Source organism: Chlorocebus sabaeus, chromosome 9 (genome assembly GCF_047675955.1).
Source record: "Chlorocebus sabaeus isolate Y175 chromosome 9, mChlSab1.0.hap1, whole genome shotgun sequence".
NCBI lineage: Eukaryota > Metazoa > Chordata > Mammalia > Primates > Cercopithecidae > Chlorocebus > Chlorocebus sabaeus.
Genome location: NC_132912.1, coordinates 47,265,150 through 47,337,238, shown reverse-complemented (window position 1 = coordinate 47,337,238; position 72,089 = coordinate 47,265,150). Strand labels below are relative to the sequence as shown.

At 45.2% G+C, this 72,089-nt stretch overlaps 1 long non-coding RNA gene across 1 annotated transcript; it reads left to right on the top strand.

The window, feature by feature from the left end:
* The first annotated feature begins 17,304 nt into the window (after positions 1 to 17,304).
* On the top strand, positions 17,305 to 28,209 carry LOC140712498 (uncharacterized). Its single transcript, XR_012094101.1, has 3 exons — positions 17,305 to 17,381; positions 25,359 to 26,166; positions 27,763 to 28,209. It is a non-coding gene; the product is annotated as an uncharacterized lncRNA (long non-coding RNA).
* Positions 28,210 to 72,089: the final 43,880 nt, after the last annotated feature.

The window sequence follows — 72,089 nt, the reverse complement described above, 5'->3', positions numbered from 1 at the left end:
AAATACATGTTGAGTTTTGTCAAATACTTTTTTTGTGTATATTGAGATGATACGTGTGTTTTTGTTTTTGTTTTTTCATTTGTAATTTCTTAATGTGGTGAAATGCATTGACTGATTTTCAAATGTTAAATCAACATTGCACCCCTGCAATGCAACTACTCGGTGGTGATTCATTTTACATATTGTTGAATTCAGGTTGCTAAAAAAAATGTTTTTATGAGTGTTTCCCTGTTTCTCTCTACAATGGATTGAATTCTATCCCCCAAATTTACATGTTGAAGCCTTAACCTCAATGTGACTATATTTAGAGATAGGGCACTTCATGAGGTAATTAAAGTTAAATGAGGTCATAAGGATGGGATCTTAATCCAATGAGACTGGTGTCCTTATAAGAAGAGGGAGAAATACCAGGAGTGAATGTGCATGAGGAAAGGCCATGTGAGGACACGCAAGAAGATAGCTGTCTGCCACCAGCAACCTGCTGGCACCTTGACCTCATCTTCCAACCTCCAAAACTGTGAGAAAATAAAGTTCTGTTGTTTAAGACAGCCAGTCTGTGATATTTTGTTATGGTAACCTGAGGGAACTAATAACAGCATCTATGTTCGTAAATGATACTGGTCTGCAATGTTCTTTTCAGTTAAGGCTTTGGTATCAGGCTAGTATCAGAATTGGCCTTATAGATTGAGTTGCAGAGTATGCACTGCTTTCCAAATTTCTGGAATAATGTCTGTAGGACTCGTACTACTTCTTTCTTAAATGTTTAGAATTACCAGCAGAGCCATATGGGCCTGGAGGTTGTGGGAAGGTTACAACAACAAATTATTTATTCGATATAGAGCTATTTCTACTTGAGTAAGCATTGGTAGTTTGTATCTTTCAAGGGCTTCATCCATTTTATATAAATTGTTGATTTATTGGCATAAAGTTGTTTAAAATATTTCTTTATTTTATTTTTGATATCTGTAGAATCTGTAGTGAGTCACCTTTCTCATTCCTACACTTGATCCTAGCGAAAACGCTGAGAAGAGATCCTCTCTCATTTCTAATATTGGTAATTTCTTTCCTAATCAGCATGCAATAAGGTTTATCAATTTTGTTAATCATCTCAAAGAAGCAACTATTAATTTAATTTTATCTATTTTACTTTTGTTATAGACTTCATTGATTCCTACTCTGATCTTTATTATTTTCTTTCTTTTATTTAACTTGTGTTTAATTTGTTCTACCATCCCTAATTTAAGGTAGATGTTGATGTCATTGATTTGAGACATTCTTTTCTGTAATAGAATTATAGTGCTATAACTTTCCCTTAGGAACTGCTTTAGCTGCTTACCACAAATATTGATATGTACTATTTTCTTTTTCAGGTAGTTTAAAACACTTTAGAAGTTCATTTTAATATAGTTTTCATTTTCGCCCATGGTTTATGTTGAACTGTTTTATTCAGTTTTCAAATATTTGAGAATTTTCCAGAGTTTTTTTAAAATTGATTTCTAATTTAATATATTGGAGTCAGAGAACATATTTTGTAAAATGCTTTTAAGTTTATAGAGATTTTGCAAATGTTATGGATTGAATTTTATCCTCCCTCACAAAATGTGTATGTTGAAGCCTTAACCCCCAATGTGACTATATTTGGAGCCAGTGAGACGGGATAGTTCCCCTGAGCCCCTTTGTGGGCAGGAACTGGAGTGGCTTGTTTCACTCAGCCAGCTGTTGGCCACTCCTTAAGAGAGGGAGCGCATGAGCAAGCAAGTGTGGGAACCAGAGGGAATGAATGCCAGAACCAGCCGGTCACTCCTCTCTGGCAGGAGCAGGCTGTGAGGGCCCCGCAGCAGTGTCCAAGTCCCTGCCCTCTCAGCACCCGGTTTCTTGTCTGGCATCCAGGAAGAATCAGGTCACACAAGCAGATTGAAGGGTAGTATATGAAGAGGATTTTATTGGGTGATAAAGGTGGCTCTCTGTGGCATGGGGAATTGGAAAGAAGATGGTGCGGAAAGAAGGTGATCTTTCTCTGAAGCCACACCATCTGAAGTTAGCTGTGTCTATACTTAGTCTCAGAAGCTCACTTGCTGCTTCTCTGCTCTCCACTCAGCAGCTTGTATTGCTCTGCCAGCTGAAGTCTTTTTCTGGGCACAGGACAGGGGCATGGTAGACCAAAAAGGCAACATTTGGGCAGAAAAACAAGATCAACTGTTTTCACTTAGGGCCACAGTTCCAGGCTTAAGGGTGGGGTTTAGCGGAGAGCCCAACCATTCTTATCAATTCATGGCAAGAATATGGTATAGTTTGGTGAATGTCTTGAGTGCACTTGAAATGAATTTGTATTCTGCTGTTGTCAGAGGTGTCAATTCATTCAAGCTGGCTGACATTGTTGTTCAAACTTTCTATATTATTATTGATTTTCTGTTATATAGCATATGATTAATGAGAAAAGACTAGTTAAATCTCTGATTATACCTATGGATTTGTCTATTTCTCCTTCAAGTCCTCCCAGGTTTTGCTTCATTTATTGTGAAGTTCTTATAATATGCATAAAAATTTAGAATTGTTATGTCATCTTGATAAATTAATGCCTTTGTTATTTTGAAATTAACTTCTTCATTCCTGGTAGAATTTGTTGCTCTGAAATCTACTTTGCCTTGTATTTAAAATAGCCACTCCAGGTTTCTTTTGATGAGAATTAGAACAGTTTTTTTTTTTATTCTTATACTTTTCATTTATTTGTATCTTTGTATTTAAAATGAGTTTTACTTAGGCAGCATATACTCAGTCTTACTTAGTCTTACTTTGTTGGTTTGTTTATTTGTTTGAGACAGGGTCTCACTCTGTCACCCTGACTTAGAGCACAGTGGCACAAGCAATTCTCATGCCTCAGCCACTGAAGTAACTGGGGTTCCAGGCATCAACCACCACACCTGGCCTTACTTCTTGTAAATTTACATTATAAATGGGTTACATCTGATAACATCTTCTTTTATATTGAGGTATGTAACTCATTTACATTTAATGTAGTTATTGATTTGATTAGGAATAGGCAACAAAAGAAAAAAAGGGATAAATTGAACTTCATGAACATTTAAAATTTTTGTCCATCAGAAGACACTATTGGCAGAGTAAAAACAACTCACAGAATGGGAGAATATATTTGCAAATCACTTATTTCATAAGAGATTAATATCCAGAATGTACATAGAAATCCTAAAACTCAACAACAAAAAACTAATAACTCAATTCAAAAATGGGCAAAGGACTTGAGAAAATATTTCTCCAAAGAAAATACACAGATGGCTAATAAGCACATGAAAAGATGCTCAACATTACTAATCACCAGGGAAATGCAAATCAAAACAAGATACCACCTCACACCATTAAGAGGGCTACTATTTTATGTACATATATATTTTTTAATGAAAAGTAACCCTTAGCAAAGGTGTGGAGAAACTGGAACCCTTGGGCACTGTTAATGGGAATGTAAAATGATGCAGCTACTGTGGAAAATGATATGTCAGTTTCTAAAAAAAAATTAAAAATGGAATTATCTTATGATCTAGCAATTCCACTTCTGAGTGTATATTCAAAAGAATTGAAAGCAGGGTATCCAGGAGATATTTGCACACTATGTTCATAGAAGCATTATTCACAATTGCTAAAATGAGGAAGCCACCCGGATGTCCATCAATGGATGAATGGATAAGGAAATTGCTGTCTGTATACACAATGGAATATTACTCAGCCTTAAAAAGGAAGGAAATTCTGACAGATGATACAACATGGATGAAACTTCAGGACTTCATGCTCAGTAAAATAAGCTCATCATCACAAAAAGATAGATAGTACATGATTCCTCTTATATGAGGTACCAATAGTAGTCAAGATCAAAGAGATATAAGTAGGACGGTGTGGACCAGGAACTCAGGGGGAAAGGGAGAAGTGGAGAGTTGTTTGATGTGTACAGTTTCATTTTTGCATATGAAAAGCGTTCTGGAGATGGGTGGTGGTGATGGCTACAGAAAAATGCAAATATACTTGGTGCAACCAAACTGCAAATTTTATGTGTATTTTACCACAATAAAAAGGATTAGAAAAAAATATAAATGCCCTTGCTTCAGATACATCTGTCTGGGTCAGGTCAGTGCCCTGGCTTCACTCTCCATGCTGGAGCTGGGGTGCTTTACAGGCACCCTGTTGGCCACACAGGAGGGTGAGTGTTGCTTGTTCTCCTTCCTGTGCTGCCATTTAAGGCAGCCATGTCCATCCCTAGGGCCCTAGTGATTACCCAGGGGAAAACTGAGCCCCTCTGAGAAACACTTATGCCCCAACAGGAAACCCTGATGACCGGGGCCGCATCAGCTATCCTCATCCCCTGAGGAAGGAACTGATTGCCCAGATCATATTCAAGGATGTGTCCGTTTTGCCTGGAAATGTCTAAACTTGCTAAGCATATATTCACTCACTCAACAAATATTTATTGGATGACTACTATGTGTGAGGCATACTTCCAACCATGAGTGCAACGATCCTGACTACTTGTCTTTGCTCAAATTACTTCACATTTGGGAAAATTCATGTGCTAAGAAGACTGTGTCCAGGACCATTGAGTCCAGTGTCACCCTTTCCAGAAGGCACTGGGATCAGTTTAGACATTTGAGACAGGTAGGCCCTGGCAAGAGAAGACAAGAGCACAAAAAGACATCCACAAACTTTGCTAAAAAGAGAGAACTGGAAGCTTTTGTGGAAGCTTAGGCGGTGTTGGGAAACTCCCGGACTTTCCTTTGTGGCCCATCTGCAGAGTGGTGCTCCTTTGGGAGCTGGCCTGGCCTCCCTTTCCCACCTCTCTGCTCTCCCTGGGCAGATGCACCAGTAGCACAGATGCAATGCACACCTGCAGGCTGACTGCTTCCACACTGCAGACCCTCTCTCTCTGAGCTACCGCACTGCCTGTGGGACATTCGGGGGTGTCTCACAGGGACCGCAGACTCAGCCTCTTTAACGTAGGACTCATGCTTTTTCCCCTACCTGCAAGCCTGCTCTCCTGGAAGGATGCTGACCTTAGATGGCCAGGTCCTCCACACAGCCCCAAGCAGAGAGCTGGCCGCCACTCTTCCTCCCCTGCTCTCTTACCCTTCCCTAACCTCAGCCTCTAAAGCCTGGTTCCAAACATGTGGAAGTCTCTGTCAGCTGTCACTCTCCTGCCACTGCCCAGGATCAAACCACCTCATAGATAAATTGCAAACACTGACCTTCTGAAACTCTGGTGTTTACTTCCCCCAGCCTCCCCACAACCCCTCACTCCCTCCCAACATGGAGTCCACTCTCCACTCTGCAGCCATAGCATGCATCCAATCGTGCCACTTCTCTGCCTTTCAGTAGCTTCCCCTCAGACCCCATCTTAGTCTAGAGCCAGCCCCTCCCCAGGATGCAGTCTCTGGACCTCTCTCAGCCCCATCCCTGTAACTTTCCCGCAAACCCTATACATGGGACTTCCTCAGAAGCACCTCCTCCAGGCCTCAGTAAATCTCACTTTCTCAGCTATGGCCCATGCTCCCGAGTCTAAATTCTACTCACCTCTGATACTCACTTTAACCCTCCCCTGCCAAGCACCCAACCAGCTGAGGCACCACCCATCTTCCCCTAGGTTCCCCTGTGCTTACCCCTCCCAGATGCACCACCTGCCTTGACCTTATCAGACACACAGTCATGTCAGAGAACATGAGGATGCTCCACTCTGAAGCAAAACTGTGCCAATGATTCCTCGGCCCCTGTCCTCCTCTGAGCTCACTTCAGAGGTCTCTGTGCATTGATAACGCTAGACTCACGAGACTATGAGCATAGAGGAATGAGGTCTTGCATTTCTTCTGCATCTTCCCTCAGAGGCTAGAGCCCGGTGGACACTCACCATCCCCTCATGGCTCCACACTCTCCCCACCAGGCTCCACATTCTCTAAAGGAAGAGACCATGGGCTCTTCCCATGTCCAAACATCTCTATCAAAGGCGCCGTGCTTTACACGTGGTCAGAATCACTAGAAGGTTGCATTTTTCAAAATCATCAGGAAATTATAAAGAACTGCAGAATGTTTGGAAACAAAAGCCAACCAAGTCACAGAGTGGCCTGCTGACTCGAGGCTGTAACGTGGACTCTCAGAAGAGATGGGGGTGTCTTAGCGTCTGCTTTCTAAGTCAGTGGGAGATATCACTCAGAGGAATGCTGGTCTTGCTTCTCCTGAGTTCTCACAGAGGAGCAAGTGCCTGCAGGAAAGACTCCATGGGCAGGGGTCCCTCAGGAAGACTTGGTGGCTGAAGGAAGTCTCCACCCTGAGACTGTGCCGGGGGTTCCTTACCAAGACTGGTCAGCAGCTGGGTCATCTGCCTGGCTCCTTTCCATGGACGCACACCAGAGGCCTCCTCTGGAGACTCTGATAGGTCTGGGCTGAAAATGAGCAGGACTGGCTATATACTTTGTAGGACCCAGCACAAAATTAAAGTGTAGGGTCCATTGTTCAAAAATTATTACAAAACTGTGACAGCACAGTGCTATGCCAAGCCCAGGGTTTTTCTGAGCGCAGATTCATGAAGCCAGCCCTGGGTCTGTGATGTGCACTCCAGGATTGTGGCTCCAGTGACACTGATGCTGCCTCTATGCCTATGAACCTCAGCTGGATGCCATGACATGTCCCCGTGGGGCAGAACCAAGGACTATGGAGCCCAAGAGCCCCCGGGGCACTGCAGAACAATTCTGGAGGGTCTGTCCATCCCAGCTTTCCACTACACAGGCTGTAGTCTCATTTACTCTTCTTATATTTTAAACTGTATGTTTAGGGATATCTGGAGCCATCTGACACGGTTTTCTTTTACAATCATTTTTCTCTTTGCTGTCCCACTAATAGATTCCAAATCACCTGCTGGCAATGGGACTGGAAGGCAGGAAAGAGTAAGCTCCCTCACCCAATCCCTGGAGCTCACAATGGAGCCATGAGGGGGATGGTGAACGTCCACAGTGCTCTAGCCTCTGAGGAAAGATGCCAAAGAAATGCAAGACCTCATTCCTCTATTCTCACAGTCTCGTGAGTCCAGTGTTATCAGCGCACAAAGATCTCTGAAGGAACTGAGCCTTAACTCTACCAATGAGCTCAGAGGAGGGCAGGGGCCCAGAAATCATGGGCACAGTTTCGCTTCAGAGCCTGGCATCCTCATGTTGAAGGAAAGTGTGGCCAATGTAATGACAAGCCATGTCCAAAAATAGCATATGAGGGACCGTCTGGAGCATGGTTCAGCAAACTCTGGGCAAAGATGCCATTCATTCTGCTTCAGGTCCAAGCGCCTCCCAGACTGGGACTCCGGGACAGGCCTGTGGGAGCGTCGGCACCACACATTCCCACTCCTGGCATATCTGTGGAACTGTCATCCGGACCAGACACTGTGGAAGCCATTGCAATAACCATGTGAGGTGGGTAATGTTATTATTCCCACTCCATGGGCAAGAATGTCAAGATTTAGAGAGGCCACGTGATTTTGTGGATGATATAACCATGGACAGAGCTGAGATAAAAGCATGTGAAGGAGTTTGGAATGTACCACCCCAAAATATGCCACTTTGATATACTGATTATTTTGAGTTAAAAACATGTGAAAAACAGCAAATACAGGAAGAAGCTTTGTCTGAACTCTTCTTATCTGCCTAAAGAAAGATCTTGCAAAAGCAACTCAAGTCACGAGTCCCCTCCTCAAGAGTTTTATCAGCCAGGGAAGACTGACCCCTATCACAAGAGCGGAGACCAGAAGCCAGCATCACACCCAGACAAGCTTCGCCTCATATCGACCATCTGCTCTTCAAAGCATTCCTCATCTTTCCTAAAAATCATTATCTCCCCTAAGTGGCCTGCAGCTCTTCTTCCCTTTCTGCCGTGAAGATGGTTCGTAAGCTCCCAAATCTCACCACTCTTTTGGGTATCCACGTTTTTCCCCCTGTGATACCTCTGTGCACACAATAAGTGTAGCTGTCTTCTGTTAATCTCCATGCTGTTCATTTATTTCATAGACCCAGTTACCAAAACTCAGAGGACAGAGGGAAAGTCTTTCCCTCTCCCAAAATTGATGCTGGAAATGGATGCTATCAGCTACAGAAAGGGGAGAGGTTCTAGGTGGAGTTCATGCATCTTTGAGGAGAGCACGCAGCACAATGCATGTGTTCCCTTAAGCTGGCTCAGAGCGGACTCATTACTGCTGCTACCTCACTTAATTCTCACAAGAACTCTGTTAGATAACTACCATCTTCACCATGTTACAGATGAGGAAACTGAGGGTTGGGCACTTTAAGTAGGAAAGGTAAAGCGATTTTCCAGAGCAGCCATATCCTGGAAATCAGGGTCTGTGGCATCATGAGGCTCCACAACGGCTTGGCAGAAGACAAAGAAAGACAGAAGGAAAAGGATGGAGTTACCAAAGGGCAAGGGGTGCCCAGCAAAGGGATCAGACTGAGTGTTTCCACATTTGCAGTGATCCTCTCTATTTTACACACTGCAGTAGCTCCCCTGACAACTACACTTGAGTTGGAGAAGGAAATAAAGATCAAGTTAAAAAAGAAGCTCTAAGAAAACAATCCCGTTTTTGTCCCACCTCCCCACCTACATCTGGGAATGGAGACTGTCTGGCTCTGCTCCTGGGGGGACAACCTGGGAGGACACAGCCTCACCTGAGCTGCTCCCAGCCCAGTGGAAGAGAAACCCAGCTCAGGAGGAGGGTGGTCTGATGGAAGGGTGCGGTGGAGCCAAGGGAAGACTCAGGGGTAGGAGCTGGGCAGGTGAAAGACCCAGGAGATGTCCCTGGAGTGAGTCCCACGGGACATGCAATGGGCTGAGACATGGGGAGTGTCCTGCAGACGGAGCGGCATCTGTCTGATGGGCACGCACACACTCACTGGTGGTGGAGTGCTAGGAGGACATTCAGGAGCTTGCAGGGGGCCAGAACGCGGATCAGAAACATGGAGCAAGAGGTCTGGCCCTGTCTTCAACGCAGGAGAGCCGTTCCTCTGGAGAGTACCACAGCACACCTCCACAGGGCAGGGACAGGGAAGGTGTCATAAGGGTCCATGCCTCCTGCCTGCCTTCTTCAGTCCTGGCCATGGTCTACTCCAGCTTCTCATTTCTGACACTTGACCATGAGTGACTTCCTGTCCACAATGGGCTCTTTTGGTCTTTCTCCAGTTTAGGGCTTAAGGAATTGCATTGTAACACTGCAGACAGGCAGAACATAGTGGATACCTCGTTTCTTACAAAATTAGATTATTTTCAGGCTTCATCTGGTCCAAAATACCCCTGTGGTCTTTGTGCCCTGGTGGAGGGAAGAGTTCATGCCTCCTAGCAGGTCCCATGCCCGCTCTGCAGCAGCTGGCGCCACCCCCTCCCCACTACACACACACATTCCGGTGGGGGTAAGAAGAGGAGGGAGTGCAGGGCCACCCATGCTGTCTGTCTGTTCTGTGCATCAGAGGTCAGGTGCGCGCCTTTTGTTTTTTGGTTGCCTTTGACTACCCTAAGAGTGGCACAAACAACAGCAAATATGTGGAGACATATGTTCTTCATGAACTCATCACTGAAATTTCTGATGGTCAGGTCCATCAATATCTATTTGAGAAGGTCAGGTTTCTGCTCCTTTCAGAAAGGCAGCAAAAGAGTTGGCAGCAAGAGTTTGACTTGGAATGGGAAGTACTCCCTAGTGCTCTGGCCTAAGCCAAGACAGCATTCCCATGAGAGATTCATTCTGGTCATTGACTACTAAAGTTGGTTCAGTTTGGCCAGAATCCAATATCGTTATACAAATTACAAAGAAAGCATCTGGAACAATTAGAGTCAGTATCCAGTACCCAAGCCCCCTTCGAGTTTCTGGTTTAGGTGTCAGTACAGTTTCTCAGGGACTTGGTATGACCAGAAGCCCTCCCTGAGGTGAAAGGCCATCTAAGATGAGGAGGAAGATAAAGAGGAAAACCAGCAAGCCCACGGTGTGCCTCAGCTGCAGGGGTGGAAAGCATAGGTCCATATTCTGTTTTTCATCTGTGAAAACCATGCTTGCCAGTGCTGAATCCTCGGAGCAGCAGAAGGACCTGCTGTATCAATGCGAGGCCAGCCTGGGTGCTGAAAGCCTCATCATGCGCCGAACACTTATGCTCCCCCAAAACACACCAAAATCTTAGGTCAGAATCCTAACCCCCAGTGTGATGGTGCTGGGCAGTGGGGCCTTTGGGAGGTAAGGAGATCATGAGAGTGGATTCCTCTCTTTCTCTCTCTCTCTCTTTCTCTCTCCACCATGTGAGGTCATAGCTAGAAGACAGCCATCTGCAAACCAGAAAGAGAGCCCCCACCAGACACCAGATCTGCCAGTGCCTTGATCCTGGACCTCCAGCCTCCAGAGAAGTGTCTGTTGTTTAAGCCGCCCAGTCTGTGGTCACTGGTTACAGCAGCCCCAGCTGGCTGAGACTACCTTTGTCAAAGCTCATCTTCCCTGACAGCCTGCCTTAGTATGCAGAGACCACCATCTCAGTGACAGCAGACATGCATTCCCAAAAGCTGCCCATCAGCAGATCCAGCCTGAGGGACTATTACCAAGAGAGCTAAAGTGTGATGTCCCTACATCCTGTTATGAATTCACAGCCCTCTGCCCACCAGGGCTCGGGCCCCATTCTCTGTGCTGGGCTCCTCTGATCCCAATTCTTCTCCCCATGGAAACTTTTTTTTCAAGTATTCCCTGAGCACTCAACAGAGAGAAAGCCCAATGGGAGAGAGGAGGGACAGATTGACATTTGGAAGTGAAGAATCTGACATGGACCAGCCTCAGGTCACTCGCAGTTTAATTCTTAAGGCGAGCACACCTGAAAAGCAAACTGGAAATTCCAAGGACCATGAAAGCAACACAGATAGAGGCCGGAGGAGCTTCAGCAGGAGCAGTGGGAGGGATCCGTGTTGGCTACAGTATTTCTCCCTAAGGACAAAACCAAAAGAATACACACAAAAATCCTCCTCTGGGTGGAAAAAGACTTCGTTTATTTATACCAATGACAATAGCCTTTGGCTGTGTTTTGCCTGCTCTGCTCTCTGAGAGCAGAAGAATGCCTCACCATAGGCCATGACACACAGGACCTGGTCAAGAATCACTTTGCAAGATCTGCTTGCTGTTTAAAATTTTTCTTTTCTGGAGAGCTACAGTATACCCTCTCTGATCTGACACAGACAAATTAACATTCCATTTCACACATGGGAAGGCTGAGTCCATCGTGAACATCACATTGCTAACTTAGGGTGCACTCAAACTAAAATAAAAGTCCCCTGGACACAGTCCCGAGGTTTCCCCTGAGAAAAGGGTCCCTTCAAAGACCCATGGTCAATGCACTCCACACCTGATCACCTCAATGTGTGTGGGAACAGAGCAGCCCGTGGGCCAGGATCCTGGCTCATCCCCAGGCTTCCAGGCCCCTGTAAAGCCGTGGCCACACATTCATTCATTCATTCACCAACACCATTTATTGAACTTCTACTGAGGACAAGGAGACAAAAGACGCAATCTCTGCCCTCAAGAAGTTCAGTGTCTAATGGAGACAGGGGACAAGTAAAAAGACTAAAGATTATGCAATTTCATTTATGCAAGTCCAAAAGTGTATAAGCCAGATGGATGCCATCAGAAGTCAGTGGTTCCCCATGGGGGATTAGTACCTGGGAGGGGGATGCAAGGGACTCCTTGGGGACTGGGAATGTTGTAATATATCCACATTGAACCTCTTTTAGGTTCTTGTAAAGGTCCAGCCCACTCCCCTCTCTGGGGACATCCTGCCCCATTGGTTGGAATATTTTCCCCATCTCCACTGGTGAACCTGATTCTTCCTTTCTCCTTCAAGGGAACAGATCTCCCAAACCAGCCTTCCAGAAGGTCTTCTGACCCTCTAGTTTGGGTGAGGCCTCTCCTCCTTGCTCACATAGCACTTGGACCTGACTTACCTTCACGGTCACAGTCTTCATTCCACTAACTGGCCTCTGCTGTCTGCTGGCACCAGCAAATAACCTTCTGGCTAGTAATCTTTCACACATATTCCCCAGTGGATGACTGACCTGAATCTTGAGTATAAGGTGGCAGGTAAAGAATGAGACAGTGTCCTAGGCAAAAAGCACTGATGTTCAGAGAAACAAGACGCAGCCTTGAATCATGGAGAAATTGAGCTCAGTCCCTTAGGACGGGAGGTTAGGGTTGGAAGGGAGGGGCTGGAGGGGAACGGGGTGCATTGGTAAGGGACTTGGCTCTTCTCATGCCTAAAGGCAACAAAGAATCTCTGAAATTAAGTTTTTGTGTGTCTTCCACTTCTTGATTTTGTGGTGGTTATTTTATTGGCTAAGCAGTAACATGATTTGATTTGTGTTTTAGCAAGTATCTACTGAAGGATGTTGCTGAGTGCAAAGGCAGGGAGAGAAGTGAAAGGCCTGTCAGTCATTCAGGGGGTGAAGGATGAGGACCTGAAATAAGCCATGGAGGTAAGAAAGGGGGTGTACTTAAGGGCCACCTTTGCCCCTCCATTGCCAGGTCGGGTCTGCTGTCTGCTTGTTGTCTTAAATAATTCACAATTACTTTCACTTCTAAAGTGTCCCTGTTTGGTAGTAAATTATGAGGTCATTCTATTCCCAGTGAAATTTAAGATACAGGATCAGCAGGAATTTGTAGGAGTTGGTGAAATGAGATGGGGAAGGAGGGTTCAACAAAGAGGTACAGGTACTGTCAACTGAGTCTCCATCCTGGAAGCCGTGGGGACAGGGGAGAAGGAAGCAGCAATTCAGTGGGGCTGGGGAAGGGTGTGAAGGAAGCGATTTTCCGGCCCTCCTGAATTCATGTGCTCAGGCTGCCATGAGGAGTGTCACAGACTGGGATGCTTAAACTGCAGAAACAGCGGTTTCCTCAGGCTGGAGGCCAGAAGTCTGAGATGGAGGTGTGGCAGGGCTGGTTTTTCCTGAGCCTCTTTCCTGGGCTTACAGATGTCTGCGTTCTCCCTGCATTTTCACATGGTCTCACCCCAGTGTGCATCTGTGTCCTCATCTCTTCTTCTTATGTGGCCACCGTATATTGGATTAGGACCCACCCTAATGGCCTCATTTTAACTTAATTATCTAATCTAAGGCCCTATCTCCAAATAAAGTCACATTCTGAGATGCTGAGGGCTAGGACTTCAACGGAGGGGACCCAGTTCAGCCCATAGCCCCCTCCCATGCTGTCATAGCCCCCACCCTGCCCCAGCCTCTGTCTGCACCCTGAGCCCCTGCCTCGGGTCTTTGCGGCCTCCTCACCATGGCCAGCTGGGTGGGGAGGGGCCACTCAGATCAGTGACCTCACAAAGGGCCAGGGCCCCCTCCCAGTCATTCTCCCCACCTGCCACTTCCTGATGGCCCCTGGAAGAAGTCTCGGTGCCTGTTAGTCCCTCTCAGGTCATGAGGAAGTTCTCTGACCCCTTCTCCCACAAACACAGCCCCCTCCCTACATGAAATACCCTTCAGTTCCCACAGCCACCACTGTGGAAGTCCCTGGCTGAGGCCTGTCCTGCAAGTGCCCCACAGGCTCTTCTGCTCCCTCCCCTCTCCTGCTTGCTAGGTCTTCACTCCTCCGTGTTTGGGAAGGAAGGGAGGAACGGTGAGGATCCCGACTACAGGGACCCTCGCCCTGGCCCCTGGACCACCTCAGGGCTTTGGCAGCCACTGACACAGACACCCTTGCCAGGGCACCCCTGCCCTTGCCCTTTGCCTCCTAGGCAAAGTCCCTTTTAGCCTGGTGTCTCTAAGCTGGGCTCCTATGGCAGAGGGGACACACTCAAGCCCTTTGTCCTGACAACATCCAGAACTCCAGGCCATTGCTGAGGCAGCCAGGTGTGGACCTGGCTTCAGAACCACAGACTGTAAAAGATTCAGAGTCAAGACCACCAATTAATCTACTGGAAGGTCCATCCCTTGTTTGAGGAAGATGTGAACATGACGAGGGAGGGGAGATGAGACCGCTCGCCAGTGTTTTCCGAATCTACATGATCTCTGTTCACCTTTTAACTCACTGCTTCTGTGAGGGGAGTCTGCCATCTCTCTGGGATACGAGAGGCAGACAGCTCCCTGGGTAATATCCTGTTCCACATTCTAGGCCCTTCCCTGGTGTACACACCTGTGGGACTCAGGCTCAGTTCTCCAACCCCCTCCCCAGATCAACTCCAGCTGCAGAAATGGCTACAGTTTGAATGTGTCCCCTCCAGAATGCAAGAGCTGCCAATGTGGAAGTGAGCTCCTTCCAAGGTGACTAGGGGGCTATAATGCCCATTTTACAGATGCGGAAACTGAGGCTCCCATTGACACCCAACCACAGAACTGGTTAATGATGGAGACAGGGCTTGAACTGAGATGTTTGACTCTGTGCAACAGGGGTTGGCAAACTCTGGCTTGAAGTCCTCATGTACTTACTGCCTGTTTTGTAAATTAAGTTTTGCTGGGATATGTTTATTTGTTTTGCATTGCCTGTGCCAGTTTGCACACTGCACCAGCAGCATTGAGTAGTTGCACACCTACCACCTTACCAAATGTACCTAGGGCTATGTGTTCCCCTGAAGAGGGATTAAAAGTTTTGTGTAAAATAGAAAGATCATGCCTGTAATCCCAGCACTTTGGGAGGCCAAGGTGGGTGGATTACGAAGTCAGGAGTTCGAGCCTGACCAACATGGTGAAATCCCGTCTCTACTAAAAATTAACCAGGCGCAGTAGCATGCGCCTGTAATCCCAGCTACTCACCAGGTTGAGACAAGAGAATGGCTTGAACCCAGAAGGCAGAGGCTGTAGTGAGCCGAGATCGCGCCACTGCACTCCAGCCTGGAGACTCTGTCTGAAAAAAAAAAAAGAAAGAATAACATCTGAAGTGGGAGCTCTAAGTGCAAAATTGTTTGTTACCAAAACATCAAGAAAATGTTTTGAAAATAGATGAAGTTTTAATCTTTTTTTCAGTTCTGGTTTATAGAACTTAACAAAAATGACATATATGAAAAGGATATTAAGAAATATACTCAGTAAGATCATGGTGGTTTAGTAGATGCAGCAAACACACAGGCAGTTCTGTTGAACTCTGTGGCTTCTGAGCAAGCAGAAATAAACGAACCAATTGATATTAATGAGGAAAACACAAACCCACAATGTGTAACTTAAAAAACAATTCTATATTTAATCATTCAGGTTAATACAGCCATACAAACTGGTATTTAAGAAATCTTCCCAGTTAGCCTATTTTTCATTTTTCCATGTATTGCCAGAAGAGATCACCACAGATAAGTCAGAGTACATGCATTAAAGTCAAAACGATTGGTGCCTTCAAGAGTAAGACCCCTGAATCATGCAAGGAGCTTCACTCAGAAAGAAGACCTTCATCTCTACTTTCAGAATGTTCTTCATGGCCCTCAAACGAGGATGGTGATGGCCATTCCCTCCTGTGTGCCATAAATCAGTGCCCGAAGGGACAGGAAGCAGAGGAGCTCATGAGGGTGGTCGTCTCCAGAACAGATGCTCCCCATTCAGCCACACTTGGCCTGGATGTGCATACCAGGTGTGAGGCTATTGATTCGAGTCTGGATTAAGGAACCCCACTTCTCCAGGGCTCCACATGAGGACTAGCAGGGTGCTGCCATCGGGTCAGGAAGTGGCTTGGAATGGGGGCCGTTCTCACTGCACATCTGGCACTGTGGATCCACTCCAATGCCCAGGAAGCTGGGGTGAAGAGGACAGTCTTTGGTGTGTGACACCCTGAAGCTCAAGTCCAGGATGTGGGCTCTGAGGCGAGTGAGTTTAGCTCTGAGCATCAGCGTTTCTCTCTGAAAGTGGAGTTGGCAGTGTCTTCGTCTGAGACTTCCTGTGAGAATTCAGTACTGCATGAAAAGTGGCCCAAAGTACATAATTAATTATTGCTCATTATTTTTATTACTTCTAAGCTACTTCATTACATTGATGGCCTTTCTGTAATGAATAGCATATTATATTAAAATATAAGCTTATTTATTCATGTAGCAGATATTCATTATGTGATTATTACGTGCCAAACTCTAGACTAGCTCTGGGTTATAGAAAAATGGATAAGTCTAGGTCCCATCTTCAAAGAGCTGGAAAGATAGGAGAGAAAGTAGATTCATGCAATTACCTAAAATAATAACGAGAATAACAACAGTAATAACTTGAGACTCCCAGTATATGCCAGTTCCATTGGTGTGTGGGCTATGGATTGCGAGGGTCACCCCACAGAGGACAGCTGATGGAATCATATTTAAACCTCATGACAATTGCCAAGTATCTTAGCAGCTCAGGCTGCCATAACAAAATACCACAGACTGGGTGGCTTCAACAAGGGTGATTTGTTTTCTCATGATTCTCGAGACTGAAAATCTAAAATCAAGGTTCCAGCAGGATTGGTTCCTGGTAAGACTTCTCTCCTCAGCTTGTAGACAGCTGCCTATGTGCTATGTCTTCACATGGCAGAGTGAGCAAGCTCTCTGGTGTCTCTTCATATGAGGACACTGACTCCATCATGAGGACCTACCCTCAAGTCCTTCACCTAAATCTAATCACCTCCCCAAAGGCCCCATCTCCAAATACTATCACAACAGGGGTGAGAACTTCACATATGAATTGGGAGAACACAATTCTGTCCACCGCACAGAGGTAACCATGCCATTCTGACTTTCTACACAAAGACACTGGGATTCTGACAGGGCAAGTTGCCCAGGGCCTATCAGGACTTGCCCAGAGTCACCAGTAAATATGGGACAGAATTGGAACTCAAATCCAGGATTTGTTTCTATAGAGAAATGGCCAAGAAACCTTTAGAATCCCAAGAAAAAGCAATTAATTTTCAAGGAGGCAAAATTACTGCAACATTTTGAGGCAGAACCTCTCATCCTGACCTTGAAAGATGCGAGAGGTTCACCAGGCAGAGAGGAAGAAAAAGGAAGAACTGGAGCATCGAGAAAGCAGCTTACAGGAACCAGTACTGGAGAAGCAATGAGGGCTGGGAGGGTGAGCCCAGAGAGAGAGAGATGGGGTCAGGGCAGGAAACGTGGGCAAAGGCCAGGGTCAGAACCTGGGGGAGCAACCTTGGGCAGCTGGGAGTCAGCCAAAGATGCTAAGTGGGGCTGGCGTGATTAAATTCATACCAACCAAAGTCATTATTCCAGCAGAGGGAGAAGCAGGAGGAGTGGGAGAGAGGAGAGACCAGCCAGGAAGATGTAACAATAGCCCCATGGTAATAATGGGCCTTTGAGTTCTGAAACAGCCAACAGAGGAGAATGACAGGGAGGGGCAGTGATGACCCAAGGAGGTGGCAGATCCTCAGGAAACACAGGGCAGGCTCATGGTGATGTGGACCCTGGGGGAGAAACACCCAGGGCAGAGAGTGCTGACTTAGGGGCTACAGGACACTGCCATGGATTGTTTGTCCCCCCAGAATCCATATGTTGAAGCCTAACCCCCAATGTGATGGTATTTGCAGATGGGATCTTTGGGAAGTAATTAGGTTTAGATGAGATCATGACAGTGGCACCCCATGATGAGATGAGTGCCTTGAGAGATCCCAGAGAACTCTCTCATGCTTTTCCTGCCATATGAGACGACAGTGAGAAGGTGCCTCTATGAATGCGGAAGCAGGCCCTTACCAGACACCAAACTGCTAGTGCCTTGGTCTGGGACTTCTCAGCCCCCAGAACTGTGAGAAATAAATTCTGTTCATTAAAGATGCTTCATGATGTCATTTAGGGGAAAAAGTCAATCTTGTTTCTTAAAGAGGACTAAACAGTGTCCACCTGTTACTTCAGAAAGCCATGGCACTTGCAGTGCTGTAGCAATGGCCTGGAGCATCTCTCCCCTCAGAGGCAATCCAGATCTGCTGGGCTTTTAAAGGGAGCAAGTCCTGGCTCTGTGGGGCTTGCTGTGGGCTTAGTTCCTTAAAATTGCAAAGTCACCGCCAAGTCAGATTAGAATGGAGCCCATGTCACATATTGAGGGAAATATTTTCATGCTTTTTCTCCATTATCTACTTATTAAAAACAATCTACTAACCTTGCAGGTGACTTGTCTTTAAGCACACCACTCCTGTCAAGGAGAGATGTGGTCTCCTCATTTTATACCCTGTTGGCAGCCCTGGTAAGAGCATCAATGATTTTTCCTCAACCAGAGTCACAGAGGGTTTTCTGATGTGTCCTATCCACCCAGCTAGGTTCTCCTACATTGTGCTTATGAAACGAATATCTGGAATCTAATTTTAGAATCTTCCATTTATTCCTGCAAGTTTCAATTTGTTGATCTCAGCTCAATTTACCATTTTTTCACATTTACTTTCACTCATGATTTTATTTTCTATTTCATATGTGCTTTCATATTTGTTACTGGAATGTTAGGTAAGTATGTCTTCCATGATGTCATTCAACCCATTGATTAAAATGTTGAAGAGAATAGGTTCAATGACAGAGTTCTGTGGCCATCCACTAGAGATCACCCCAATGTTTAACATTCTTAGACATAATTCTGTTCTAATTAACTAGAGCTGAACTGAAAATCTAGTAGACCAGGAATACTTTGAAAGAGTCTCAGAAGGCTGGGCCTGCAAGCTCTCACCGCCATCCCAGTGTTTCCATTCCCGGCACTGAAGCCCCTGGGATCTCATCCTTAGGTTTCAGATCCACCACTCTAGGCCAGCACTCGCCCTGCTGATCCAGAGCCGGCTCTAAATCAGCCCAGCCCATGGGCCCAGAGTGCCAAAGTCCTGACCAGCCCCCGCCAGGCACAGCTTTCCAAAGCAGGCAGTTTTGTCACTGTTGTTGCTTTTAATCTTTCTGTAAAGAGGCACATAATTTCTTGCCAGTTCCTCCTGACAGCCTCTTGGGAAAAGTATTTCGCGTGTGTGTGTGTCTGTGTGTGTGTATAAAGTGTGTGAAGACAGAAGGCCTAAATTCCCCCACTACCCAGGGCTCCTCCCATCCTTCTTTTCATAGCTAATTTCGTTAAGTGTTTAAACAATGCAAATCCGGCAGCCCTCCTTCATTAAAGCTGTAAGATTGAGGGCAGCTGCCGCCTAGCTATGGGCCCTCCCGGCCAGCCTCGGAGCCGAAGCGTCCATCAGCTTTCCCGAAATAGCGAGGCTCTGCTTCCTTCCCTGCCTCCCCTGGAATGACCCCGGGGGAAGGATACTCCATTTCCTACGCCCAGATTGCTTTATTTATGATCATCCAATGAGTCCATATTTGGAGAAAAAAAATATCACCACCATGTAGAATGAAATCATACAGCTGTAAATAACTAATGTAAGTGTTTAAATTAAAAGGAGCTCACGATAAGATTGTGTATGTATGGAACTAGGTATAAAAGTCTCAGACAGGGAGTATGTGAACTGGACTCCGTTCTCTGACAGGCAGGGTGACCCAGGACAGGACAAGTGGGGCTCTGACAACTTCAGGGGCCTCATGGCTGAGGAGCTGTTCAACACCATTCTTTGTCAGATTCTGCAAACCTGGATAAGGACAGCCAAGGAGTTCAGCTCCTTAAAAATACAAAGTCACCACCGAATCAGATTAGAAGGGAGCCCATGCCACATATTGAAGGAAACATTTTCATGCTTTTTCTCCATTATCTACTTATTAAAAACAATTTACTAACCTTGCAGGTGACTTTGTCTTTAAGCACACCACTCCTGTCAAGAAGAGCTGCGTGCTCTCATTGTAGACCCCGTTGGGAGCCCTGGTAAGAGAGTCAATAATTTTTCCTCATAGGTACACATAAATGCATTCTAGAGAAGTCATGTGAAAACCTAATCAAATTTGCAGCACACCAACATGTTTAATATTTGAGATCCCTTGAGTTAATTTGTACAGTGAAGAATCACCTTATAAACCAATAATTACCCTGTCGTCCTGCAATGTTGCTTAAAATGAAAGCTGCCTACCTAGGTTTCAAAGCTTATATTTCCAGAACAGTTTAGACTTCACAATGAAGATCACTCCTTCTAAAACATGACCCTTCCAGGGCGAGCCGTTCTCATTCCACCATGAAGCACTTATGCCTGAAATCCAAATGGATAGTAAGAGTCAGTGAAAGTCACTCTCCTTCTATTGGAAATGGATATTACTCCAGAGACACTAGATTTTGGTTTCACCATTGGCTGAGGCTCAACAATTGCCAGCTGGATGATGAACCAATACTTGGGAGTCAGGAGATAGTATATTCACAACTGACCAAAGCCTGGCTTCTTTTCTTTTCTCTTAAATGCATGTCAGTGGCCTCCCCTGGGCTCCCTGTCTATGCCACCATGCAGGGGGCACATGTGGGTTGCAGGCTCTCAGTCAATATCTTATGATAACAATAGCCATCATTGTGAGGATTCCCCAACAGCACTGGGTGTTTTACGACACAACCAAAAACTAGGCACTAGTGCATATTTTAATTGGTAGTTGGGAAATGTGTTAAGATGTTTTTATAATCAATTTGTAGATCAATGTTCTAAGTATATTTGGAAAAGTACATTATCCATTTGTGCAATACAAATATGTGACATGGTTTGCATCCTCTACTAACTTATTGGTTGTTGTCCACGTGATTTGTTGCAACACATGTTTGTTGACATTACTACAACAACGGTGCTTCCCTCATTTTCTTTTTCATTGCTAAAACTTTTGTTAATTACATTTGATGCTCTTTTTAATCACCATAGAAGTGTGCAAAATTGTCATACTTTGATTGTGAATTTTTTCTTTTAGCTGTTTTGACCTTGAGTTCCACCTTGTCTCCTGTTCATATTCACACTCCTGTCTCTTTTTGTTTGGATTCATTCACTATATCATTGCCCGTTGCCTTATTTTTAATATTTTTGGATTAACTGGGTACTCTAAAGCAGTATTTAAATTTTACTCTTAACCAAATGTGAGTCTGTGATTCAAAATAAGAGTTCATCCCGATCATTTTATTAACATAATTTATATGCTTAATTTTATTTCTGCTATTTTGTTTTATGGTCCTTTTTAATACACCTTTATACTAAAGTTACTTTTTTAATCTGACTTTTCCCTTGTGATTTGGAACTCATATCTACTATTTTCATTCTATTAGTAATGACATTTAATAAGTATGCACTGGAATCTACTTTCTCTAATTTTCATGATCAAAAACAGGCCCGGCATAGGTGGCTCACACCCACAATCCCAGTGCTTCGGGAGGCTGAGGCAGGAGGATCACTTGAGCCCAGGAGTTCAAGGTTACAGTAAGCTGTGATTGCACCACTGCATTTCAGTTTGGGCAACAGAGCAAGACCCCCACTTCAGGAAAAAAAAAAAAAAAAAAGACAATATAAGTTGATCCTTTTCTGTGTGATATGAGGAATATACTCAACTTGTACATCTTGTCTTCTGGCCATTCAATTCCCAATTTTTAGTGATGCAGTATGGAATTTGAACTAGATAGCTATTACTTAACATTTTTAACCATGTATCCTCTTTTGGAAGTTATTTTTGGCATTTTCGTTGTGTTTCCATGTCCTATTGAGAATTACATTAATTTTGTTCTATAGTTTGTTTGTTTTGGGGGAAGAGGTTATTTGTTTATTTTTACTAGTATTTTATATCATGAATTCTCCATTTTTGGATTTGATATTTTGATTTCTCACTCAATTGGCTTAAAAATAACTCACTAAGATGTTTCTTGTTTGCATTTTTTGTGGCTTGTTGTCTGTCCATACCCTCATGTGGGGTCTGAACTTCTAAAGTTCACAAGAGGATGCAGTTTTTCTGCGCTGGGATCTCAATGTCCACATGGCAGCTAGGGGAACCAAAATGGGAGAATCCAGGACAGACACTTCAATTTAAATTTCAGATAAACATGAAATAACGCTTCTGGTATAAGAATGCCCCTAATATTGCCTGGGCATCCCGCATTTGATCTGGAACCCCCATGTGGGTCACCTTCCTTTTCTGGGTCACATTTCTGCAACTGTTGGTCATTGTCTTCTAGTTACAAAGAAACAGGAACCAAGTTTTATTGCTTTGATCGTCACTGAATTTTTTTTGATTATTCTTGAAATTAAAATAAATTATCAGGGTAAGTCTGGGCAAAAAAGCCCTTCATTATTTTGTCTAGATTTCCAAAAAGTCTTTCTTTAGTTTGAGAAATTTCCACCAAATAGTTCTTTAATGATAGCTCCACTTTTGGAGGTTCTTTCTCTGAAATGCCTAATATTTATAAATTAAATATATCTCAGCCTATGCCTTTGCTATATTTTCTCTCATTAACATTCTGTTATCCTCTTCTTCTGACGTCTGTGATGTCAAATTTGACTTCTCTCTTATAAAACCTTTTCTACTGAAAGGTGCATTTTGCTCTCCCCTTCCCCGTTTCCATTTCCGAAACGAACATTTTTTAAATCTTCTCACAGCCTTCCCTACCCTGTTTGTTTTTTTCTTCTTTATGGTTCTCTACTCGAATTTCATAGAAGAAATGCTCATTTGAAGTTTATTGGAAACACAAATCAGAAGTGTTCTCAAAATTTTCCCATCTCTTGCAGAAACTGTATTTTATAGGAAAATATTATCCCTGATTCCTCAGAGTGCTGCTTCTTTTTGAACTGTGCTATCTTCTCATTCTCCTGGTGATTTTCCTCTGTGTGTTCGACATTACAGAGGGAGTCCAATGTTTGTCCAGAACCAGTAGTTGAGATCCCAGTCTGAGTTATTCCAAGTCAAGGTAAGGGACAGGGAACAAGACGGATTCTCAGTTCCCTGTGATGATTCAGCAGCCCCGGGAGCCAGGAAGCGAGCCGTTTTGAGACGGCCTGTGCCGAGCGTCTCTGCCCTTGGTTCTTTTCTCAGTTTGGAAGGCATCGGGAGTTTCCCGGAAGTGCCCTTGTTCTCTGCTGAGCACCAGCGAGGGTCACTCCTGTTCTTGGCCTGTTCTTGGCTTACAGCCCATGACAAGTGTCAGCTGGGGTTAGTGACTCCCTGGCTTTGTGAAAGGCAGAATTTCTACCTACAAATCCTGCAGCCTCCCTCTTCCCCTCTGGGCCTCTCTTCCGGACAGCGCACATGCCAGGAAAAGCTAGGGGGCATTGGAGAGAGCCTTCTAGACCTTCTGAACTACAGTGTTCCTCCTTTACATGTAAGGAACTAAGCTAAGGGAACTCTTGACATTTCCATAATGCGGCTATCACCCTACCCTTCCCTCAGCCGATTCACATTTCCCTGTTCATACAGTAACAGACCATGTCGGTGTGGAGTTTGCTTAGGATAATTTCTCAGATTTCACAGTTTGAATATTTTGCTGAATTTTCTCACTTGTAAAGAGTCCATTTTTCCTTTTTCTGGAACAAATGATATGTAAAAAGCTGTATGAACTCCATTTTCATTTGGAAGCTGTTCCATGAAATACATTGTCCAATTTAACAACGGGTCCCATTGTCAAATTTATTCTCAATACCAAGGCCAGTCATAGATTATCAAAACTTGTAGGCTGGTCAGCGTCCATGGGCTTCTGGTGAGATGTTTTACAGATAACATTCTGTATAGGAAGCAATCGTGGCTTCATTCTATAATAGGCAAGTTGCCAGGAAATGCTAAATCAAGTGGCAATCAAGTCCCTAAAGAAAGTCATTTCTGATTTATGGTGATAGCTCCAACAATTCTGCTGAACTTCTTACACATTGAAATGACTACTTAGTTATGTTTTCCATTAGAGCAGAGAACAGCTGGCCTGCCAGAGACCCAGCGTAGCAGCTGGAATGCAGAAACCCTCATACCATTAACCCCGAAGCCTGAGAAAAAGATTTCTTATTTCCAAAATGTAAGTGCTTGTTTTCCCCCAGCACATCTGACACCCTGAGTCCGTGGTGGTGTTCAGAAAGTGGGAAGCAGCCTGAACTGGGCTGGAGGCGAAGGCAGGAACACAGGAGTCAGGCGCTAGTGCAATGGGGACTGAGCACTAGCAGGAGCTCCCCAAGGACCGGGGAGGTCTGCGTTATTTTTAAATTTATCACAGTTTCAAGAGACTTATCTAGAGCAGTCTCATCTTCCAGCTGCTGGAGCTGCCTGAAACCCTCTAGAGTGTGTGTGTGTGTGTGTGTGTGTGTGTGTGTGTGTCCACGTGCACGTGTATGTTTTCTTCTATGTTCGTCTATTTTGCTCCTGGAGCTTTAAGAAGAGCCTAGATTAGTATTGTCCAATAGAGTGTGATACAAAGCACATATGTACTTTCAAATATTCTAGGGGCCACACTAAAAAAAAAAAAAAAAAAAAAAAGAGTAAAAAGACACCAGTAAAATCATTTAATATCATTTATTTAACTTAATATATCCAAAATATTATCAGTTCAGCATGTAACCTTCACATAACTTATTAATGGGATTGGGTGCTTTCTTCTCTTCAGGCCAGGTATTTGAGCTCATGTGTGTCTGTCGTGCATTTCACACTTACAGCCCACCTCCTGTGGATTGTGCCGGCAGCTGGGACGGGGGCCGTCTGGGCAGTGAAGAAGAACAAACTCCCCGTGTTTTAACCATTCAGCTCTGCTCTGGTCTGCGTATTTCCCTGGCCCTGAAGCTCCCCCTCTTGGAGGCACCCCTCTACCAGGCCCTTGAAGAATCGTGTGTGAACCATCACTCCTAGCCCTGTGCTACCAACCCACCTCACTCACAGGTCATGCAGAACTTTGTAACTAAAATCCCAGGACCTGAAAAATACATGTATGGGAGCTCCCAGACAAAACAGAATCACATTTGGACTCCCAGGAGAAGGCCGTATCTTTCCCTTGGTCTTCCCTGCCTACTTCCAATCGTTGTCTCACCCTGTTTCTCCACAAACTCTCTTCTCTTTTCCTCTCTGCTCTCCCCTTCCAGATTGAGCAGGATGGTGGTGGGGCTGCTGGGGGGCATTTCTGGGTCCTGTCCTGGGGAAACAGTTTGCAGAGGGGAGGCAGGGAAGGGCAAGGCCCACTCTCACTGCACTGTCACTCCTACAGCTAAGAGTCTGAAGCTGGACCACTGCCTCTGCATGGGACAACAAAACCAGGCTGGCGGCACTCCCGTGACAGTTCCCGGACACCCACGCCCAGGCAGCTGGCACACCTGAGTAAAGCTGTCTAGGTATCAGATGAGACTGGTGGGCCTGAAAAACACAGGCCCCACCCAGGACATTTAAATTCAGCTTTTAACCCTGTGCAAGCCAAGCAAAACCAGTGGGAGTCCAAGAGTCATCAGCTCATGGTTCCCACTAGAGGGATGTGTCCTGGGGACTCTGATCACAGCTGGTAGGTATCGAGGGACAGCTGCCTTGCCTCCTGCCCCACCCTTTTAGGGATCTGCTGTCTATAAACTGCCAGATTTCAAGTACCTGGTTCATCATCTTCATCTTCATGCACATCAACAGCCATATCACTGACCTTCCAACCAACCTTCCAGCCTTACCGACCCTCAGTCCTTGCCTCTAATGGCCCTAAATTCCATCCGGTATCAGACCCTCAAGTGGAGTGAATGCAGCCTGTAACTCAGAGAGTGGCAGGTTGTCTTCTCTGAACCGGTGTCAGGTGCTACTTTCTCCACAACCCTAGGCTGTAGGCACTCGGCAGCCCCAGAATCTGCAGGCTTAGCCCTGCCATCTGGAGAGCAGTCCCTGCTGCTGCTCAGGAGGACCATGCAGCCCAAGGCGAGCCTGGACTCCCTCACAGTCTCTGCACTGTCAGAGTCCCCTAAGCTCTGCCAGGTCTCCCTAGTCAGATTGCAGCATGTCTGTCTCCATGTTCCGAATTGCATCCAGTCCACCCGCGGGGCCTGGAGCCCTGCCCAGAGGTCCAGGTGGAAGGACTGATGCTCTGTGCAGTCCTGCCCAGACCCCTTCTCAGGAGGTGAGATTCTGTCCTACACATCCAGCAAGGGGCTAAACAGATCAGGCGGAATGGGAATGTCATTGCCTCAGGCGGAACGAGAACTGTCATTGCCTGCAGGTACTGGAAACTGCTACCATTGCCCAGGCTACCGGAATAGATTTCACCTTCGAAAGTGACCCTGGCCTGGATCCTGCTGCTTCTGCCACACCTATTTCCAGTTTCCTCTTCCTCCTGGCCTCCTTCTGAAGTCCCAAAACGATGTCCTGCCAAGTCACACAGGTAATGGCCATGCCGGCTTCTGAAGCCATCCATTTTGTTTCATGTCTTTTCCTTCTTGGGAGGCAATGAGCTAAAGTGAAGAGAATAAGTGCTTTTCAGTCTGAGGAATTTCATCTTGAATCTTGGCTCCAAGATTTAATCATTCTGTAATTCTTGGGCAAATTGCTTACCATTTTTGAACCTCAATGTTTCTTCATCATTAACACGTAATCAGTCCTACTTCATAAGGTTATCAGGATGATCAAAACAGATCATGTAGGTAAGACACTTAGCACATAGCAGACACGGCTACCTGCTGGCTACTGTTTTGAGTGGACCTGCACTTTGCTCACGTTGTAATTGCCAGCCTCTTAGCTCTTCCCTGTTCCCAATCGCCATTAGGAACCTTTGACCCCCTTTGATCCTGTTCACAGCCTAAATCCCACAAGTTGCTATTTTCCAATGGGCTTGTGTAGACGATCCGGCAAGTCCTGCCCATCCCCAGCTGCCTTGTCACAGCCTCTGCCTGTGGTTGGAACTCATCTGATTCTTTCGCACTCCCTCACTATCCCCTGCCAAGAAGCCACATCCAATGTTCTGGATGCCTGGATTTGGGGGGCGTGAGGCTCAAACATCAGGAGGGCCAGAAGGCGATGAGGGAAATATCCAGTTTCAGAGGGTCTCCAACATGGCATAAGCCACTGTGGGAAGGAAAAGACGGTTTCTCCAAATACAGGCTGGGCAGATGCAGGAAGAGCTCATTGTAAGGATGGTCTTTCCAGTGGTGCCTCTTAATGGGTGCATCATTTATTGAAACCCTATCTGAGCTGTCTGCTTTTGCAGCTGTTGGATCTTGTTCTCTCACTCAGTGGTCATTCAAGAGCTGAGACCTTTTAGGTAATAGATGACCATCGCAGAATGAATGACACTCAACTAGCTCTTAAAACCAACCCCCGTATCACAGCTGCAATACACAAAAGTTTATTTCTCACACAATAGTCTATTTGGGTCAGGCAGCCTCCTTCACCTTGCTCTATGTGACCCAGGTCCATGGCCTCCCAGGTCCAACCAGCAAAGACAAAGGAAGTTTACGGGCTCCAACCTGCTCAACCTGGAGGTGACCTCTTCTCACAGCCGCCCACAGGCCACTGGGCGGAACATCTGACCTGACTGTGAAGGAGGCTGGAAAATGAGGGGAGCACAGGGAATGTGGATGAACCAAGTGCTCTGCTTTGGCATTCATGTGGGAGGGGGTGTGGAGGTTTATGGGCTGAGGGTGCATGCATTGTATGTGTATGCTGTGCTTTTCACACTCCTAAAGTGCCATCAGCTGCTCCTCTACCATTTCTCTGTTTTTGGGGGGTTTTTTGGTTTTTTTTTGAAGTCCTTGTAATGGTCCATGTCTTGCACAAAGCAGGTGCTTTATAATGTCGTTCGAGTCAGCTCACTCAGCCTCTGATGAAAGTCTCTTACAAGAGGAAAAATAGAAATAGGTGTCATTTATAAACTCTCCTCAGTTTTAGGCCCAATGCAAATAAGCACATCATGTGTATTATTTTATTTCTTTCTTACAGTTGCTCTTTGAAATATGTGCTATTTTTTATCCTTATTTTACAGGTGAAGATATAGGTTTAGAAAGGGGATATAACTTTCCATGGTCAAAAGCAAATAAACTGGACATCTCAGCCAGCCCATCTGCTTGGAGCCCTCTGCCTTAAAGCCACATCACTCTCTGAGATGAAACACCAGCCAGACACGGTGAAGACAGGAGCAAGCTCCAGGTTTACAAGTGATAGGATTCCTGTGGATTTCTAATTCAGGTTGAAAATCCATGAAATTTAGAATAACATGGGGATAGTTTACAGACATGTGAAGTTCTCCTTTTACTGTGTATGCTTTACTTACAATGCAATACATAGTATTTCCATTGAGACATCAGCAAACATCCTTAGCCCTGTTTGCTTTTTATGCAAACTAACATTACAGTATGATACAAAGAAAACTGTTTCTTCTTAAGATATTTACAACGTGATCGGGTTTATTTAAATAAAGTCCATTATATACCAGTTTTAGAATTGTCATTGATTTTAAAAGGCAGTACTATGCCATCAAATTTGTTCCTAAATTTGTACAAGTGTATTTTTCCTTGCTATTTCCACTTTATCATTATTCTCTCCAAAAGTCTGCAAATTGATTTTGGGGAAAATAGGTGGATATACCACACTAAAGTTGCAGACATCTAAATGCCCATGAAGACTTACTTTTTTGACTCAGGCCAGGCCTAATGTCAGCTGCACAAAACCATGAGGCTCATCCCTGGAAAGAAGAATGTTTCCGCCTTTACTCCCAGTCCTTCTTCACTGTTCAGCTTCTGCATGAATGTCTCTGTGTGCTTTCATAATCTCACATTACCCTAGTATTGTGCTTCAATATTTTTCTAATTTCTAATTTCTAAATTTTCTTTTTAATAAAACTTAAGGACTGCTGAGTTTTTATCCAGGACCAGGAAAAAATAAAAATCAGCACACTGACAATAAAAGTTGCTTTGAGATTGCATCCCATAAGTCACACTTGTTTGGGTGTCCAGGGATACTGCTGTATTTCTAGTGATTTCCTTCAATCACCGCCAAGAGGAAGGCTTGGATTTCCAGCATACTTTCGCTCCCAGAAAGCCAGTGCACAGGGGAGCAGCTTGGCCCCCTGACCATCTTCAACTCTGGTGCAGCCCTGCAACAGAGCAGAGGAGGCCAGACAGAACTCACTCCTGAAGCCAACCCCCCCAGGTTTTGCTCCTGGAGCCTCTTCCTGTGTCATTGTCATTAACCTATTGTGATGCTCCAGTTGTCATTCCCAGAAATCCAAGCACTTGGTCATCTGTGCCCAAGTCAAATTGCTTGCTCTGGGGCATGCCTTCTACTCAAGGAAAAATGAGACCTCAGGAAAATCCGATCCATCCCAGACCAAGCTTCCAGCCCAAAATAGTGCGCTGCTGCTGAGTGTCTGGACGACACTTTGCCTTCTCCTCAGAGGTCTGCTCCAAGGGCCTTGACCTGGCCGCCGGCTTCATGGAGTGAGCAGGCCACGCATGCCGTACATGGAACTTAGGAAGTGCTTGGCCATCTTTCCATTCAAGGTGAGTTTGGTTACAGCTTGAGTAGGTGTAGCTCCACCTAAGAGAACTATCAACCAAATAATTAGGGCTTAGAAATGCTCCATTTCACCCTTCAATTGTCCATCCCAGGGCACCAGCTGAAACGTAGAGGAAGCTTGAGGACAGGCTCACCTGGATGGGAGCATGCCCCTGTTTGCCCTGTTCTCTTCATTTTTAGGATTTTTCTGGCCCTGAGCTTTGTTTATGGCAACTATAACTCATGCCTTTCCCCTCCTTCAAGCCTCTAATCACACACACACACACACACACACCCCCACACACAAAAGCAATGAAACATCTAGAACAGGATAACAATATCAATCATTTAATATTTGAGCAATGCTTCACAGTGGACAAAGTGCTTCCTGTGTATTTCCTCTTTTGACCCACATAATAACACTAGGAGGATTGTAGGGAAGACGTTAATAGTCCCATTCTTCAGATAGAAATAAATGCATTGTCCCTTGAGAAACCTAATGCTGGAAATCACAACTTGATTGACCTTTCAGAGGCACCCAGTGCAATCCAAGTCCTCTGACCTGGAAGCATGACATGCTCTACTGGTATTCACAGCACATGTCATCCAGAAGGTGGAAGCAGATCCCAAAGCAGTTTTGCCCACTGCAAAATTCATACATCCGGTGGTCTGGGTGATGCTGGGACATTTCTTCTGGGGTGAAAGACATGCTCTTGCACCTTGTACTCCCGACCACTAAGACGGCATCTGGCTTTTGCCAGGCCTCGTGGATTTCTGATACCATATAAATCACACCTGGAAGTACTGATCTGATCTGTTTATCATGTGACCTAGTCAACTGCCAACTCTGAGTGGGGCTCAGAGCCAGAAAAGGCTCTACTGCAGGCCCTGGCTGTGTGCAGTTTGCCCCTAGGCCACACAGCATCCGATGGAGCATGCCTCTGCTCCAGTCTCTGGAAAGCCCCAGTAGCAGAGCTGCAGCATGGGCCCCTGGAGATCTGGGTAGGGCTGCCCCTTCTGTGGCAGGAACTACTCACATTTGAAGAGCAGCTCCAGGCACAACACTGGGCCCTGGTCCACAGGAGCTCCTAGGCAGGGCTGCATGCGGTCGGATGCCCCCTGTGCCGTAAGTTTGGGTAGGTAGGGCAACAATCCTTTGCACGCAGGAACTGGGATGCTCAAGATTCAGCCCATGTAGACCCAGGGGAAGAGAATATGATGTGCACAGATGGCCCAGGCTCCCGTGCCCCTGCCTGTTGCACTGATACCTTGCTCTCAGCTGGCATCGGCAGACTCCAGGGCTTCCCTGCAATCAGCTGCCAGGGGGACGGAACTGGGCCTGGGCCACACAGGGCAGCCCTGTGCATCAGCCCCAACCATCAAAAGCAGACTGTCCACGCCTGCCACTCAGAAGTCCCTGGAGGACGAAAGTGAAGGAAATTCCTCCTTGTTGGCAGAGCTGAGCTGCACTGGAGGTTGACCAATCTGTATGGAGAAGGCACCTGAGGTGTGTGCCCGCACAGACTCCTGGAGGAGCCAAGGGGCAGGGCTGGCTGGGCAGGAGCCTGGGAGAAGCCGACTGGAAGGTTGGGCAAGGTAAGTAAGGTGTGGAAGTAAGCCCAACCCTCTGGTCACCCCCATGATCCCTGCGGAATGTGTGCTTCCTGCCACAGCAACCTTAGGTTTGGGCGGATCAGAGGCCCTGGGTTAGGGGTGGCAAAGAGGGTGGAGGTGGTGGTCAAGGGAAAAGCTTCCACTAAGTGAGCACAACAGGGCATCTGCTCAGCTTAAATTCGTGATTCTCATCCAGTCACCTTCGGGCCACAGATGCCAGTGAACCAGCAGGCAAGAGAGAACTGGTGAAGGTCCTGGATCCCGATGGCTGTGAAGAGCTAGAGTTTCCACTTCCTAATGGATTCAAGGAGGAGTCTTATATAGAGTGCGGTGATTTCCTGGGGTTTCCCTTGGGGCCTCCACATCCAGTGAGGATGGTGAACAGGCAACTGCAGCCCCTGCCCCCTGACAAGGGCAAGACAACCAAGGCCTTAGATATTCTGGGTAAGAAGATCAAAGGTCCCAAACCTGGAAGCTACCCAGATCAGCCCAAGCACTGGCTGGGGTGGGGGACATCCAGATACGGAGGTGGAGGAGAAGTCTGTGAACACCGGTTATTGCCACACAGCCATCTGCACTAGTGGAGACAGGAGCTTGTTTCACTGATACTTTTAAGTTAAATGTTTGCAGAGGTTATAGCCAGCCACTGCCTTGAAACTGATGCTGTGGCAGATTGGATTTAACAGATAACGTGAGTGAGCGTGACTGTCCCTGGGTGGACTGCATGGAGCGTCTCTGGGGCACCCCGTCAAATGCCCTCAGCTGCACCTGCCACTCATTCCAGCTATGCTCTGTGGAACAGCCACCCTCAACTCCATGCCATGTGCCTCTGGTCTTCTGCCCCAGGGTTTCCCTGTGAACCTGCTTAGTGCCCACAGGTACACAACCCAGAATTTAGGAGGATCACACCCTATGTGGGGCTCTTTGACCAATGGGGAATGGGAGCTGGTGGGTAAACATTTCCCTCTTTCTCTTCTGTAGAAAAGTCCCCGAGACCCCTGTCACATGGCTCCTTCGCTGTCCCTGGGATCAAGCACACAGTTGCCTGCTGCAGTGACTGACACAATGACAGACTTTGCACAACTCTTCTTTCCCTGCTTCACACACCCGCCTTGCTCCTGTGCCCTGGACAGCACTTTCACTCCTGCCTACCTTTCTGGTCATGCTTTCTGGGGAAGCCAGGTATAGTCATTTAATTTTAGATGTCAACTTGACTGGACTAAGGGATGCCCAGGTAGTTGGTAACACATTATTTCTGAGGGTACCTGGGAGGCTGTGTTTGGAGAAGATTAGTGTTTGAATTGGTGGGCTGAGTAAGCAGAGCCTCTTCACCAGCATGAGCAGGCACCAGCCAGCCACTCTGTTGAGTGCCCAAATGGGACAGAAATGAGGAGGAAGGGCATTGTCTACTGTTTAAGCCAGGACTCCCACCCTCTCCCGCCCTCAGACATCAGTGCTCCTGGCTCCTGGCCCTCTGGGCCCAGACTGAATTGCACCTGGCTCTTCAGCATGCAGATGGCACATCAAGGGACTTCTCAGCCTCCACAGTCACGTGAGCTAGTTCTCATAATAACTTTACCTATATGTGTACATATATCTCCTAGATGCTTGTGTTTCTCTGGAAAACCTGACTATTATACCAGGACAAGTCATGTTACCCATTCCTAACTACCACTGAATTTGACATTCAAGTCCTACACCTTGAGTTCTCAGTCCCTCTATCAGCTCATTTCCAGTGCCTTCGCCTCCATTCCACTTTATCAGCTTGCCTCTGGTGCTTCCTAGAACACTGTCATCGCCCATGACTGCTGTATTCATGAGTCCAAATGTAGACATCCCTCTCTCTTCCTCAACCTTCCCTCAGTCCTTTCAATCAGTCCTTCTGCACCAAAGGCTTAGCATCATCAACACTTTCTGGCTTGGGAACCATCTCCTTTCTTGTTATCTAGCAGCCTCCTCTTGTCTTTTATTTGTTGGTTTTTTTAACCCAGTTAAGATTCCAGAGAACAATATTTCTTTCACACTTGCCAATTTCCATAATCCCCTTATTCTCCTATCTCATTTCTTGAAAAAAATCCCCTCAGAATTAATAAAACTGCTATATTAGTCCATTTTCACGCTGCTGATAAAGACAAACTTGAGACTGGGAAGAAAAACAGGTTTAATTGGACCTACAGTTCCACATGGCTGGGGAGGCCTCAGAATGGAGGCAAAAGGCACTTCTTACACGGCAGTGGCAAGAAAAAGTGGGGAAGAAGCAAAAGTGGAAACCCCTGGTAAACCCATCAGATCTCATGAGACTTGTTCACTATCACGAGAATAGCACAGGAAAGACCAGCCCCCATGATTCAATTACCTGCCCCTGGGTCCCTCTCACAACACGTGGGAATTCTGGGAGATATCATTCAAGTTGAGATTTGGGTGGGGACACAGCCAAACCATATCATCTGCCAACTGTTTTGTGCTTACATCCCAGGTGCTAATCACTGTTAGAGAAAAACCACAAAACTGAACAATTTGGAGCCATTATAATAGCTCGCCGCGTCTATTGAGAGCGTAATCCTCGCCAGATATTCTTCAAAGTGCATTACATACAATTATCTTGTTCTGTGCCCTGCATCCTGCTGGAAAGCTGCCCAGAAGCCCTGCCCTCCAATCTCTGAAATGCATTCTCAGAAAACTTTCTCTCCTGCTGCTCAGAGAAAACAGAAGTCATCAGCTGAGAACTTGGTAGACGTCTTCCTTCACATTTCCGTGTCATTCAATGGTGATTCCTTTCTTCTAATCCAAAGACTCTCTTTGGCTCCCTTAATCCCATCCTCTGCTAATTTTTATTCTGCCCCTTTGACACCCTTTCAGTTATCTCTCTTATCCCTCTGCTCATGCTTTCTTTTATATTTTGAATGTAATAACATTGAGGGAAAAAACAAACTTAGTTTCTCCTGTACTCTCACAAAGCAGAGTACTTCTGACACCAGGTTCTGTAGGGGATTTTTTCAGCACACCAGGCGAGTAACCAATCCTGCAGCAGTGGACACCAGCTGTGTGTCTTCCAATTCAATTCTGACACTCTATCGCCAGTGGTAGCGTCAGATCTCACACGGTGAAGGCTCAGTCCCACAAGATTGCGCCCAACTTCCGATGGTGATTATAAGCCCCAGGTTATTTTACTTGTGTTTCTGACAAACTGGCTATAAATTGGATTTCCCATGATCCCTTCCTCAGTTTAGTTAATTTGCTAGGATGGCTGGCAGAACTCAGGGACACACTTATTCTTAGCAGTTTATTACAAAAGATATTTTAAAGGATACAGATGAAGAGATGCATAGGGCAAGGCATGTGGGAAGGGATGAGATGCTTCCATGCCCGCCCCACGGACCACCTTCCAGGAACCTCCATGTGCTCAGATATCCAGAAGCTCTCCAAACCCAGTCTTTTGGGATTTTTATGGAAGCTTCATGACATAGGCATGACTGATTATATCACTGGCTATTGGTGATGGACTCAACCTTCTGCCAGTCTCTCCTCCCCAAAGGTCAGGGGTGTGGGATGTGGCTGAAAAGTCCCAATACTCTAATTATGCTTTGATCTTTCTGGTAATTGGCTCCATCCTGAAGACATCAGTCAATCATTTGCACATGAAAAGCATGCTTTTGGATATTCCAAGGGTTTTACGAGTTGTATGCCAGGACACAGGATGAAGACCTATATATATTTCACAGTATCACGGTGGTCCTTAGGCTAGTCCCCTCTCTTCTGAATCATTTTTTTTCTGTTGATTTCCTTCAATTACATGGATTCCATTACCATCTCTTAAGAAAATGTTTCTGATACTTCAATAAAGCTGGAGAACAAAAACAAAAAGGAAGAAAATGATTCTCCAGTTGGATGCTCAACCTAGATGTCTCTCCAAAACTCAGATTCGCTCAACATTTTCATTCACGTCTAACAAACCCATATCAGAAAACAGAACGATCTTCCCACATAAACTACTTCTCTATCTCTATCAGCATCTAACAAGCCCTACAAGTCAGCAACATGACCTCACCTTTGACTCTCCCTCACCTCCTCCTCTATCCCCATACCTTCCAGTCACTTACTTCTTAAATATCTTTGGAAACCAATCTTCTGTTCATGCTCACTACCATTTCCGTAGTCTAGATCATTATCATCTACCTGCCTGACTGCAAGAAACTTCTAGTTAGTCTTCTTGCCTTCACACATAGCTGTGATGGTTAATATTGGGTGTCAATTTGATTGGATTGAAGAATGAAAAGCATTGTTCCCTGCGGCAGCCGGGTGGGGAGATGGTGTCTATGAGGGTGGTGCCAAAGGAGATTAACATTTCAGTCAGTGGACTGGGAGAGACAGACCTACCCTCAGTCTGGGTGGACACCATCTAATCAGCCGCCAATGTGGCTAGAATAAAGCAAGGAGAAGAAGTTGGAAGAAACTGACTTGCTGAGTCTTCCAGCCTTCATCTTTCTCCCATGCTGGATGCTTTCTGCCCTGGAACACCAGACTCCAAGTTCTTCAGCCTTTGGATTCTTTGACTTATATCAGCGATTTGCCAGGAGCTCTCAGGCCTTCGGCCACAGACTGAAGGCTGCACTGTCAGCTTCCCGACTTTTGAGGACTGGCTTCCTTGCTCCGCAGCTTGCAGATGGCCATTGTGGGACTTCACCTTGTGATCCTGTGAGTCAATTCTCCTAATAAGCTACCCTTCATATATACATCTATCCTAATAGTTCTGTCCCTGTAGAGAACCCTAACTAATGCAATGCCTGTATTAAATTTAAGTACTTCTTCAGGCTCATGACAAGCCTTTTCTCATGTTTATCAACATATGTTGACATGTGTCATTAAGATTGACTCCTCATCCCTGAACTCCCCCAAAACATGCCCTGCCATGAGCTTATTTTCAATAAACTTTTGTTGAATGAATAGATGGCCATTAAATAAATTAAAGAATTACTCCATCAATGAATAAGTCAATCAGTGTTGTCTACTTTAAATTCCTTGAGAGTGAATCAATTTCTATATTTTGTTTACGTCCCATCATAAAACCAAGCATTAACTTGAAATTATAATCATTATTAAATTCATCAGCTGAGTGCATGCATCTTGGGTCTGGATAATAATCCTAAAATCTTTAGACATATTTTTGAGCCCACCAGATCAGAGGTTTCTATGGTCAAATTTATTGGACTTCAAAAATGCAGATATCCCACATATCTTCATCTTCATTTTGTTTCCGTAACCAGTTTTGTGGCCTACAGAAAGGGTGAAAGTAGAGTCTGAGTATCCTGAGACAATGAGTGTAGAGGCCTGGATTCTGGGCATGTTGGCTGAGCTGTGTCATAGACAAGATATGAGGACATGTCCAACAACGGTGGCCAGCAGCAAGGGCATGGTTACAACAGTCTTTAGGCTCTTGAGTCTAGAGGCCTAGATGTTAAGGGGCAAGAGTGAAGGGCTATAGCAGAAATGAGAGGACCTTGAAGGAGAGGCTGAGAACGTCAACTGTAGAGAGGCCAGGGGGCCTTAGGTCTGGGGCTCCTCTCTAAGATGACTGCGCTTCAATCTCAGGTTTTCATAGTCCTGAGAGTGAGAATGTGATTGGCTGAGCTTGGCTCAGGCTCCTTTCCCTAGAATCAATCAGCCATGGCCTGGAGTGGAGTGACTGAGCACCACTCACATCCTGCAGGAGTTGTGAGCTAGGTAATGACCCACTTTCTGTATTCTGCACATCCCAGAAGTCTTAAGTTTTTATTGAAGCTTGCTTAGCCAATTCAAGCCCAACTTCAGTGATGCAAATTTCACATCTATTACATGCAAATAGTGTGTGGGTCCCTTTTCTGTTGATGTATTTAGTCTTCAGAAACACAGGATCATGGGCCAGATCAAGTAGCAAATGAGTGTTAACACTAGAGGTTCAACCAAGCTCCGAGAACAGTTATAAGAAAACAGAATGAAGGCAAAGACTTTGCTCCAAAAGGAGCAGCTGAAAGGGAGGGGTTGCTGTCTGCAGTCCAGCACAGAAAAGGGCCAAGCTGGGAGCCTGGGAGTCTGAGCTGTCTCTCACATGTGCAAGTCTGCAGCAGTAAAGAATCCAGAGCATTCTCAGTGACACCAGATCAGCCTGTCGCCATTTAGCTCTGACATGCCTGAGTGTGAATTCTCCATAAAATGTCACAGTGCAGAGGGAACAAGAGTGATAGCAGACCCGGTGACCTCCCCAAATCACACACTGCCCATCTCTGGAAGCTGCTGGGAGGCATGGGCCTCTCAGCAGAGCACAGTTTAATGTATCTCATGGGATCTACTCCCACACAGCAGCGTAGAAAATGTTTGGGAAAGGAGAGCTTTTTACTGAGTGCCCAGCACAGATGTATTGCATCAGTGGCAGCACTGCCTGGGGACTTCCCTCCCCAATCTGCACTCTGAAGGGCAGACATTGTCTGTCTGGGCCATGGAGTCACCCATCCCAGGAATTTGGTCACGACCACAGACTTCTAATTTGTAATAACTGTCATTGTTCTGCAGCCATGCAACAGAGCCCAAGTGCACATGGCACAATTTCTTTTGGATAAAAAGTGTGGTGTCTCAGAGAAAGTGGGATGTTTTACCAGAAAGCACTGCCCTGCAGTGACCACCTTCACTGACTCTAAGAACCTCAGCTCAGTGTGTGTATAATAGTTGGTAATGCTCAAAGTGGCTTTTTTATTGTTGTTCATTTGGATTTTTAATTTTATGTTAGATTTGGAAGTACTTGTGCAGTTTCGTTCCGTGAGTATATTGCATGATGCTGAGATTTGGGCTTCTAATGAACCTGCCGCCCAAGTGAACATAGTACCCGATAGGTAGTTTTTCAACCCTCCCTGCTTTTGGAATTCCCAGTGTTTATTGTTCCCATCTTTATGTCCATGTGTAGCCAATGTTTAGCTCCCACTTATGAGTGAGAAATGCATTTGGTTCTTGGTTGATATTTGGTTTTCTGCCTCTGCATTAATTCACTTAGGATAATAGCGTCTGGCTGTACCCAGGTTGCTGCAGAAAACATGATCTCTTTCTATTTTATGGCTGTAGTATTCCATGGTGTATGTGTACCACATTTTCTTCATCCAATCCACCCTTGATGGGCACCAGGGTTGATTCCATGTCTTGAAGTGGCTTTAGTCTTCTCACCTAACCTTGCACTTCTCTGTGAGACAGGTCAGGAAGGCATTCAGTGGTTCACCCACTCATTCAGCAAACACTTAGCTAGCATCTTTGTGGTTGCCTCCCTGGTTCTCACCTGAAGTAGAATCAAAGCTTTAGGTTCCCTCCCTTGCTCAGCATGCTGTATGCCCAAACACAAGGTCTAACACATTCATTTAACTTATATCCTAAGGAGACGCTCAAAGTGATGGTTAGGTAAAAAAGGTGGGGAATCAAGAAAATTCTACTCACATTATTTTGGTTATCGAATTCAAACAGAACCGACCCTATTCAAAGGTGAATACAGTCATTCCTCGGTGTACACAGTGGGGGAGAATTGGTTCCAGGACCCGCCATGTATACAAAAATCAACACATACTCAGGTCTCCACCGTCAGCCCTGCAGAACCCGCTTCTAGGAAAAGTCGGCCTTCCATGAAATGAAGTTTCACATTCTGCGAATATTATATTTTAAGATCTGCCTTTGGTTGAAAAATAAATCCACATATAAGTGGACCCCTGTAGTTCAAATCTATTTTGTTCAAGGGTCAAAACTGTATTTAAAATCACATCATTCAATATGAAGTGAAATTTGAACTAAAGAAGGAAGAAAAGTAGAGAGAAGAGAAGGAAATAGAGGATGAGTAGGAGAGGAGGAGAAGCAGAAATAGAAAGGAAGGCAGAAAAGCATACAGGATGCAAAAGGTACCTGAAGTGAACACTGTAGGAGAATTACTCCAGGAAAACAAAGAAGAAACTAATGACAAGAAAGACAAAGGAACATAAATAAAGAAATAAAAGTGACAAAGGTGAAAATAACAGAGACAAACAGAAAACTGGAAATTTAACATAAAAATAATTATATACCTAAAGAAGAGACTAGAAAAAATTGTAATACATAAAATTGAACTAGGATTTTTTTCTACAGTGAAAGAAAAAATAAGCATAATTCAAAGATTTATTATACCCTGATAAAAAGAATATAGGATGAAATACACTAATACTTGTCCAACAAAGAACCACAGATACTTTGAGAAAGTAAAAGCCAGTATCCTAAAAGGAAAACTATTAGCTGACTATCATACTCTCCTCAGCATTTTCTTCTTACTGAAATGCAATGAAACAATCGAGATTTGAGGAAAGTAGGACTCAAGAGCTCTATTATTCACAGCTGTCATGTGTCTATGGCAAGAGAAATACATTCTAAGATAGGTAAGTCATCCAAATGTGGATGAACCACCAACTAATAACATAGCTTCAAGATACATGAAGCAAAAACTGCTAATAGAATTGTAAAGAGAAATAGAAAATGTCACAGTTAGAATCTAAGATTTGCAAATCCCTATCTCAATAACTAATAGAACAAGTAGAAAGAAAATCAGTAAGAATACAGATTTGAATGAAATTATCTATCAGCTTTAACCTGGTTGACACTGATAGAACACTCTACCTGACAAGCATGCACATCCTTTTCAGGTGTACCCAGAACATTTGCCAAGGCATACTCTTAACCATAAAGTCTCAGTGAATGTAAAACCATACAAGTCATACAAAGCATGTTCTCTGACCACATGGAGCTACTTTAGAAATCAGTAAAATAAAGGTATCTTTAAAAATCCCCAATTATGTAGAAAAAAATAAGTAACACACTTTTAAATAACTCAGGGATCAAAGAAGGAATTAAAACAGAAATTAGAAAGTATTTTGAAGTAGTTATAAATGAAAATGCAACCTATTAAAATTTGTGATATGCAGCTAAAGTATGATTTTATAGCACTAAATGCCTGTATTAGAAAAGAAAGGTCTCAAATCAATAACCTCAGCTTCAACTTTAAGAAACTAATCAAAATATTTCAAAATACATGTTGTATACAGTAACTATATGCAATTTTTGTCAATGTTTAAAAATAAATAAATTAGAAAAAATATTAAAGACAATATTTTTGGTGTTATTTTTAAAGAAACTCCGAATAAGCAGAAGACAAGGAATAATAATAAAGATCAGAGTGGATGTCAATAAAACAGAAAAAAGAAAAACAATATAGGAAATTAATAAAGTCAAAAGTGGGATCTTATGGAAGACCAATTAAATTTATAAACCCCTATTCAGACTGATCAGGAAAAAAAAGAGAATACACAAATTAATGATATCTGGAATCAGATCACACATCACAACATATTTCAAGAATCCAAGAAAGTGAAAATGGGTCCAAATGCATAAACCCCCCAAAGTGAGGCTAAGTAATGGTGCATCTATACCCAGAATGTGGGAGTGGAAAACAATGCATGTTCCCCAGAAAACGATGGTGCACGTCTCCATTTGTTGGCCCACAAAGGGGCTCCCAATAGCGTTAAGCTTAAAGAGTAGATCGGGCTGGGCGCGGTGGCTCAAACCTGTAATCCCAGCACTTTGGGAGGCCGAGATGGGTGGATCACGAGGTGAGGAGATCGAGACCATCCTGGCTAACACGGTGAAACCCCGTTTCTACTAAAAAATACAAAAAACTAGCCGGGCGAGGTGGCGGGCGCCTGTAGTCCCAGTTACTCGGGAGGCTGAGGCAGGAGAATGGTGTGAACCGGAGAGGCAGAGCTTGCAGTGAGCTGAGATCCGGCCACTGCACTCCAGCCTGGGCGACAGAGTGAGACTCCGTCTCAAAAAAAAAAAAAGAGTAGATCGAAGAACAGTTGTTTTAGTCCAATGCCAGTCAGGAAAAAGTATTGACATCTATTTCAAGAGGCATAAAGAAATAGCTGAAAAAATGCTAATCTGAGAGTTAACAATGGCCATCTTAGCCTATTAGGACTCTGGGGATTTTTAGCAATGAGCTTATTTCATTACACAATAAACAATAAAGCTATTTTTGAAAGTTTTTATCTTCAGATAGAAATTCATGTTATTGAGGGTGTGGGCAGTGTATTGCATACACTGTAGTATTACAACTTTTTTGGAATATGATTTGGCAGAAGCCACTAAAAGTTAAAGTATGTATCTACATTGACCGGGAATCTGATCTTACATAAATAATGGTTTTAGTATGCGAGGACTGCTGCATAAAATTTTGCAACCGTGAACTCTAAGGTGCATCATTTTCCCGTTAGTCATCACGGATCTGTATATATTTTATAAGAGTTTTCTGGCGGTAAAATGTCGTGGGGGATGCCTTTTTCTAACTGTCACCATTTGGACTAGCAGTGGTGCTCAAATGATGCAGGGATTTTTTTTACACGGTTATTTGTATAGACCAGAAGAAAGAGGAGGAGAAGAGAAAGGAAGGAAAAGGAGAGAAAAGGGGAAAAAAAAGAAGAAGTAGAGGAAGAGGAAGAAGGAAAAGAGAAAGAAGGAAGGGAAGAGGCTCAGGAAGACTAAGTTACAGAATACTCATATCATGGAGTATTATGAAATAATTTTAAAAGAATATACTAGATCTATTTGAATTGACCTACAGAGATGTCCAGGATTTATTTGGGGGTACAGAGGCAAATCTGCAAAACAAATGAAATAGTAAGTCCTTAATTTTGTTTTGGTGGGTTTTTTTTAAGGAAAGAAAACATCCTTTGCATTTTTTCATGTAAGTTTTATGACCGCTAAGAAAAATGTGGAGGGATACATACCAACAGTTAGCTCTGTTCTGTGAGTTTGGGGATGTGGGCATTATGTTTTTTCCTTATTTTTTAAATTGTATGTATTTAAGGAATACAGCATGATGCTTTGATATTACATATTTATAGTGAAATGGTTACTACAGCCACGTAGTTTAACATATCCACCAATCATCTCACATAGTTACATTTTCTTTTGTGTGTATGTATGTGACAAGAGCATCTAAAATCTACTCCAGCAAATTTTCAATATACGACACAACAGATTTAACTCTAGTCCACTTGCTGTACATTAGGTCTCTAGACTTATCATTCCACATAACAGCAAGTTTATACCCTTTGACCTATATCTCCCCACTTCCCCCACGCCTGCTTCCACCTCTGGTAACCACCCTTCTACTCTGTTTCTACATATTCATGGTTTTTCTTTTTTAGACTCCATATTTAAGTGAGATCATGCCATATTTTTCTTTCTCTGTCTGGCTTATTTCATGTAGCATAATGTCCCCTAGTTTCACCCATGTTATCATACATGGCAAGATTTTCCTCTTTTTAAAGGCTGAATAACGTTCCATTGTGTATATCTACCACATTTTCTTTATCCAGTTATCCATTGATGGACACGGCTTGTTTCCATATCTTGACTATTGTGAGTAATGGTGCAATGAACATGGTAGTACAGATATCTTTACAACGTGGTGATTTTATTTGAGTATATACCCAAAAGAGGGATTGCTGGCTCATATGGAAGTTCCTTTTTTTTTTTTTTAGGAACCTCCATACTGTTTTCTATAATGGCTGCACAAATCTACATTCCCACTAACAGGGTACAAGGATTCCCTTTTCTCTGTGCCTTCATCAACACTGGCTATTCTTACTGGTTATTCACATCAACACTGGTTATTCTCTTGTCATTTTTACAATAGCCATCCTAACAGGTGTAGAATGATACTTCACTATGGTTTTAATTTGCATTTCCCCAGTGATTGGTGATGTTAAGGACCTTTTCATATACCCTATGGCTTTTTTTTGTTTTGTTTTGTTTTTTGTTTGTTTGTTTTTGTCTTCTTTGGAGGAGTATCTTTTCAGGCCATTTGCCCATTTTTTAATTAGGTTATTTGTTTTTTGGTTTTTGTTTTTCTTTGTTTTGTTTTTTGTTTTTGTTTTTTTGCTATTTAGTTGTATGAGCTCCATGGCGATTTTAGTCCTTATCTGATATGTGGCTCACAAATATTTTCTCCCACTCCATTGGTTGCCTTTTCAGTTTGTTAATTGTTTCCTTTGCTATGCAGAAGACTTTTAGTTTGATGTAGTCTTTACTTGTTTGTTTTTGCTTTTGTTGCCTGTGCTTTTTGGAGTCACATTAAAAAAAAAAAAAAAAAAAAAAGATCATTGCCAAAGACAATATCAAGGAGCTTTTCTCTGTATTTTCTTCCAGGAATTTTATGGTTTCACACCTTATATTTAGGTCTTTAATCAATTTTGAGTTGATTTTTGTGAAGGGTGTAAGATAAAGATCCAGTTTCATTCTTTTGCATGTGGACATCCAATTTTCCCAACACCATTTATTGAAGATATTATCTTTTCCCCATCTTGTCTTCTGGGTGGCCTTGTCAAAGATTAGTTGACCCTGTATACTTGGGCTTATTTCTGGACTCTTTGTTCTGTTCCATTGGTATATACAGTATGAGTGTTTTTATACCATACTATTTGATTATTACCGCTTTGTAACATAATCTGCAACCCAGAAGTGTAATGCTTCCAACTTTGTTTTTCTTTCTCAAGATAGTTTTGGTTATTCAAGGTCTTTTGTCATTGCATAAACATTTAAGAATTTTTTTGATTTCTATGAAAAATGTCACTACAATTTTTATAGGATAGCATTGAATCTGTATATTGCTTTGAGTAGTATGGACAGGTGGACATGATTTTTTATGTATACATCTCTATCACATAAATTGATACTTCGAATATGTATCACTCTTTGTCATCTAAAAAAATTTAAAATTTGTAAGCAAATCACAACTACGTAGGCCAACGATCTTTAAGGTTTTCTTCAGAATACTTCAGAATTCTATTGTCCTTTTGTTTTTCCAATATTCAGTTAAACTTACAGGTATTCCTTTATCTATGCATCCACCTGCCCTCAGCCCACACTCCCAGCCATCAACCAAGCATTTAGTGTCTCCGCCCATCCTCTCTGCAAGGAACTGGGGACTCAGAACCTCCTGAGGTGTTGCTAGTGATGCCACAGGTAGCAAGGTAGACAGCAGCAAACAGGTACCTCATCACCTGGTGACAGCCTAGGGTATTGGAGCTAATTAGTGCAGAGCAAGGCCCTGCTTTCTCCTGTTTGGTAGTCAATACACCACTGGAAAAGTGAGTGTGGATTTCAGGTGACACAGTAAATCTCAGGTGGACTTGTCATTTTGGAAGGATTATTTCTCAATGACAACTCAAGGGACCAGCTATGTTAGAATTCACTGTGAGTCCAGTCAATTTCTTTCAGGCAGCCAACAGTCTCAGTCCCTCAGGCAGTGTGTTTTTGAAGGAGCCCAGGTAGAGGATCTTTTAACACAATCGACGTTTGAGAATCACTTTTCTACAGACTCTGCGAACCTCGGGTGGAATCATATATTACAAAGTGCTGAATGAAAGCTTCCAAAGTGTCCTCCTGCATCTACGTTCTCTGGGGCAGAAAGAATCAGCCCAGTTAAGGGCAGCTGCTGCCCCAAGGGCGAGGCATCAAACCTGCAGTTTGCAGGCTGGCCTGCAAGTGTGGAAGCTCAGGAGCCACGGTCCCCACGAGGTTCAGGATGGCTGAGCTTGGAGACCCAGCAGAGGGAGATGAAGGAAACTATGTACGCTGGAGACTGCCCATTTTTCCCTCTCCTGGTGAGAGCTTCTGGTGAGAGAAGAGAACCGAAGTCACTGTCTTTATGTTTAGAGAGGGGAGTGTACGGAGGCAGGTCAGGGAGAACACAGCATAGCCATTTATGCAGTCAGTGCTGCTGCCCTCGGCTCACCAGGGAAAGCTTCAACGTGCTGCTCAGAGAAGCAAGTACTGTTTTCCTGAGACCCTGAACACCCAATTCCCAAATCTCAAGAGTTGGACCATGGCCCTGAACACGCAAGCTTTTGCTCTGGAAAGCTAAGCCATTCAGAGAAGTCTCTGTGTTTGTGAACAAGCAGAAGAGGGAGAATGGTGTTTTCAAGACTGGGAAGATGCCCTGGGCAGGCAGGAAAGAGCAGGTGAGCCCTGGGAACCTGTCCCCATCCAAACCAAGGTCTGGGGGTAGTTAGGGCTTTGGAGAGTGGGGAGCCCATCCTTCACAGCTGCATGGAAGCTGGAAATTACCCTCTGCTGCTTCTGAGCCAAGGGGGAAACCTTCCTTCTGGCCAAGAACAATGTGGTAAGAGTGGCATTTCTGTGGCCCCTGAGCCGCAGAGCCCTAAAGATGACAAAATCATGAAGCCAAGAGGACACAGCAGTAGCTGTGATGCTGATCACAGGCTGAGGAGCAGCTCCTGCCCGTTTCCAGGGCTCTTGGGCTCCAAGATCCCTGCATGATCTAATTGAAGAGGAAGGACTTCAATTAGATGAGAACAGCCAGCATCGTGTTTCTTCTTAACCCTAGGGAGCAGATGCTCGGAGCCAGGTGTAATTTGATTTGGAAAAATAAAGAAATGTGATGCTTCTTGCATCTGATTGTGGAGGAGCAACTCATAACTTACACCCTCCGCTTATTAATTCCTCCATCTGCATGTGAGCGATTTTAGATCACCTTAACTCAGCTGCTGAAAGCTGCACCCTCCTTATCGCTCAACACCCAGCATACTCGCCACACCTCTTGCAAGAGCTAAAGTTTATATAAATATTATGTCTTACGTTCTTATCAAAAATCAGTTTTCCAGTATTTATGTTTTAGATTTCTTGCCACCCCTTGCAGGTGGGACCAGGAGGGGTGGGGTGAATTCTTGGCCAGAAAATTTTTGAAGTGGCTCCCAAGAGAGTGAGGAGCTGAAAAATAAAGAAAGCAAACCTTGAATATGTTTGCAGCAGCCTGAAGCAATTTTATAAAGTAGGGTGAGAGGGCTTGCCAAAGATACAGGCATGGAAATTATTTCCCTTTTTAATGCAGATAGATGAAAATGAGAAAATTGTAATCCTAAGAGGTAATTCACCCAAATGGAAAGGTCTCTTAGCATGCCCACTAGTTATATGTTTCCATTTTTTTCTAGTAAATATACATATATATAGAAATTGATACAAAATTCAAAGGAACCAAAGAAATACAAAATAAAATAAAATAATTGGTCTTCTCCCCTCTGCCTTTCAGTCCCTCTGGTTGTCTTCCCCAGAGGAGAACATTACTGTTTTCTTCTCTATCTTTGCAGAAATATTCTATGCACATCTAGTTATATACGTATATAAATATATTTTAATACAAATGAGACCTTACCGCACACACTGCTCTGGGCCTTGTTAGATGGACCATACTTTATTAAACCAGATCCCTCTTAATGGACATCAGAACATGTCCAATAGTCCAATATTACAAATGATGCTGAAATAAATATCGGTGATGTATTTCCAAGTCTCTAGAATACTGAATGCAGGGTTTACCTAAGACACAGGAAATGTTTTTAAGGGCAATGTTCTGGGTTGAGTTGGCTCGTGGAAGAAAATATGAGAGCCGTGTTCAGAATTCCCTCAGGAACAGAATGCTGGCCCCTCCCCAGCTCAGACCCATGCCCAGCACTGTCAGGGGCCATTCATTTCTCCAGGACTCTCCTAGGAGAGGTCGTACCGGGATGCCTTCATTAGTTAGGGTGGAAAGATGTTTCACCTTTAAGAGGAATAACTTTCCTCTTCACAAGTGATCTAGAAAAAAGAACGTAAAATTGAAAAAGTGGAAAACACAGGTCAAGATGAGGCAAAATCCAGAATCACTTCAGACCTGAGCAAGGAATCAGCTCAACACGCAGAGAGAGAGAGCAGGGACCACCAAGGCGGCTAGAAACCTGAGCAAGTGTCAGAGAGGCAGAGTGAACTTTTGTAATAGGCTCGGCTATAGGAAATTCTTGGGACACTTCCTTTCCCAATAAAACTTCACGTAACAAAGCTGTTTTTGACAGGGTTGAAGATTTTGTGGAAGGGATACAGAGGCCTTCACTTTGCAGGTGCAAGAGATCCCCGAGATAAGTCCACTGGGGTTGTCGAGGTCATTTCATTTGTGGCCCAAGGTTGACATAGTTTGAGGACAAGGAAGAAAACTAGAGAAAGCCTTGCCCTGGGAACAAGAGAATCCAACCAAGCCCCATTCTCCCTCTTTTTCAGGACAAGGTCGTCAGGACACAATGGGGTTATGGAGAGGGGAGAAACAAAGGAAAAAGCACTTTATAATCATTACCTCATTTAATTCCTGCAGAAGGGGAGGGAGAGAGCATTGTTTCCATTATGTGAACCACATTCCAGAAAAATTGGAGAATAGTAAAAGAGAGAGAAAAAAAATCAGCCCTAATCCCATAATTGAAGCAAAGTTATTGTTACCATGCTGGCAATTGTTTTCACACCGACATCTTAATGTGTTTATTATTATTTTTATATAATTATGGTCAAAGTGTTACAACTCAACTCTATAGCCTCCTTTCTAATTTTTCGTTAACCATTACAGCGTATACAATTTCCATGTTGCCAAATTCTCCAAAATCATCACCTTCCTGAACATGAACCAATCATCGCCACAGTGTCAGCTTGACTTGGACAGTTCCTTACTGTTGAACATTTGCATGGCTCTTGGGGCTTTATTTCTGCATTATTTTAAATAATAGTACAATTTCAGATTGTTTTGTTAAGATAAATTTCCCCAACGGGTAGGGGAGTAAGGGGCAGGGGAGAGGAAGTGAGTGGACAACCATCCTAAGATGCCCTCAGGAACTTGGAAATAAGATTTCCTTTGAGAGTTCTGCTGTAACAGCCGACCCATAATCAGGGAGTATAGCAATTTGAGACGTTACCCTGAAGGGTTAGAGGCAGCCAAAAGTGAAACAGTGTTGAAGGCACCAAAGTAGCTGAAGAATGTGACCATCAGAAGAGGGTGGGCTGACCCGAGGAGCCCAGAAAAAGTGGTCATACCAGTTAGAGTGTTGGGGGGATGCTGGGTAGCCCTGGTTTACTCCTGTTTTCTCAGTGTCATCAGTAACAACTCCCTCCCCATCTCACTTTCAAAACTGTCTTATTTCAGAAAACAAATTACACAGTCCTCTCCTATGGATGACTTGGCAATGGGCAGGCCTCTCTCTTCCAGAGGGACCAGATGGATGCACCCTATTTTGCACAAAAGAGTTGGAAGAGGACAAGTTGCGTCTGAGAGAGGGGTGATGGTTACTGCCCCAGGAGGCTGGGTGCCAAGCCTGCCTGGACACATGTGCTCCAGTGGGACAGGGCCTCTGGAGGTACGGCTGAGAAGGGAGCTGCAGAGATAAGCATGGCTCTGCACCCCAGGAGCCGCTGGGGGGACTCTGACCACCACATCAGGGGAAGGGTCACCCCAAAGCCTCCCCTTGCCTGCTGGGGCCCAGCACTGCCCTGCGGCTATAACACGTGTGAACTGAAGGACCAGAGCCCTCCTCCTGGAGAGAAGGAGGCTCACCAAACACTCTCTGGACTTCGCACATGATCCTAAAGGCGAGCTGACCTTGCAGTGAAGACGTCTGCCTGCCCACCAACACTGGGGCAGTGTGCTCAAGCAGGTTTTGTGGCATCTGGGAAAATAAAGGAATGCAGTGCCATTGGCTGGATCTGAGTGTGTGCAGCAATTCAGGCTTGACAGATGGGTGCAGCAGCCTGCAGGTCCCACACGTCCCCAGGTGCAGCCTTTCCCCGCTCTGATGCCACACTCACCATAGTACCCTGTGGGCGTGGCAAGAGGACCCCCAGGCAGATCCACGTCTCCCTGTCAGTTAATTAGGCACTATATTTTATGCTTTGGTTTTATGAATTTGGACAGCTCAAATCAGTGTACAGGGGTTCACTCAGCCCTGAGATGGTTAAAAAAAACTGAGTTTCTGAGCCACAGAATGAAGGGCAGACCCATCCTCAAAACACTTGATGAAATTTTTTTCTTTTGTCTGCCTTTGGTTGCTCTGTATTTTAACTTTTAAATTAATCTGAAATTTGCTTTTTGTTTAGGACTAAATTACTCTTTCTCCCCAACTGCAAGCAGGTTATTATCATGTGATTTGTGGAAAATACTTTTATTTATGAGTATTTGTGTTGCTTTATGAACCATATAGCTTATTCATTCATGAGCCAAGGTCTTTGAATTATTCTGTTTCGTTGATTTGTCTATTCATGAACAATGACCAAATTGTTTTGAGCATCGTATCCTGATAACATTAATAATTATAAAAACCAATCTTTTTATTCAAAGATGTATGTTGAACACTCATATTATTATTTTCACAGTTACTTCAGAATTTGTTCTATTTCTAAAATAGCCAGGAGGATATTGAAATGACCTACACTAAGTGTGTGCATTAATCTAGGAACAATTGATATTTTCACAACAGTCATTTTCTTATTCAGGGATATGATATTGTTCAAATGTGTATGTTATTTTTTGTGTACATTTTATATGCCAATAAAGTTTTGTAATTTTCTTGGTTGCAATCACACTGATTTTCCTTAAAAATAGTCCAAGGTGTTTTATGATATTTGTTGTTATTCTTTATATGTTTTTTGTCATTAAATCTGCTTATTGCTGGAGAGGTATGTAATTTAACAGCCATCTTACGGATGACAAAACTGGGGCTCAGGGAGGTTCATAAATTGTTCAAGATTTATGAAGCAATTAAGCTGGGGAGCAGCAGCATGAAGCAAATGAGGACAAACCCCGACACCCACACGAGTGTTTCCTTATTCTGCTCTGTGTCTGGGCTCTTGGCAGCCTGTGGTGTTGTGAGCGGGCCTGTTCCCTTCTCCCCTCCATGCTGACTTCCCTCCCGTGTCTCCGTGGAGACTGGCTTTCCTTCCCACTGTGCTGCACTTTCATCTCCAGCCCTTTCCAAAGTGCCCTCCTTTTCTGAGAATGCCTGCAACTCTGTCTCCCACAGGAAATGTTCATCATGCTTACCATCCTTGCCTTTCGTGTTTTCCTTGCGACCATTGGGGAAGAGACCTCAGTGAGCAGAATGCGCAGCCATGGGGTGGAGGTCTGAGCGTGGGGATCAGCTCAGAACATGAGACCAGATCACAGATACCCGAGTCACCAGGCTGCAGCCTGTGCAGCTGGACACGCTCGCCATCTGCTAGGGGTGCCTGGGGCTCTGCGGGTGTCCAGTTGGCTGTGGGGCAGGAGTGAGATTGGATACTCTGCTTCAGGTGATCCATCCAACTCACATTTGGTTTATACCCATGGAGCCACAGGCTTTTCCTGAAGGAAAGCTGCAGTGTGTGGCCTCCCGGACTGGCCACCCTCCCCTGGTTGTGATCAGTATTCTGAAGCCAGTACCAGTGGTGGACAAATCCCACTTAGTGGTGATCTCACTCAGCCATGGCTTTTCACTCAGTTGCTCCTACGAGAAAGATGGACGCAGCATGGTTATCCCACATCCATGGAACTTCCGGTTTTGGGAGACGACTTCTCTGGGTCCTTTTGTCACCACTCACAATTCTCTGTGCAATATCTTACCGCAATTCAGATGAATTAACTGAAGCATGGCAAAATGACAAGACTGGCCAAAGCCCACAGGGAAGCCGAGAAAGGGAAAGCTGGCCTCGAAAGCCACAGACTGATGTCTGCTGGGGCTGCAGGTCAGCTGCCCTAGGTCTGCAGGCATTCAAAATGGAGCAGAGGCTCGGCCCCTGCCTTCCTGAGATTTGCCAGAGGCAGGCACCTGGGAGTGTAACTTGAAGGAGGAGCTAGAGGCACTGTGGGTCTGGTTCAGCTTCCCAGAGGGCCTCATAAGAAAGGTGTGGTTCAGAGGGAAGCCTGGTGAGGGCTTTGCGTAGAGAAGGGCAAGGAGGGCACTGTTCTTCCTTAGGAAGAGTCAGAGAGCCACTGAACCAGCACATGCTCTGTCCCCAGAAGCGGTGGCACTCTCACCTCACTCTTCCACCACCTGCCTCTGTAACCCAGCTGAAGCCACTTTCCCCTCACAGAAGTCCTGTCACTGACTTCCCAGAAATGAGGATAGGCACGTTTACCACTTCAGAAGAAAGGACTCTATAAGCACGAATGATGGGAGACTCTCAGTCCCAAGAAAGATGTTTTTCAAAAGACCAAAGAGGGTAAATAACAAAAGCACGGATGGTGTGAGGTCCAGGCGCTATTTTTAGGGTGGTTCAGGACAGACGGAAGATGGAAGAGGTGATGCTGGCTGCCGGTCCTGCTCCGTTTTGGTCCTCACCCCCGGAAAGCACTGAATCCTTGATTGTTTGGTTAAAAACATCCCAGAGTGGATTTTGTTGTTAGCTGCTCTTGATCTTTTAAAATTTCCTGCATGTGCTATTGACTGCACCCCCGGCCTTGATAGAAATCCAGACAAAATTGTCAGCTTATGAGCTGTGGCTTTGTCATCAGCAGGCTCAGCCGTTCTGGCGACAGGGGCAGGAGGCTGCGGGGCAGGAAGTCGGGCTGTGAGCCAAGCCTGAAGTGACTGGAGAACAGCCTCAGACCCACCCTGGCCTCTCGTCTCTCCGTTCCTGCTCCTGCACCGAGCAATGGATGATATTCCTATGTAGGAAACCAGAGGAGAAATTCTGCCGCAAGCACAAAACAGCCTTACACAGTGAGTTATCAGAAATGCCACTAAATGTTGCAGGTGTGCATTTGCAACTTTAAGGAACACGTGGCCCCGGGCTTCACTGGGCCCCTTCACCACCCAGCCCTATACCTGAAAGGTAGGGCCTACCAAAATGCAGATGGATGAAACCACCACAGCCGGATTTCTCCATGTGTCCTAACTTCTGCATAGTCCAAGCTGAGTTAGCCTCACCCTAAGGAATGTCATGATGCGAGGTTCTCCTGGAAGGAGGTGGGTTATCTTAAGACCCTCTGGATCTAAGTTGGGCCTAGCACATGACTGGCACTCACCGACTGGTGAAGGAGAAAGGGAAATGGTGAAGGAGAGGAAGGGAATGGAGGAAGGGGAGAAAGGGAGAGGCAGGAAGGCGAAACCAGAAAACAGGCAGACACGAAGCAGAAGACCTTCACCCACCCAAACACAAATCTCTAAGCCAGAGCACTTCAGCAGCCGGCAGGGCTGGAACCAAAAGGGTGATAGCAGGAGGTGGTCTGAAGCAAAGGAGTCAAAAAGAGAGGATGGTGAAGTCACTGAGGACGTCTCATGCTCCCTCCATCGAGGCCTCAGTCACAGAGGCCTTCTTGCTGCTGAGTTCCTAAAATGGAAGAACCACAGTGTGGCAATGACTCAGAAATGTTTGCTCACGGCATTTAACAACCAGCAGCAGGGCCAGGTGCGGTGGCTCACACCTGTAATCCCAGCACTTTGAGAGGCCAAGGTGGGCAGATCACAAGGTTAGGAGATCGAGAACATCCTGGCCAACATGGTAAAACCCTGTCTCTACTAAAAATACAAACATTAGCCAGGAGCCAGGCGTGGTGACCTGTGCCTGTAATCCCAGCTGCTTGGGAGGCTGAGGCAGGAGAATCGCTTGAACCTGGGAGGCGCAGGTTGCAGTGAGACAAGATCACGCCACTGCACTCCAACCTGGCAACAGAGCAAGACTCCATCTCAAAAAAAAAAAAAACCCGGACACATTTTTGCCATTCATTTCTTAGCATGCAGACTTCATCAAAAGCAGCATTTAACTCTTCCTCTTCCTCTTTATCTCCCCAAGGGATGCATTATGATCTACAGCTCTACCCTTAGTCCTGAAGGAAGTTAGGTAAACTCTGGAGTGGGAAGACTGGTGTTTCTGTCTCCTCAGCTACATAAACACACCTTCAACTGTCACATGCTGCAACTATAAAATACAGTTTTATAACAGCACGTTTCATGTTTCACAGCCCGGCTTCCATTTCAGTTTGTGGGAGGGTTGCAGAGGGAGGTGGGCCGGGAACTGGCGAGAATACACACGGGGAGTTCATCAAGGTGTAGTTTAACTGTAACTGTTGAAATAAAAGATGAGAGGAATACCAATTTCTGTGAAAGGCAGACGTAAACACAGCCCTGTCAAAGCTCCAGACGGATATTGGCATTGAATATGTGCAAGGTGGGCTCCCATGACAGGCCACCCCCTAGCATTCCTCATAACCAGTTGTGCAGTTATTCACAAGACAAGACGAGTGTGAGGTGCCTCCTCTGAGAAGGACACAATGGAATTTGCCCCGTCTTGTGTGAACCAGAGTCTCTGAAACTCACCCTTGAGTTAGAAGAAAGGTAATCAAATCAGAACACCCCTGAACAGCACTATATTTTTTAAAAAATCTTTCATTTTAGCAGAATCTCCCAGTGGCCATTCCGACTAAGAAAAAAACTGAAGAGACTAATCTTCATTTCCATGGCTAGAAATACAATTTGAGAGCACATTTTACCTAAGGGTATTAAATTATTTGACTACTCTGAAAACCTTTCCCAAACCTTAAGGATTTTAAAAGGTGGGAGTGCCATTGCCTCTGCTTCACAGAGGGAGAAACTGAATGAGAGGAACAGGAGTTTAGACAAGTTCACCCAGCATTCATTTGAAGGAGTCAAGATTAAACCTCAGCATTCCCAAGAACGCAAATTTGACAGTACTAGAACCTCAGGAATTCTGATTTCTAAAGATCTACTTTATCGAAAGGTAAAAAATATAAAGAAAAATCCCCCAATATAGAAAACTGGGATCCCAACAGTTAAATATATGTTCGGCATGTGTACAAAGTCAGAAGTTTAGAAAAAAGGCACGTCAGAAACTGTGACCTCCCTTGCCAGTGTAGCTCTCATGAGTAGCATAAATAAAGTGCCTGAGAATCCATTTTAAAGAATTATTTAATATCTTATAAGTCTGGAGTTAAGTATTCTGAATTCAGTGCAAACTCGTCTATATTCTTGTTGAGAATACATTCATTTACACTAATGTCAAACTTCGAAGGCCCCAGCCTCTACACAGTTTTGGAAAATTCTTTCATGCTAGAACCAGAGAAGTCTCAGGCTTCCTTTACAGCCACGATTCCTGGTCACCCTGACACTGAAAGTGTCAAGTTTTGAACATGAACAGAGTTGGTCATTTTATCAGTATTTCAGGACTCAGCAGTTTTTTTCTTTTTTCTTTTCTTTCTTTTCTTCTTTTTTTTTTCTTTTCTTTTTTTTTTTTTTTTTTTTTTTTTTTTTTTTTTTTTTTTTTTTTTTTTTTTGAGAAGGAGTTTCGCTCTTCTTGCCCAGGCTGGAGTACAATGGTATGATCTCAGCCCACTGCAACTTCCACCTCCCGGGTTCAGTCAATTCTTCTGCCTCAGCCTCCCGAGTAGCTGGGATTACAGGTGCTCGCCACCACGCCCAGCTAATGTTTGTATTTTTAGTACAGACAGGGTTTCACCATGTTGGCCAGGCTGGTCTCGAACTCTTGATCTCAGGTGATCCACCCGCCTTGGCATCCCAAAGTGCTGGGATTACAAGCATGAGCCACCGTGCCCGGACCTGGGACTTAGCTATTTCTCACCATAAATCTAAAATCTGAAAATTCTCGTTTCAAAGAACTAGATTGTTTGTGTTCATGCCAGCAATTTTCTAAGCTGAAGATGCTTCCTTGCTGTGCACTGAGATGACATGTAGGTCAACTTGACTGTGTTAATCAACTACAAGCTCAGGTAATTTTCTGTGTCACAACAGCTTTCCAATATAATACTCTTATCTCTGAAAACACTGTATTTTAAAAACAAAACTAAACAAAAATTGGTCATTGATTTTTAAAACACAAAGAAACTCTCCTGTTATGTATTTTTTGTAATTTAGTAAAAGTGAGCACTTGGGAAGAGCTCCCTGCAACACGCGATGGCCCTGGTGAGGACTGCGATGCACATTCTGAGCTGTCAGCTCTGATCTCACACTGCCCACAGCACTTGGCCACCACTGCTTCCTCGAAAGGAGCATTTAACTCTTCCTCTTCCTTGTGAATGCATCAGTGGCTAACCGGAGAGTGCGCTCTGGGGCCCTTCATGGAGTCTCTGTGGGGAAATCTGATTCTCTCCACGTCGCAGAGGGATTTGTGGAGGTCCAGGATCGGGTGGGCTGCCCCATGTCACACGGCTTGCAAGTGGAATCCTGTCTGAGAGGCACCAGATCCCATCCTCTTTCCACGGTATTGCTTTTCTATGCAATGGAAGAAATTGAAGTACACCTTCCATCAGGTGTCCGCCATTGGCTCCAGTTTGATTTCTGAGTCTAATCTACATTACATATAAACCCATCTACCTAATCCATATTATAGGTAGAAATGCATCCTTCACCGGCCTCATCTCCTTCATCCCCAATGCCTCCCAGGTTGAATCACAATGAGCCTGGCTCTGCAATTGGCTCTTAGCTGTGGTCTCTGCAATTCCACCCTTGCCCTCTGCCCCTATAAGCATTCACCACCCAGCACCCAGCATGATTTCATAAACACATAAATAAATCCACCACTCTCTGCTCAGTGCTTTCTGGTGACTTCCCAGGCCCTCAGAAAGAAACCCAGATTTCTTAGTGTGCCCTTTGTACCCTCTACTGAAGCACACACATGACCCCAGCCACTCATGCATGAATCTGATACAAAGGGCCATCTCATTCACCACGCTCCACATTCTTTGCAGTCCCAAATGCTCCAACCTCATTCGCACCTGGGGACCAGTCTGTCCCTGCCTGGTGTCTTCTGGCTTACTTTCATGCCATCCGGTTCTCAACTAAAATGTTCTCATGGAAGCAGAATGGTCTGGAAGCCAAGTCCTGTGATTTTGCATCACATCCTCTTGCCTTCTCTTCTTCACTGCACTGTAGCTCTCTGACATTGGCACTCTTTCCCTCCATTCACTGTTTCCCACCATGCACCGTCAATTAGAATGTTGGCTCTCTGCAAACAAGGCTGTGTCTGCTCCAGGACTGAACTGTAGTTGGAAAAAACAGATGTAAAACTCATCTGCTGAATTTCCTGATGCTCCATAGGACTGTCCTCCCAGCACTGGACCAGCCTCCTCCCCTCTGGGTGGTCTCTTCTCCAGGTCAAATGTGCCTTGTGTGTGAGCTGTCCCCCATGCCACGTCTAAACTCTACCCCACGTGAGAGCCCCCTGAACTCTGCAGACTCCAGATCTGAGCTCAGCCCTGCAAATGCCACATAACTGGATGATGTGACTTCAGGGAGAGCCTTGAACACATGGAAAGGAGCCCAAGGTTAGCAAGAGGAGCCCGGTTCTGCAGGAAGCCTCGGTGCAGTTCAACTAAGATGGCTATAGTCCTTTCACTGCCCCTCACCCTTCACTCTACCATTGCTGGGGCCGGGGCTCCTGGATGGTGGGAGCTCTCTCTGCCCCAGCTGCTCCAGCCAGATCCTCCTCTCCCGGCCTCATCCACACAACCTCCAAACCTCCATGAGTGGCCTTATTGGCGAAGATAAGACTCCAGGCTCAGAGGAAAGCACCTACTCTTAAGGCTGAGAACCAAAAGCAAGGGCTTCTCTCCAGGAATGCGCCCCTCAGAGGGAAGGTTCTAGTGAGGCAAGGAGTGCCAAGCTCACCCTTGGAAGGTTTCTATAAACCTCTGGCAGGCCTCTTCTCACTTCTCAGGAGGTGAGCTAATTTCTTGGTTGAGTCAATGCAGTAGAAAGTCAAGATGGTTTGATATCCATCTGACTCGGAGTCAATGTAATTTGTCAATTCAGAAAACTCAGTCTACGACAGGATTCGTGATCTGGTGAATTTGACTTTTCTGCCTCAACAGCCACGTGTGGCAAACGCCCCCTCACTCTTGGTTTCTGAATTCTCCTGTCTAGGAACTGGAAAGGCCCTTAGGTCTCAGAATCTACCTTATACTGTAGAACCCATGGGCGAGTCCCCCTGAAAAAGGCAGGATGGCACTGGGAGCCCAGTCTCCTGGGTCCTGGCCACGGCTCTGCCTCTACCCACAGGAGGTTCTGCTCTGATCCTGCACATCTCTGCATCCGTAACCACAGCATAGTTATACCCTGTGACTTCTGAGGCTACTTTCAGCTCTGGGATTTCATACTCAGGATTTATAGTTGTAACTGGTTCCAGGCCTACCTCCTCAATGAGGTCTTTTTGATGGCCCTGTCTAAACATGTCCTTGTCTCTCCTCTGTGGCTGCACACTGCTTGCTTCCTTCACACCCTCACCTGCCCTACCATGACTCACCCTCTCCATGTTTGCACTGTCCACCTCCTGCGTGGTTCTCCAGGCACCAAGATGCCAGGGAGCCAGTACTCTCCTTCAAGGCCACAGCCCCAGGACCCAGCACAGTGTGCCTGGCACCTAGGAGGTGCTGGACATTTGCTGAGTGAACTGATTATAGCCTCTACCTCTGAGGATGCATTTGTGGGAAAGGGCAGTTCACCCTTCACGAGGCTGGGGATGCTGTGTGTGAGCCTAAAATATCCAGATTGAGCTCAAATCAGCCTCAGTCCAGTTTGGTCTCAGGTCTAACCATTGACTCTTCTAACCTTATTAGCAATTACTCAAATTTAAAAAAAAAAAAAAAAAAAAAGCATAGAGTTTCTTTAGAATCCTCTTTTAAAATCCTTCCCTTTTAATTTGGAATATAGTGGCTTGGGAGAGCTGGAAGTCGAAAAACAAAGCGATTCATTCTCTGGCCAAGAAATGTTCAGAAGCAACAATGGTCACATTTATACTACAATGGCAAAAAGAGAATGCTTAAATTAAACCATTATTGACTTAAATTCACGAACTAAGATAATTGATATTGAATATTGAAATTAAAGACTGCATTTGTGTTCTTCTTAAGTCTGCCTGGTGGAGAACATTTGAGTAATATTTGTCTTTAAAGAGTAGGTGGGTGATGAACCCTGAAAATAGCCTTCCTTCTATATCAAATATGACCTTAACAAAACAAGTTGGACTACATTCAAATCTGCTTACATAAATGGAGTTTGTAATTTTTCTTAATGATTTGAGATTCTATAGTAATATCACGGCCACGTGTGGATTTGAAGAGATATAAGCTTTACAAAAATCTAACATAAATTAAACTTCATTCTATATTTATTCAATACATATTCTTGTTTCAGGAGAAAATATTTACTGGATGATACCTTTGTGAGAACCATTCTCAGTAGCAGATTGTTATAATGACATGGTTTCTTGCTTTAACGAAAAATAAATGGTATCATTTAAAAAAAAAAAAAAAGAAAAAAAAGCTCTCCCCATTGGTGGCCTGGGAAGGGAGCACATGGTGACGCTCAGCAGCTATCTTAGCTGCAGCCCTCCTGCCGGGGGTGGGGCGGAAGGCAGGCAGTTCTCTGCTCTGAGGCTGCAAATGTGGAGGCAGCAAAGCCCAGGGAAGTCAGGTGCCCTGGCCGCTGCCCCTGTACTCCAGCCACTGTCCTGAGAGCAGTGAATGCTGAGACAGGGTCCAGGTGGAAAGCTGGAATCGCTTGGATTTCCCCAGAGCATCCCTTGTCACCATGTCATATTCTGCCAGGCAGCCTGCAGCATCCAACAGCATCTCAGAAATGGGGACTGTCTGGGGAAAGTGCACGTTTTTTGTGTGTATTTGGTGTGTTTGGTTTATTTAATTATTTTAAGCTCAAAGTCGAACTCTACTCTCCCATCCTCCTGAGCTGTCATTTATGGAAATCACAATGTCCCCACAGGACCTGTGTGTGAAAAGATAAGGCCATGTGAGAAGAACTTTGCCCATGGGCACCCCTCTGCGGGCTCAGCCAATGTAGGACTCTGTGTTCACCCTGCCCTGTGGCACAGCCCTCCCTGGCACTAGGTGACCTTGGGATGTTGTCCTCCTGCTCTCCAGTCAGCCTTGCACTCTCCTCTCAACTCTGAGGCCAGTAAAGGAAGGGAGTCCACTTGAGTGGAAATGCCGAGGGCGTGGCCCCAGGGGCAGATCAGAGCAGGCCAGCCACGTGTGCAGAGCTCCAAGTCTCCAGTGGAGCCGGGCAGTTGGCAGCTCTAGGCGGCCCCCGCGGAGCGCCCATCCTCTGTGGTTTAGAAGCACGTTTGCCTCACATGGCAAGCACTGCTGCCTTTGTTCTCCTACAACTCCTCAGGGGCTGAGCCCTTGGGAATGAACATGCACAATAACAGGTTGCAGAGGCCTGAGGATTGTTTCTGACAACAACAGTTCTCTGTGACCGTGGCTCCCAACTGCATATTCCCCAGGTCCTTTAGGCGCAGACCTGGGGAGGCAGTCACCCCTCAAGTAAGAGGGCGACAAAAACAAAATGAGTCAAGCCACCCCACCCACCACCCTCCCACTGAGGCAGATGCATGTTCTCAGCCCTTTGACAAGGCTCCCTAGAAGTTAGTCCCTTTATGCAAATCGGCCTCCCCCTCTGGCGTGCGTGTGTGTGTGTGTGTGTGTGTGTGTGTACACAATGGCATTGACCTGAAAGTAAAATCCAGTAGGTAAGAAACATCCTACTCCAACCATGACAGACCCTTCTCCCAATGCACGTGGGTGGAGCTTGGTCACCATCCCCAAGATTTCTGGTTCTCAGTCTCAAAATGTGGGCTTAGCAATGTATGGAGTAGCCTTTCCAAGTATCCCCTGTAAGCAAAGACAGTCTAAAACCAACATAAAAATGAGTGTGCATGTGAGTTGAGGGTTTTCAAGATCCAGGACGGCGCATTAAAAAGACCTAGAGAGCTTCAGCAGTACTGAGGCCTGGCCCCACCACAGACCAGTGAAAGAATATCTGGGGAGACATCAGGCGTCTTTATTATTTGAACTCCTCAGCTGATTTTAACAGGTAGCCGGGGTGGAAAATTCTGGGTCAGGCCTTACAGAGACTTGAGTCCATGGCTCCTCCAGCTAGCCTGATAGCAATTCTATCCACACAGGGAACCATCCTATCCCCACACATTCCGTGTCATCCAGCTAGTGGTTCTCAGGCTTTGATGTGTGTCCAAGTCACCTGGGAGGATCATAAGGACCACAGAGCCCCAGGTTCCTTGGAGTGGGTGGGACTCGGGCCTGGGGATTTCTCAGAGCTCCTGTGTGAGTCTGATGCCCATCGGAGTGTGATCACCAAGGGCCTTGTCCTTACAGAGAGTAGAAGGTGGTTGAGCAAGCACAGCAATTGATGGCAGTGCTCCTTGCCTGTTTCACAGTAATACCAGCCAGGAGCCAGCTGAGCCTCCTGCAGAGGTGAGCCAAAGTGAGCCCCCCACTCCTTCACCTCCTCCTCCCACACACACCAGAGATCCGTTCTGGAGCTGTGCCTGTGCAAAACCCAGTTTCCTCAGCCACTGCGGGCTGGGGTGGGCTTCTGTGCTCTCCACCTGTCATCCCAGGAGCGCTGTCCCGGGCTCCACCTGACTCAGGGAAAGGTCTGTTTCCCGTGCTCTGAAATGCTGGGTCTCCAGACACTCCATCCATAAAACAAATAAAATAGTGTGAGTCTGTGTTCTCAAATGGGAAGGCCCCAATACATGCTGCCTCCTGGCCCCTTGAATTGGTGCTCCCCACCAGGCCCACCACGCAGGCTCTGTGGTCCATGAGGAGACAGGCTCACGATGGGGCCTCCTCCCAGGAGACCAAGCTCCCAGGAAACTTCCCCTCAGACCCAGGGCTCTGAGCTGGGTAATGTCCAAGGAGAGGCACAAGAATGACTGGTCAGGGACTGGAGTCTCTGCCTGGCCTACCTAAGGGTATTCTCAGCCGCAGGTCCCCTAACTCAATGAACAGAACAGGGAGGGGATGCCTCTGAGCATCCACGCCCGAAGCCTATCTGTCTCAGTCTGGCCACAGCCCCTCCAGCACCTGAAATGTTAACTCTGCTTCCTTCTAGAAAGTCTGAGACCATGGAGGAGGCTGGGCGGGGGCAGGTGTGGATAGGTGGACACTGGCCAGACAGGGCCCTAAGGCGCCGCCTTGCCTGGGTGCCCAGCCCTGATTCTGGCACAAGGACCACGCTCCACACCAAGCACACTTGCCAGCCTGCCCTGTCTGCTCTGAGCCATCTCCTCAACCCACTGCCTCTTCCCTCTGCCGGACACCCACCTCTGACGCCTCCCCCACAGCTCCATGTCAGCTATATGCTGTTTCTGTCTTCTCATTAGGACTTTAGGCACACTCCAGACAACATCTCTTTTTATTTTTATTACTAAAATGTTCCTCTCCAGCAACACCAAACCACCAAGGGGTGGCTGGCAGGGCAGCACTCTCCGGGTCAGGCCAGAGGGGTGCCTGGGAGGGGGCTTATGGCAGAGGGGCAGGGGTGGACCACTCCCTGGATGCATTTAGGACTATTTTGCAGATAGGTGATGGGGAAGCATCCACAAGGATAGAGTTTGAAATAAAAAGCAAGCTAAAGCCAGGACTTTGGGGAATGGAGCTCAGATCCCCAAAACTTAGCATGTAGAACAACGTTTTTGAATCTTACTGGGCATAAGACTCACCAGAAAGAGATAAAAATGCAGATTTCAAGGCAGCCGAGGAAGCTGCTCCCACAGCAAGCCCTGCTAGGCCTGTGGTGTGTTTCCAGGAAAGATTATGGGAGACTCAATGAAGAGAAAAGCAGAATCCAGGGATGGGTGAGGTCGGACAGCCAAGGCCAGAGCACAGGGTGTAAACCAGAGAGGTCGTGAGGTCCCAGCTGATGGGAAGTACACGAGAGGTAGGAGGGCTGTGAGTGGAACATGGATCCTGAAGTCACAGATCTCTGGGCATGACTTCCTGCGATTCTGAAAGCCTCCAGCTTTCAGGTCAACCCTTGAAATGTGAGCAGGTCATACAGAACCTCGGGGCCTGTGAAATCTTCCTCCTTAGAAATAGACTCTTAATTTATAGAGTTGAGAGTCCACCCAAGAGGAAAGAGCTGGATTTATTGCTGGCAAAATATGAAGGTTGTAACACGATACCTCTTCAAGTCTCCTTGTATATTTTCACGGGCCAGGCAGTAATTGCCTCCAGAGGTGAGGCGCTGATGGGTTAGGGGAGGAACCCTACCCACCCACCCACCAGCTAGGAGGAGGGGGTCTGGGGCCAGGTACAGCTGTGGTAAGGATGCAGGACAGAATGCACTGAGAAAAATAAGTCATGGTAGGGTCCACCAGGCCCAGGAACTAGCAAATAAGGAAGCCACAGAAACAGAGGGAAGGTGGTAAACAGGGCAGAAGGGAGCCGAGAACTTGCTCGTTACAAAGGCAGGAACCCTACTCTGTTCCCAAAGGCCTAAAATCTCTCCAGAGGGTAGCCGTGTCCACACAAGGCTTCCTCTGGGTGAATCAGGCACAGTGAGGGCCCGGGATGAGTCACTCTCGCTCCAGCCTGGCGTCTTCCCTTTGGGGCCTTTCTGCAGACAGAAAACTGTAGCCAAATTAGGACACTCTAAGGATCTGAAGGCACCAAGGCCTGGTGGTGCGTCCAGATTTTCCGCCTGATTTGGGGTGATCCTTAAGTCATCCGACTTTCATTTTCCTCATGGTGAAGGGTGTTTATCAAAACCCAGTGACTTGTGAAGACCACCAAATGGTACCTATGTGATGTCAAAGCTGTGCTGGAAGAAGGGAAGTGTATTCCCCCAACTAGTGGTTCAGGAGAAAGAGGCATGACTCCCACAAGCACTGGGAAAACTTTCATCCACCAATTAATCACACAAGTCATGCAAATGAACACTGTGGGAGGTGTCTCAAAGGAGAGAACATGCACCTGCCCCTGCCCCCTGCCCCTGCCCCTCCCCCTGGCCCTGAGGACCTTGGCAAAGATTCTGTGAGGAGCTCACCTTTGGACTGAGGTCTGGAGGATAAGCACATGCCAACAGGTCAAAGAGGGGGCAGACAGTCATGGGGGCAAACAGAGCACCATGAAGATGCCTAGAGCAGGGGTTCATGGTGAGCTCAGCCTCATGAGAGGTTGCAGCCAGAATGGGGAGGACTGTGGACCAGGTAAAGATCTAGTCATTGATCTGGGGAAAAAAAAAAAAAAAGGCCCGTGAAGCATGTAGAGACATTGAAGGATTTTAGGCAGGACAGCGGCACAGTGAAGCTTTGAAAAAGGCCACGCTGGCCAGAGGCAGTGCGGGGAGAAGCCTGCAAGTTGCAGGACCAGCACAGAGAGGCGTCCTGGCCATTTCCACCAGGCAGTCTCGAGAGGGCTGCTGCAGCTCCAACTGAGACGCTGGCTGTGGATAAAGGCGGATGTGTCTGAGACCACCTGACAGACAGAATCAGCGGGGACAGACTGCATTTGGGGTAGATGAGGGTTTGCTGTCTCCACGGCAATATTCTAACAGGAGGACCACGGGAACAAGGTGTGACTTGGAGCTCCAGATTCAGGCTCTGTTTTCATTATGTCAAGATCCAGGTGCCATCTACATGGGAGCTTCAGGAAGGCAGTTGACTGTGTGTTTCTGGAGCTGAGGAGAAAGCTCTAGAAGGAGATTTCAGTGTCTATGTCAGCTGCACATGGGAGTTCACGAAGCCAAGCTCCTGAATGAGACAGCCAGAGGAGAGCTCCACGTGAGAAAGAGTGACAGCCAGAACTGAGTCACAGTTGCACCCCATGGACAGTAGCCGTGTGGAGTGCACAGAACAGGAGAGAATGGGGCCTGGAGGCCAAGACAGTGTGTCAGAAGGAGGGAATCATTAGCAATGACAAAAGCTGCTGAGACCCTGGAAAAGAGAGACAACAAGAGAACTCCAAGGGTTGTACGGAGAGATCATCCAGAAAATGCTGAAAAGTCGGTAGGCGACAGACTGTAGGGACATTGGGTTGCATGTGAAAACAATTGGGGTGAGTGAGGAAATGTCAACGCTTTTGAATATGTGAGAAGTAGGATTGGAGCTGTGCTTGGGAAGATCATGGTGGCTTGAAAGGAGAAAAAGCTAGGAATTTCATTCTCCGTGTTAATACTGCCATCTTGTAAGAAATAAGGCGGTGTAGGACAAGGTTGGAGCAGTCTAAGAATGGATGGGAATGATCAAATCACAGCCACTAAGCTCGCGGGAACTGAATTAGGGGGTGACTCCACAGATTTGGAAAGGAGAGCAGCTGGACTTAGCGTTGAATGGGCCACTACAGGGTGAAGGCACAGACAACTAAGAGACTGGCAGGAATGAGAACAGAATCCATGCCCCTGTCAGAGCTGGATGGCCAGGGATTCTCTGCTGAGCCGTTGTCAGGGGCAGCTGTTTCAGGTTCCAGTAGAATGTCACAATGTGGAGACACCCACCAGTCACTGTTACCTGAAGACCTGTGCTCAGGACACAGGGCAAGTGGGTATGGGGCCGGCAGGGACTGCAGAGTTCACTCAGGGACACATGTGGAATGCACAGAGGGGCTGTGGGAACACAGAACCCAAGAGGAAAGGACAGTGGACAGCAGGAGTGAGCAGGAGACACGGAGAAAAGGATGGATGAGGAATGGAGCCCTGTGGAGAAGGGCAAAGAGACTGCTTCCACCGTGGCTTTGCGGTGAGATGCCGGGCAAGGCTTCTGCAGTCCCCTGGGTTTGGAGGGCACAGTTTCCACTCGTGTGTAGGAGGAGGAGCCAAATGGAAAGGGATGGAGACAGAGGAGGAGGGCAGTGGGGCAGCAGCTCAGGACCACACCATCTGAGGACTCAGCGCAGGCCGCCAAGGGAATTCTTCAGTTGTCTGTTTTGGCCACTACTACTTGTGTGTGTGAATATGTGTGTGTGTGTGTTTTCTGAGCTTTATTGAAGTATAACTAAAAAATAAAAATTGAGTATTTAAGGTGTACAAGCTGTTTTGATATAAACAGGCATTCTGAGATTATCAAGAACAAGCTAATCACCATATCCATCACTACATTTTTTGTAAGAATACTTGAAATCTACTCTATTAGCAAATTTCAAGGATATAGTGCAGCATGATTAACTATAGTCACCATGCCATGCATTAGGTCTTCATAATTTATCTAATAAGTAAGTTTCCTATCATGTTTTTCAATAAGAAAGATGGGTATGGAGAAGTCAAAATGGCCAATGAATGTGGAAAAAAGAACAAGATTAATGGCAGTGATTACCTGACATGCTAATTAAGACACTGAAACATTGTCCATCTGTCCAAGTAGCAAATGCAGCCAGTTTCTGCAGACACATCATTTGGGTTAAAGACAGGACTGCGTATCATAGGATGGCATTTTCTGTGGCCGCTGCCATGGTGGCTCTCCCAGCCCCTGCTGTGGGCATGCCTGGACGCGACCCCCAGCCTCCTCGCTTCCCTGTGGTGTGGGTCGCTTCCTCTAGAGCTGCAATTACATTTGAGCCAGAGTCAGACACAGAGGCTTCTGAGCCCTGAAGATGCTGCAGGATCTGCGGGGCTGCAGGAAGCTGCCTCAGGACCTGCTTGTGCAGGCACGAAGGCAAGCTCAATGGCAACTCCATGATGTCTTAGAGATTTCCTCTAATGTCACAAAGGGGAGAAAGACCAAAAGTGCCATATTTGAGGTCCAGAAACAGAGCCAAGTGGGCACTGTAACTCAGGATGGGTCAAGGGACCTGGCCACTCACATACAGCTGAGAGGTGGCAGAGCCGGGATTTCATCCAGGCTGCCAAAAGCCAAACACAGACCCTGCCTGCAGCACGCTCTGCCTCTCTAAGTCCACCCTGCCTAGGACTACGAAGGCCGGGTGTCCTCCCACCCAAGGCAGGCAGTGGTGGGAGGAAGTCAGTGGAGAGACCAGGTGAGGGCCCCCAGCACAGCCACAGCACAGCCCTGCCCATGTGAGCCTGTGGGACATCGACACATACCACGCGTCACCTTGTGCACAGTCAGCCCCCAAGCAAGGGCACAGCAGAGCACCTGGTCGCAGAGCAGTGTGGACAGGCGAGGGCACACTGGCCCTGCAGGGGAGAGTGGGCGACTGAGGAGCATGCTGGGGCCAGGGTTGCCACCAGCTAGCCTGAGCCAGGGAAACTATTCAACCTTTTTTTTTTTTTCCAACAAAAACAATGACAATTTTCTGTCCATTGTCATTTCCTAAGAACGCTTACGGGACAAAGTCTGTGCTGCAGTAAACAGCCTGGGAGCCAAAGTCCTCTGGCTCCAGCGAGCACGTTAGGCATGATTCATCTGGTGAACATTCTCTTTCTAAAGAGGGAAGGCCAGGTTAAACAAGGGTTTGCACAAAGCTCTCTTCCTGTGGCAAACAAAAGCCTGGGCTGGGCCAGCCATCAGTCCAGGCTCAGGAGAGGTCCTTAACCAAGTTCGTATGTGGCTCCCATGAGACCCTCCCAGATGAGGCTTGGGGAAGATCTGATGATGATGGTGATGATGATGATATGGTGTTCTTCCAGAAATGCCTAAAATGTGCCAGTAGAGTCTTCCCTGGGAAGTAATATTGTCCTGGCAAAGCAATGGTATCAGGAGGCCTTTTAGTCTCAATCAGAATAGGAAGGAGAAGGTACCTTTGGGAATAAATGAAGCACCGTGGGTCCCAAAGAGAGCCAACATGCAAATCATGGCCTGAAGACGACCCAGGAGGGAATGGAGCTCAGGACCAATGAGGGGACACAGAGAGGAGGCAGCAGAGGGACCGGCAGCACCGTGATCCAGGCATCCATAGTGGCAATGCCAAGCAGCAATGGTCCTCCTGCGCTCAGTGGTTACACAAAGGCCCAGATCAGTGCCAAGCAGGTGGTCTACTGGGTAGGCGGGGTATGAAGGAGACATTTCCTGCCTGATCTTGTCAGCCAGGCTCACATCTCAGACCAATCCCCATCCCACCTTAAATTGCAATCCACATCCTTCTTAGGAAACAAGAAACCCCTCAGTCTGCACAATGCTTTCTTTGCCATGATTTGTATCACCTATGTCTTGCTCTATGATTTGGGGATTATGTCCATTGTTTGTTGGCTACACTCCCACCCCTCAGTTGGAATATGCATCAGCTGTAGGAGGGCAGGGAATTTTTTGTTGCTCCCTAATCTCCCCCTAGCACCTCAAGCAGTGCTTGGCACACAGCAGGTGTCCACAGTACTTGTCGAATGCAGAAGTGAATGAACGGTAGGATAGAGTCACCCAGCTGACTTGGACCCGGACTGGCCCAGCTGGTGGTCTACACCGTGATTTGCTGCATAAGCCACGCAGCTTTTCCTGCATCGACACAGATGCAGCCCCTTTGTCCAAACATGGTGCTCCCTCTGTCATTGATGGGAACCAGATGGAGTCTCGCCTGTAACATGACTGAGCACTGATTTCAGTAAAGTAAATGAATTACCAAAATGTAGTCATTATAATCTATCTTCATCTTAGTGACACACTTGGCCGGCTGCTATAAACCAGGGCTTGAAGAGTGAATGTGAATTTACAGACCTCTCAGCTCTGCCCACAGGACCCAAATCTGGCAGAATTGTCATCTCTATTGAACTATTACAACTGAATGATGAGCTCTTCTACCCCCAGATTTACCCGTAATATGTGGTAACCCAGTTATAGGAGCTGTCTGATAATTCATCCTAGTACATCAGATTTGGAAAGACCTTTAGGGTCATCTAAACAAATTCCATCTGCTTGAAACAAATGCCACTAAATCACAGCTACCACTCTTCCAAGACTGGGCCAAAGCCCAGCTCACACACCTCATCCCACTCAAACAACAGTCCCACACACAAAATGAAGTGTCCACTCCTAAAGCTGAGTCAGCCCTGAAAGGTCCGAGGGCTTGAGCGACCTAGCTCAGGCATGACAAGTGACTTTCAGAACTGTTACTCAAACTGAAGAGTGTCTGACTCCAACCCAGCACTCCCAACCATTCTGCTCACCACAGACTCTGAATTCTGGAGAAAATTGTCAATAGAGATGTAGAGTATTGGTGACTCATAGGTCCTTGACACCTGCACTCACCAATCTTAACAACATTAAAAGCGAGAAGGCCAGACATTGTTGCTTCCTGATGTGATGAAGGTACAACAGGAAATGCACAGCATTCATACAAAGTGGCTCTGCAAAAAAATAAAAAATAAAAAAATACGTGAGTTTAATCAAGCATTGGATATTAACCACCTGTAAGAGGCGTGGAAGATAAATCTTCAAGAAGAGGGCATTTAGCTAAATCCAGAACATAATCCACTCTACAGAAAAATGACCCATGACCAAGTTTTTTCAACAAATAAATGCACTTTAAAAAAACAGGGACATGTATTACAGATTAAAAGAGACCTAAGAGACACCTCACCCAACCACAGTGCATGGACCTTGTCTGCATCCTGAATCCAGCAAAGCACCTGCAAAAGGACAATGACTTTTATATTTAGCTGAGATTCATTTATGATGACTACAGTATACTATTCCATTCTATACCTTTTTCCTTTTTTTATTTTTGTAGATTTAGGGGGTACAAGTACAGTTTTGTTACGTGGATAGATTTCATAGTCGTGAGGCCTGGGCTTTTGGTGTAATCATCACTTGATTAGTATACATTGTACCTGTTAAGTAATTTCTCATCCCCCCCTTGCCCTCCCAACCTCCCCCCTTTCTGAGTCTCCAATGTCTGTTATTCCACACTCTATGTCCATGTGAACACATTATTTAGCTCCCACTTATAAATGAGAACACACAGTATTTGACTTTCTGTTTCTGGGTTGTTTCACTTGAGATAATGGCCTCCAGTTCTGCACATGTTACTGCAAAAGACATGATTTCACTCTTTTTTATGGCTGAGTAGTATTCCAGGGTGTGTGTGTGTGTGTGTGTGTGTGTGTGTGTGTGTGTGTATTATACACATTATACATATAAAACATACATATTATATATATACACCAATACCAATATGGTGTGTGCGTGTGTGTGTGTGTGTGTGTGTGTGTGTGTATACTTCTAGAATTTGCTTCAAAATACTCCAGGAAAAATAAAACACAGAGTAAAGGGGTAGATGAAGTAAGAATAGCTAAGTGCTGATCATTATTGAAGCTAGGATATGAACAAGTGAGGTTTCATTCATATTAAGTATACTTCTAAATATGCTTAATATTTTCCATAACAAAGTTAAATTTAAAAAGAAGTAATGACACCCAGGAATAGAATCTTAAACACCAAAGCAACATTGTACTTTATATGGAAATGGTCACGCTCTCCCTTTGAAAAGCTTTCTCATCACGGGAGATAAAGTTACCAACTTAGAGAAATGGAAGGATCTCAGTGAGAGACTCCCCAGGAATATACCACAGAAAGCAAAAGCATAATGGCTAAGAGATAAAACTATGGAAAATTTAAGAAAAGATGCATGTTTTTAAATACTAGTGAAACATTTAAATATACATAATGAACTGGTAAAATATAAACTACATGTCAAAAAATCTTAACATTATCATTACATTAAAAATTTCATAATCCTATAAGAAAAAATAGACTATTCCCTCCAAACGGGCAAAAGATATGAGCAGAAAGTTCGTGGGGGGAAAGGAAAGGTATAAAGACAGCGTATATGCATAAGGGAAAAAACAAGCACAAGTTCACTTGTAATAAAATCAGTACATATTTAAAAAGAACATCAAGGTCTACACATTATTGACAAGATGAGCTCACTGGAGAACATCACATAGTCCCGCTGTGGCTGAGGGGAAACTGTTCTTCCGCCGCACTGCTGGTTCACACTCGCTATTTATATGTAGCAAAAGCTCATTAATGCCCTTTGTTTCAGCAGTTCTTCTTACAACTATTTATTCATGAGAAGTAAAAATAAGCAAAGGTTTGTCTTACCTACAACAGTAAGTACAGGCAGTTTCCTCTGGCGCTATGTAAAAATTCATGTATGATTGAAGATGATGAACCCTTGGCTTGAAGTCAGAGGCCTGAATCCTGTTGCTGGCCTACTTTTAGGACTTGGTTTCTTCTTATCCTATGGGCTAAAAGTTAGCACTTAAGTCTACAGCTACTGAAAAACTGGAATAGATCTAAAAGACAAAGTGTTTATTTTTGCTAATATATATAAGCTACCTATTAAAAACCTGCCTATTCAGTAGATACCATTTTGCGCATCAGACTAAAATAATAAAAATAATGATCTTCTTCAGTCTTGAGTCTTGAATCTCAGAATCTTCATCTGTATGGTGAACTCACTGGGATAGTTTTAGAAAACACATCCATTGGCCAATACTCTGAGTTCTAGTCCAACATGAAAAGCATATCCTTGTGTTATCCAAGTCATAAAAGTAGAGCCAGTTTCCCTAAGATGTATTCTTGGAATTTTCCAGAAGATTAATTCTTCTCAAGCCTTAGATTGCTACAGGATTGACCTCGTGGGCTAACATCCATAAGAGGACATTACCAGTTGAGAACCCATGGACTTACAGGTGAAACTGACTGCAGCTTGCTTCTATCTGAATTTCCCCTGAGGTGAACAAATCTGTGCCAGTAGGAGTTGCCCAAGTCTCCATTCTAGAGCAACAGGGCTGTTTTGAGTGCAGTTATGAAGGAGGAAAAGCAGCTCCATGCCTCCATGGAAACCCAGCCTGAAGATCTCAAGATCCTGGTCCCTGGAGAAGCAGATCCATGGCACCAAACCCCACACTGTACAGCCCATCTAAAGGTCAACGGCACCTGTGCAAGAGATATTAAGGAGCAGCAACGATAAACAAAATCAGAGCATCTATGAGCTTACTCCAGTGGCGAATTTGAGGAAAAGCTTTGGCGTTATCCAGGTTGAAATTGAAGTCAAATACTGCAGCGTTTCCAGAAACATGAGGCACTGGTTTGTCCCCAGGACAGGAAATACTGATGTTGACTTTCATGATGGAAACAATGACTTCTGCCCACTCTCCACCCTCCTTTCTTACACTTAGAAAATCTGGCATTAAAATGAAAGGCAAACCAAAAAAGAAATGGAAGGTGACAACCAGAGAAAAGACCATGTCAGCAAAATCCCAGCTCCAAGTCCTGAGCCCTGATACTGAAGATGCATTCACAGTTTGACACAGAGGGTGGTATTAGGATCTAGGAACAGATCGGGAAAAATTTGAGTAAAGGAAGCACCTGACCAGGAGAGCCAGGCTGCACTTGGAATCACTGGGGAAGGAGAATCTTGGTTACATTTGCTTACCAGGACTACCCTCCTGTGGGTTAATCAATCCTAATAGGATGCTGAAGGGTTTTTTTTAAATTTTCAATTCAGAGGCCCATTTTTAAAAATATGCTCACTGTTGGTTAAGGCACACAGCTGATTTTATTAATATATGTGAGGATCCATGTCTAAAGAACTCAAAGTTATTATTAAACTCATAACTACTAAATTAACAGGCACATATACAACATAAACATTCTCAAATAGAGGACTGTGTCATGTTTAAAACCCTACTTGTTCGCTGAGCACCATTTTATGCAAAACTATCTGAGAAAACAGCTGCCAATTAATATTGGAATAAGATAAAGTCAACCTATGCCAATGAATGGAGCAATATTGGAACCTATTTTCTAGAACTAACTTGATCATTCAACAAAAAATTCTGGCAGGAAAAAAGAAGAATATATACATACACACACACATATACAGGTTCTTTTCAGAAAACGTCTCCGAAATGTGGTCCTCATCATGTGAACGCAGTGTTCATATGTGTGCTGCCTGATTTGACTCTCAGCTTTCTGCCATTGCATTGGTGTTTGGGGGGTTTTATTCTCATAGTACAGAAAAACTTTCAGTTGTTAAATGTGTGCAAAATAAAATGTAAACAGCACAACTCAATTACTTTCCTTCAAACTGATGGCATGTTTCTCAGTGTCTGTCTGTTGTTTTAACAGAAACTTTTCTATCAAAATCATCTGCAAAGAATTGAAATTACCCTTTCAACATTTGTTTTCCAAAATCCCTGCTCTGTTTTCTCTTTGAAATTCGAAATTACTAATATACCATACTGCAAATATAAGTGCCTTTCTCCAGAAAGCTCTAGTGGCCAAGTAGAAATGTTTCCCTTCGGATCAAGGAAATGGTATTTTGTGATTAAATTAGTTTGAGCAACACAGTTCTGGGTGTTTTATATCACAGAGCTGTGATTTTCTAGCAGATGGCTTTGACATTTTTATACTGAGGCAAGTTTTAGTTTTCCAACCTCAGTTAAAATCTTTAAAACGTTTGCTTTAGAAGGAATTACTACACAATGGGAAAAGAACCATATGCAATACCTTATCATTTAGGAAAAATATTCCATTTTGAAACTGGATTTCATTATGGCCTGTTTTGTGTAAGTAGGCTGCAGGTTTAGTTGCTACACACATTGTTAGGGCCCTGCAAGCGTCTGTTTTTCGTTACCCTCCCCA